This window comes from Dendrobates tinctorius, unplaced genomic scaffold, assembly GCF_039654945.1.
Source record: "Dendrobates tinctorius isolate UK_male_01 unplaced genomic scaffold, ASM3965494v1 ptg000250l, whole genome shotgun sequence".
In the NCBI taxonomy this organism is placed as follows: Eukaryota; Metazoa; Chordata; class Amphibia; order Anura; family Dendrobatidae; genus Dendrobates; species Dendrobates tinctorius.
This window is the reverse complement of record NW_027361917.1, coordinates 55,905,350-55,977,438: the sequence shown is the minus strand read 5'-3', so window position 1 is coordinate 55,977,438 and position 72,089 is coordinate 55,905,350.

Genomic DNA, 72,089 nt, shown 5'->3' with positions numbered 1-72,089 from the left:
CAGCAACCACAGGCTGCTCCTCCGCCTTCTCCTTCCCCAACATTCCACAATTTATAAGTGGCTCAAAACATGGAATTAGTAAACCCATACTGTACATGAGTGTTCTTAAGCGGTCTGATGGGAGGAGATGTCCAGTGTGTTTGAACTGGTGGTCAAAATTCCAAGCCAAAGTAAAAAAGAGGTTTTCTCCATCATCAAAATGAGCTAAAACAGATAATACTAACATTTCTTATGATGGTTTGCAAATCATATGATTAAGACACCATAACAGGCAAGGCTGCCTTATGTGTTTCTGAGACATATTACATGTCTGTTAAAAATACAATATTTCACGGTGCTATACTGGCAAAGTCAAAGGATCAAAATAGAGTACTCACTTGATAATGCATAGAAAAGGCGTGCTGTCCATATTCACTTAGTCAAATTTAGGCCAGCTAACTAGATTTCAAAATCAAGGCAAACAGCCTCAAGACCATCACGCTCTATGTATTATCAAGTCAGTCTTCTAATTTGATCCTTTGACTTTCCCAGTATAGTGCGGTGAAATATTGTGTTTATTACAGACATGTAATATGTGTCAGAAACGCGTAAGGTAGCCTTGCCTATCATGGTGGCTTATTAATATGATTTGAAAACCTTCAGAATAAATGTTAGTATTATCTTGTGTAGCTCATTTTGATGATGGATAACTCCTCTTTTGTACTTTGCATTACAAATGTGTAAATTTGCAATGTTGTTATTGCACTATGTATGTTGTAGGATATGTTTGTAATTTTGTTTTAACAACAATGTTGAAATATGCCAAAAGGCCAATTTGGGCAATAGCCCAAGTTTTTCATTGGGCAAGAATATGTTTTCCTTACAAACTAAAATAAAAAATAAAAAAAAAAGGGCAAAAGTAAAAATTTGGCAACTACACTTTACGTCTCTGTCTTAATCGTCCAAACCCCTATCAAAATACGCTTACCAAATCAATTCAACAGTCATAGATTCAGAAGGGGTAGAAATATATATATTTTGACACACATCAAACCAACATTGCCAACATAGATCCAGCATGCTCTTGCCTAAGAAGGTTCCCCCTGAGGTGCCATAAAGTAATTAGTGAAAATATCACGCACTTTGAGGCCAGAGATCGGTCTACGTTGATGGTTGATAGGTGGTCTCACCCTACGCACATTGTCCGCCCTACGCACAACACCAGCAGAGGAGGAACAATCATGTATCCTGGTGAAGTTATGAAGAACCACACAGGCTTTCACTACTTCATTAACATTTTGTTCACTCACCTGAATGGCAGTCTGGAGTACCCGCCATTTGGCAAAAAGAATGCCAAAGGAACACTACACCAGTCGCCGAGCACGTGATAGGCGCAACTTAAATATCCTGCGCCTGTAGTGAAGGTTGCGCCGGGGATATGGCCTCATGACATTGTGTGGTAACTGAAAGGCCTCATCTGCAACAAGGACATAAGGGACAGATTCTTGAGTGGAGCCTGGTAGCTGGCGTGGTGGTGGTAGATCCAACTAGTTGGTGCGTAGCCGCCAAGCCATAATGGAAGTATTGAAGACCCGAGAGTCTCCCGTCCTTCCATAGGCCCCAATGTCAACAATTATAAACTTGCATTGAGGGTCGACCAGAGCCAACAATACAACAGAAAAGTAATGATTATAATTTAAGAATTGGGAGCCAGAGTTCGGCGGCTTACGCACCCGGATATGTTTGCCATCAAGGGCCCCAATACAATTTGGAAACTGGCATTCTTCCTCAAAGTCCCTTGATTTCCTCAACCAGTCTTCCATCCTGGCCTCGGGCATGACGACTTGATATAGTCTTGTCCATATTTCAATACATGTTGACCTGACCATGCCAGATATGGTTGATCTTCCAATCAGAAACTCATGGTGGAGGGCAGCATAAGACAGGCCAGTGGCCAGGAAGCTGAAGAACAACAGAAAAGGATGATTGCCGAATGCACACATTTACAAAACAAACAGGTCCATACATACCAATCTTGGTAAGATTTCAGAGCAAATAACACACACATCTTGCATTGCACAATGAGTAAGTGATATTCAGTAAATATTCCACATTCAGGGTATGTAAGTTGAAACATATGTGGACTAAGATGAGGGCCTAAAACTTACTCAAAAAAGGGAAAAATTCAAACTTTGCCAAACACATCAAGAACATAGAGAATATGGTTGTGTAGTACATACCGTATTGTGAGTAGAAGTCGCTCCTCTGCAGATATAGCTTTGCGCATCCTTGCATCCTGAAAGGTTATCCCAGGGCGCACTGTCTCCAAGAGTCTATGAAATGTTGCAAGACTCATGCGACTGTATTGGTAGAATTTGACAGGATGCTCCCGCAGAAAAGAATAGAGGCGGTGAAAATTAACTCTTGTGAGTCGTTGCCTCAAAAGTGGATGTACCCACATGCGTCTCCTCCTCCGCGGATCCACTATCATTGGATATGGTTGGCCAAAGCGGCGTGGCAAAAGCCAGTTGAAGAGAACCTACTCAGTTGTGTTGAAAGTCAGAGTGTTTGCCATGTTGCACATACAACACCAACACACCTAGTGAAGGCAAGGTGACAAATGGACAGAATGGAGGCAGCCACCTGTTCCTGAGCCAATAAATAGAGTGCAGGCTAATGATTTATATAGTTGGCAGGCCTCAAAACCGTTAAATGTCCATTTTGCAAGGCTGCGAGAAAATCTCGCCATACGGATGGCATACGGATGCCATACGGATTCCATACAGATGCTCACATGCGCAAAATACGCGACCGCACCTTGCTTACGGATGACATACGGAGCACTATTTAGGGGTCAATCATCCGTATTACGCCTGTAAACTACGGACCGTATTTTGCGCCGGTTAGTGTGACCCTGGCCTAATAATTTTTTTTTTGTCATACTGAGGTGCACAAACGTGTTGTGCACTGCTTCTAATGTGATCCATGCATGAGTATAGCATTCTATTTCACATGTAGCCAATAAAAAACAATTAAACAGCCAGCTGTATCCCACCTTGGAATTTAGTGCTGTGGTGAAATAAAACTGTCTGCAGACCTAAGGCACATGTAAAAAAATGGATAATTTTTCCAGGGGCGAAATGTGAAACAGCCTGCTGTATCCCTCGTATTTATTTTGTGGCCGTGATATGAACATGTCTGCAGGCCTAAGGCACATTGAAAGAAAATGATAATTTGTCAGTTACAGAAAGTTAGACAACCCCTGTAGCACACTTTGTCATTTGTTTGGGTTGAAATAAATCTGTACAGGCCTGATCCGGAGGCCACAAACAAATTCTTCTGTTAGTAACGTCATACAGTAAGGGACCTGACTTGAAAAATATTTTTGTATCATCTAGTGTGTTATAGAGGGCTGATACATAGGCCACCAAAAAAAAAATTCTTCTGTTATTAACGTCATAAAGTAAGGGACCTGAGTTTAAAAACAGTTTGTGCCTTCTAGTGTGTTATAGAGGCCTGCTACATTGGCCACAACCAAATTATTTTGTTATTATCGTCATATAGTAAAGGACCTGACTCGAAAAATATTTTTGTAGCATCTCCTGTGTTATAGAGGGCTGATCCATAGGCCACAAAAAATTCTTCTGTTATTAATGTCACACAGTAAGGGACCTGAGTTTAAAAGAGTTTGTATCATCTAGTTATTCTATAGAGGGCTGATACATTCGCCACCAAAAGATACAAATTCTTCTGTTATTAACGCCATACAGCCGCAGCATCAAACCCGCAGCATCCAGATGTTACAGCATAGTGGAGGGGATTTCATGAAATCCCATCTCCACTATGCGTTAAAACATGCAGGCGGCAGACCCGCGTAAACGGACATGCGGCGCGTCTTTTCGTATCCGCAGCGTAAATTTCCCATAGACTATTATTAGATGTGGTTAAACCGCATCTAATGATTAGTCACATGCGTAGTAACTGTGTAAACGCAGCTTATTACGCATGTCTACTTGTAAAATGACATTCTTACCTGCTGGAAGTCCCCGTCCACTGCAGTTCTCGCAATAGCTTGGCTTATCGCGAGAACTGCCATGCACGTGACCCGGGGTTATCTTCGGTCACACTAGGCTAGTTCTCACGGTCAGCTGACCATGAGAACTAGAGTGTAGGTGATTGCCGGAGACATCTCTGGTGGTCACCTAGCTCTGCTATATCTGGATGTCATGCATCCAGATGTAGCAGAGCTGGACTCGTCGTGTGACACTCGTATATGGACTACGTTGGATATGGTTTGTTATTTTTTTTTCTTCAGGAGATCGATGGCTTCACTTGGATTAGGAGTATAATAAAATGGCAAAACTGTGTTGTGTTTTATTTCATTAAAATACTTTTTTATGGCTGTGTCTTTTTTTAACCCTTTCATACTATAGGATTAATAATGGAGAGGCGTCTTATTGACGCCTCTCCATTATTAACTGGGCTTAATGTCACCTTACAATCAAAGGTGACATTAACCCCTTATTACCCCATATGCCACCGCTACATGGCAGTGGGATGAGAGAGGCTAAGTGCCGGTATTGGTGCATCGTACAGATGTGCCATTTCTGGGGCGGCTGCGGGCTGGTATTTGTAGCCATGGGGGTCCAATATCCATATCAGCCCACAGCTGTCTGCATAGCCTTTCTGGCTATAAAATATAGGGGGACCACACGTAATTTTTGATGAGCATGGGAAAAAAGTCAGAAACTTTCCCACGCTAATTAGTTAATCTCCAGGCAGCCAGTGAGGCTGCGCAGAGCTGAACTAATTAATTCTGAAGTAGTTTACAGTGGGGCTGGTCGCTTTAGCACCGGTTCTCATTGTAAACTATTTAACCCCTTGTGAAGGATTACAGCGTGGGACATGACTGACCGGCAGAGAGGTAAGGATATTGTTGATTTTTTATGTTTTTTTTGCAGATCATGTATTTTTTTGGAATAGCAGAGTAGCAAAAATTGGTCAAAAACTTGGTGTCTTTATTTCATTAAAAGACTTTTTAATTAATGTCTGTCTGTGTTTTTTAACCCTTTCATAGTCTAGGGTTAATAATGGATCGGTGTCTTATTGACACCTCTCCATTATTAATTGGCTTAGTGTCACCTTCCAATCAAATGGTGACATTAACCCTTTGTTATTAATCCATTTGCCACTGCTATCGGAATGGAGAGGATAAGTGCCAGAAAAGGCACATCTTATAGATGCGCCTTTTCTGGAGTGTCTGGGGGCAGATTTTTGTAGCGGGGGGCAAAAGCAATGGTTCCTCGCAAGGCTATTAAAATCTGCTCTCACTCACCTGCTTTACCTCTCTGGTTGACAAATTACAGCGGGAGCCCACTCAACCCCTTAAATTATCACCTACACGTCCCAAATTTTACACACAAACCCTCATCTAATTACTAGTGATAGACATATAAAAAAAACATGAAATGGTTTATTGTATGTAAACCATGTGTCATTTCATGTTGGGTTTGGGAATGATTTTACAGAAGCCGGCAAATGTTTCAGTGGCTACTCGGCTATACTGTATAAAACTATATGAAATATATAGATAGATAGATAGATATATAGATAGATAGATAGATAGATAAATTTTATTTCTATAGCGCCGACATATTCCACAGCACTTTACATTTCAGATGGGATTTGTACAGACAATAGACATTACAGCACAACAATAATCACATAGATTATAACAAATACCAAGAGGGCCCTGCTCGCAAGCTTACAGTCTATGAGGAAAGAGGTAGACACGAAAGGTGGTTGGTAACAATTGCCCTGATTGTATGGACCAGCCATAATGGTAAGTGTGTAACAGAACAGACACAGAGGGCTAATGGATGCATAAAGCATGTGGGAACATGATGCGGGGAACCTGGTTATGGTAAAACTTTTGGCTGTGCCATACAGGGATAGATTAGGTTAATGTGTTGAGGCAATAGGCCAGTCTGAATAAATGCGTTTTCAGGGCACGCTTAAATTGTGGGGATTGGGGACTAATCGTATTGACCTTGGGAAGTGCATTCCGAAGAATTGGCTCAGCACGTGTAAAGTCTTGGAGACGGGAGTGGGAGGTTCTGATTATTTAGGATGCTAACCTCAGGTCATCAGCAGAATGGAGGGTGCGGGTAGGGTGGTATACTGAAACAAGGGAGGAAATGTAGGGTGGTGCTGAGCCATGCAGGGCTTTGTGGATAAGGGTAATAAGTTTATACTGAATTCTGGAGTTGATGGGTAGCCAGTGTAATGACTGGCACAAGGTAGAGGCATCGCTGTAACGATCCTGGCTGCAGCATTCAAGACAGATTGGAGAGGGGAGAGTTTGGTAAGAGGGAGACCGATTAGAAGAGAGTTAGAATAGTCGAGACGAGAATGAATAAGAGAAACAGTAAGAGTTTTTGCAGAGTCAGAAGTAAGAAAGGGTCCAATTCTAGAATGATTTTTGAGGTGTAGATGACAAGAGCGAGCCATTGATCGAATGTGGGGGCAAAGGAAAGCTCGGAGTCAAGTATGACCCTAAGACAGCGGGCATGTTGCTGGGGAGTAATAGTGGAACCACACACAGAAATGGCAATGTCGGGTATAGGTACATTAGTAGAGGGAGGAAACACAAGGAGTTCAGTCTTTGACAGGTTCAGTTTCAGATATAGTGAGGACATGTTAGACACAGAGTTTAGACAATCGCCGGTGTTTTCTAGAAAGACTGGCGTGATGTCAGGAGAAGAAGTGGATAATTGGGTGTCATCAGCATAGAGATGGTACTGGAAACCAAATCTACTGATTGTTTGACCAATAGGGGCAGTGTACAAGGAGAAGAGGAGGGGGCCTGGAACCGATCCTTGAGGAACCCCAACAGTAAGGGGAAGGTGAGAGGAGGAGGAACCGGCAAAAGATACAGTAAAGGCGCGGTCAGAGAGATAGGAGGAGAACCAGGAGAGAACGGTGTCCTTGAGGCCAATGAAATGGAGCTTAGTGAGAAGGAGGAGCTGATCATCCACAGTGTCGAATGCTACAGAGAGATCAAGAGAATTAGCATGGAGTAATGACCATTTGATTTAGCTGTTAGTAGATCATTAGAGAGAGACTTTAGTGAGGACAGTTTCAGTAGAGTGTAAAGAGCTGAAACCGGATTGGAGAGGGTCGAGAAGAGAGTTATCAAAGAGATAGCGGATAAAACGAGAGTGGACCAAGCATTCCAGGAGTTTAGAGATGAAGGGAAGATTAGAGACAGGTCTATAGTTAGCGGCACAGTTTTGGTCGAGGGATGGCTTTTTAAGTGGTGGATGTATGAAGGTATGCTTAAATGAGGAGGGAAAGATACCAGAAGAGAGAGAGAGGTTAAATATTTTAGTTAGGTGAGGGGTGACAGCAGGGGAAAGGGACTGGAGGAGATATGACGGAAATGGGTCACTGGTGCAAGTGGTTGGGCGAGAAGATGCAAGGAGACTGCTTACTTCTTCTTCTGTGACTGGTTCAAAATCAGAGAGTGAGCTAGATGCAGTGGGGGAGGGAGGACGGTGCATTCTATGAGGTGATTGGGAGATAATTTCCTGTCAAATCTGGTCAATTTTTTCTTTGAAGTAATTGGCCAGATCGTCAGCTCGGAGCTCCGTGGTTGGGGCCTGTACTCTTGGGTTGAGTCGAGAATGAAAAGTGTCAAATAGACGTTTCGGGTTATTGGACAGTGAGGTGATGTGGGTGTTGAAATAGGTTTGTTTGGAGACGTGAAGGGCAGTGTTGTATGTTCTAAGCATAAACTTATAATGGATGAAATCTTCGTGTAGATTGAATTTTCTCCACAGACGTTCGGCGCACCTGAAGCAGCGCTGCAGGAAACGTGTTTGCGGGGTGTGTCAGAGTTGTCGCCATCTGTGTTGTGGTGTTCTATTTATAGGGGGTGCAAATTCATCCAGTGCACTTTGAAGTGTTTCATTGTAATGCTTCAATGCAGAATCAGGACATGAGAGGGAGGAGATAGAGGCCAATGAAGACTGCAAGTTCTTCAAAAGTTTCTGGGTGTTAATGGCCTGTGTGTTTCTATAAGTCTGGACAGTGGGGGTGACCTGAGCAGCCTGGCAGTTCTTGATAGAGAATGAAAGAAGATTGCGGTCAGAGAGCGGGAGAGGGGAGTTTTCAAAATCATTCCGTGCACAAAGCTGAGAGAAGACCAAGTCGAGGGAGTTTCCGTCTTCTTGCATTGGAGAATTAGTAAGCTGCGAAAGGCCAAACGAGGAGGTTAGAGACAAAAGATTAGTAGCAGATGGGGAGAGGGGAAGAGTAATGGGGATGTTGAAATCTCCCATGATGAGGGTAGGGATGTCACAGGAGAGAAAATGTGGAAGCCAAGTGGCAAAATGATCCAGGAACTGATGGGAGGGTCCGGGAGGACGATACACCACCGCCACTCGCATGGAGAAAGGGGTATAGAGTCTGACGGCATGGACCTCAAAAGAAGAGAGAACTAGTGAGGGTAGTTGAGGGATAACCTGAAAGGTACATTTTGGTGATATATATATATATGTGTGTCTCTATGACATGTGTGTATATATACTGTATATATATATATATATATAGATATATATAGATATATAAAAATGTATATTCATTCTATGTGTCTATATCTATTCTTTCGTTTGTGTTTGAAAACCTGTCATAGGGCTCCATTATATGTACATTTTGCAAGCCTGTGAGAAAAGAGAAAATCTCGGCATACGGATGCCATACGGATTACATACTGAGCTTACATGCAAAAAATACGCAACCACTCCTTGATTACGGATGACATATGGAGCACTATTTAGGGGACATTTCTCTGTACTATGCATGTAAACTACAGACCTCATTTTGCATCGGTTAGTGTGACCCCGGCCTTAGACTGTTTCTACTGTGGTGAAATTGATGTCACTTTTGTGGTGTAAGGTTCTGATTTCTTTAAATGTGAACAATCCTTGTAAGGTGTCCATCTGATGTATTGGGTGTAGTGAAATACCTTTTAGTCCCTATTCTGCTCTTTTAACTGTGATTAAATTGATGCCACTTTAGTGGTGTCTGGCAATAATTTTTGAAAACATGAACACTCCTGGTTGAGTGTCCATCTGCTGTATTGGGTGTAGTGAAAGACCTGTCGATCCCTATTCTACTATTTCTACTGTGGTGAAATTGTTGCCACTTTGGTGGTGTCTGCCAATAATTTTTGAAAACGTGAGCACTCCTGGTTGGGTGTCAATCTGCTATATTGGGTGTAGTGAAAGACCTGTCGGTCCCTATTCTACTCTTTTCACTGTGTTGGAATTGATACCACTTTGGTGGCGTCTGCCAAAATTTTTTGGAAATGTGAACACTCATGGTTGGAGTGTCCATCTGCTGAATTAGGTGAAGAAAAAGACCTATCGGTCCCTATTCTACTATTTTTACTTTGGTGAAATTGATACCACTTTAGTGGTGCCTGGTAATAATTTTTGAAAACGTGAACACTCCAGATTGAGTGTCCATCTGCTGTATTGAGTGTAGTGAAAGACCTGTCGGTCCCTATTCTACTATTTCTACTGTGGTGAAAGTGATGCCACTTTGGTGGTGTCTGCCAATTATTTTTGGAAATGTGAACACTCCTGGTTGGGTCTCTTTCATGTGTGTTGCCTGTAGCCGTCAGGCCTCCACTTTCTTGGACTCAATTACCCATGTTACTATCCTTAAATTTTTCTGACAATGGTAGTCTAGAAAACCGATATTTGTGCCACCTGAGTGTGGCTCAGCATGAAAGCAGGTTGAGCTGTTGCATGTACTGTCAGCACTCCCAGCAAAGGGGCCCTATACTGATCGCTCACCCACCTCGTCTTACTGTGATGTTCATTGGAAAGCTTTAAATGCTGTCCCAGACCCCGATACCTCATGCCTTGCTGATTGCTACAGTTTCATGCTGAAATTTGTACTGTGGGTGAATTGTAGCCACTTTCCTGGTGTCTGTCCCTCATTTGATGTGTTTTGGGAGCATATGGGGCCGTTCTAAGGTTGTTGTGAATGCATTTGTTTTTGCCTCCCATTGACTATAATGGTGTTCGCTTATGTTCTATGAATATTCGCCGAATTAATCGGCAAATAAGTGCTCATTCGGCGAATGTGACCCGAACCGATTATTGAGATATTCGCTCATCTTTACTGTAGAGTGTAAAATCTTAAGGTCAGTGAGTTTCTCTGTCCTGCAGAGTGTGAGCTTTTATAGTCAGCAGGTTCAGCTCTTCTGTAGAATGTAAGCTCTTATGGTCAACAGGTTTATTTCTCTACTGCAAACTGTAACTCTTATGGTCAGTGTGGTCCTCTCTTTCTCTCGAACTCTCTCACCCATAGAGTGTAAGCTCTTATGGTCAGCAGGATTCTCTCTCTTTTCTCCCCAAAGTTTTTTCCTGAGCAATTACAAGCTTCCAGAAGAGAGATTCATGCTCATTTATTACTCCCAGGTAAAATTTTGAGGAAAAGTTTGATGAAGTCAGCAAATTTGAATTGAAAAAGATCCGCTCATTGGTATCTGTAAGGGCTTCATCTCTTGAAACTTTTCCTTCTTCAATTCATGCTAAATGCAGCAGTGAGGCTCATCTTTTTTTCAATTGTTGCACCAAAGAAACTACTCTGTGTCAGTCACTAGCCTATGCACTTTAGAATTTAATGTACTATGCCTATCCAAAGAGCCCTCAACATTACTGCAGTCACTTGTGAGCTAGATTCTGTCAGTGATCACAGATCAGTCTCCATAATCTAAAGCTCCCATTCCTATCTCTATTTATTAATTCGCATCATCCATAGATTTTAGCAAACTTTAAAAATACACCTTTTTAGACATCCCATTCTCTAAACTACATGGGACCATGAATAAAACTCTTCGTCGAAACACATAGGTTTGTGACCTCCTACTGCGAACAGTTCATTATGGAGCATTTCTTTTTATATGGCTAAAATAAAAGCTGTTTTAAATCTACAATATTTTTTTTCTCACAGAACACTCTCTACTTTTCATATGGGAAACCTGAATATGTATTCTTGTAATATAACAAGGAACTGGGGAAGACATCTTTGCATTCGTTAATTGACTAAATAATGTTAATGACATGAATATGGTGTTCACAAGCAAATGTAATAGCTCATGTTCAGAATTTTTGGATGTGAAAATAAAGGAGAGCTGTCTGGCTACTCAAAACTATCAAAAGCTCCCTCCTACCAATGTACTTTTGCTTTCCATTAGCTTTCAACCAGCATACACAAAAAATGTTGTCCTGTTTCGCCAATTTTTTCACTTACTAAAAACAATAAAGTGAAACGAATGCCTTTTTAAGTTACAGAATTAAAGGGATGCCTCCTAAAACTGGGCGCTTACCAAGTGAAATGATTAAGGAAGCTGTGGAAAAGGGACAAAAAAAAGTAGGTGAAAAAAAAAATCAATGAAGATAAAACCTGCAGATTTGTCTTTTTTTTGTTATAACCCTATGGCTTCCCAAAACAATGAAAAAGTGGTACATGAACATGTCTTAAGAGAAGTGGATAGAAGGAAAACCATTATGATCTTTACTGATCTTCTGCTATATAGTGATCTTTATCCTTCATTAATTCATTGGTATGGTTGGGCAATATAGAGCACAATGCCATATATTATTAATAAAAGGGATATTTCATCCTGTTTGCAGCCTACCCAGTGAGAAGGGGATTTCCAGAAAGAGGAGATATAAGGAAGGAGAGTCCCAGGGCTAGGGCAGACACCCAGGAGGAAGAGAGAAGCGGGAAGAGCTCAGGAGAGAACAGAGGAAGGAAAAGCTCAGGGAAGGCAGAAGAGAAAGAGACGGTTACACTGAGAAGGGGGTGGCCCTGAGAGGACAGCTGCAGGATGGGACGGCAGTGACTAACGGAGGTCTGGGGTACGGGGCGGCTGGACACCGAAGAGTGAGTAGGTGTTGCAGCGGGCAGACTCGGACGGGGGAAGCGCTGTGGCCGTGGGCCTAACGGCAGCCACAGTGAAGGAACACAGGGGTCCTCTCGAACAGAAGCAAAAGGAAGGTGACAGGTACCCAGGCCAGGGAGCAGAAGCTGTTGTATCTTCTGTGGATGTCAAGAGGACATCCAATAAAGTTTGGACCTGTTTGAACATCTGCGTCTGTCTCCCGTCTGTTCCGCAGCCGAAAGGGACCACCCCCAGTTGGCCCATGTACTACAGTGGGGGTAGTCTGCACTAACATCTCTAGCATTATATGAGAATATGTGATTGGAAGACACACAACTCACCAATGAGTCCCACCATTGTATGCCTAAACCTACCCATATCTATTTGTTTATTTCTGACTAGTCTACAGATTATACAGCTGTACACCTCAAACCAGAAGCTGGGTGCATGTCCTCATCATCTCCTGCCTTGACTGCTGCAACCTCCTGCTCTGTGGCTTTCCCTCTAACACTCTTGTGGCCATCCAATCTATCCTAAACTCTGCTACCCGACTAATCCACCAGTCCCCCCACTATTCCCTGGCCTCTCCACTCTGTCAATCCCTTCACTGGCTCTCCATTACCCAGAGACTCCAGTTTAAAACCCTGACCATGGCATACAAAGCCATCCACAACCTGTGTCCTCCATACATCTGTGACCTTTTCTCCTGGTACTTACCTGCATGCAACCTCTGATCCTCTCAGGATCTTCTTCTCTACTCCCCCTTATCTCATCTTCCCACAATCGCATACAAGATTTCTCCCGTGCATCTCCCCTACTCTGGAACTATCTACTTGTTTTTTATTATGTATACCCCTTTTCTCATGTAAAGCGCCATGGAATAAATGGCACTGAAGATGTTTTAGATGTGAAATAAACGTTGGATTTTTTAAGACTGGTGAGTGCCACCCATTTTTTCTATTTGCATTGGACTGACAGTGCTGTTGTTTTCTGGGTAGGCATCGTAACCTGAGGTGTATCAGCAGTGCAGATTACTTTGCTGCTTGTGTGACTGATAATAATAATAAAAATAATACAGTGTCACTTTGAACCTCTAAGTGCTTCACAGAAGTTTATAACGAAGAGCCGAGAAAATAAAAACATCATTTATTTCCAGAAAAATGATATTTTTGCCCCCAATTTTTATTTTTACAAAGGTATCTGGAGAAATTAGACCCCCCAAGTTGTTGTGCAATTTGTCCTTAGTACGCCCATACCCCATATGTGGGGGTAAATCTCTGTTTTCGCACACGCTAGAGCTCACAAGGGAAGGAGCGCTGTTTGACTTTTTCAACGCAGAATTGGCTTCAATTCAGATTGGATGCCGTGTCGCGTTTGGAGAGCCCCTGATGTACCTAAACAGTGAAAAAACCACAAGTGACACCATTTTGGAAACTAGACCCCTTAAGGAACTTATCTAGATGTGTGGAAAGCACTTTGAAACCCCAAGTGCTTCACAGAAGTTTAGAAAGCAGAGCAGTGAAAAGGAAAAATCTTTTTTTTTTTCAAAAATGATTTTTTTAGCCCGCTATTTTTTATTTTCACAAGGCTAACGGGCGATATTGGACCACAGAAGTTGTGCAATTTTTCCTGAGTACAACGATACCCCATATGTGGGGGAACCACTGTTTGGGCACATGGGAGAGCTCGGAAGGGAAGGAGCACCATTTTGGAATGCAGACTTTGATGGAATGTTCTGTTGGCGTTATGTTGCGTTTGCAGAGCCCCTGATGTGTCTAAACAGTAGAAACCCCCCACAAGTGACCCCATTTTGGAAACTATTTCCCCCAAGGAGCTTATCTAGATTTGTTGTGAGCACTTTGAACCCCCAAGTACTTCACAGGCGTTTATAATACAGAACCGTGAAAATAAAAAATCTTTTTTTTCCACAAAAGTGATTTTTTAGCCCCCAATTTTGTTTTCCCAATGGTAACAGGAGAAATTAGACCCTGAAAGTTGGTAAATAGTGGAAACCCCTCAGCTCTAGCTCCAACCCTAACCCCAACACACCCCTAACCCTAATCCCAACCATAATGCTAATCCCTAACCCTAATATTAACCCTATTCCCAACCCTAACCCTCATCCTAACCCTAATTCCAACCCGAACACTAATTCCAACCCTATCTCTAATTCTAACCATAACCCTAATTCTAACCCTAACCCTAATTCCAACCCTATCTCTAATTCTAACCATAACCCTAATTCTAACCCTAACCCTATTTCCTACCCTAACCCTAATTCTAACCCTAATTCTAACTCTAACCCTAATGGAAAAATGAAAATAAGTATATTTTCTTTATTTCATTATTTTTCCCTAACTAAGGGGGTGATAAATGGGGGGTGGGGGTTATTTACTTTTTTCATTTTAATCACAGTGATAGGGTTTATCACAGTGATCAAGATGTATGCATGCGCCCGCCGTTTTCTTCCCAGACCAAGATGGCAGCGCCCACCGGAGGAGGCAGGAGGGCCCAAGGACCACGAGGACCACTGGGAGGTACCGGGGGATCGGAGACCCTATTTCTCTCTCCTCTGATGTGCGATCACATTAGAGAGAGAAAGTGAAAGGAAAATTGCGGCCTTTTTTTTGCGGTCGCATTATACGGTTAATAATGGCGATCGCAAAAGCGGGGTCGGTAAAAACCAACCCGAATCAAGTTCTCTGGAGTCTCGGCTTCCCCCTGCAGCCGAGACCCTGGAGACTGTCCGATTCTGGGGGGCGCTATACTTTTTCTCCATTGCGCCGTTAATTATTGGCGCTGTGGTTTAAGTACCCTTAACTACCGCCGTTAAAACGCGTATAAGCGGTCGTTAAGGGGTTAAAAACAAATACTTTAGATTTCTAGAACCACAATTATTTGAGTCTTTCTGTAAGAACTATTTTTTGCAACATGGATTGATACTTTTTATGTTCCTTTATTATAATGTGTTTCTTGTGTATTTTATACCGCTTTCTCTTAATTATCTAAATTGTCAGTCAATTTGCAGTGGGACCGAGAAGCAGAGCACTATGTACTGTTTTTATGTTTACATTCCTTCTACAGCAATGTCGTAGAGATGCTGATCTGTATGGTCACCATGTCAGTGCAATTTGTAGTGACCGGTTGTAGAGTATATTTACTTCTCCCTTCTGCATTATTCCTCAGAATAAGACTGCTCTTTTCAACAGTATCCTTTATACACCTCACAGCGGAATTTCATATCTATGCATATACAGATACAAGCTGAATTACTGTGTTATCCATCTTTATATGTATTCCTTTGTTTGTTTTTTTAATAAAAATGGTTATTCAACTATTACACAGAAAGTGTATATTTCTCCAAGGAAAAAGCTCAGTAAAAATCTTTGTTTCAAGCATTCAATACTCGTTCAAACTCACCTGTGGTAAGTAACAGGTGTGGGCAATATGAAAATCATACCTGAAATCAGATAAAAAGGGGAGTAGTTGGCTCAATCTTTGCATTGTGTGTGTCTACTGTATTTGTGTCCCACTAAGCGTGGAGAACAGAAAGAAGAGAATAAAAATGTTTGAGGACTTGAGAATCAAAATTGTTTAACTACATCAACATTCTCCTGGTTACAAGTCTACAACCTTGACTGCAGTTTGCCAAATTGCACGTGAGTAAGCCAAAATTCTTCTGGGAAAACATCTTAGCTTCTTGTGGACAGATGAGACCAAGACAGAGTTTTTTGTAAAGCATATCATTCTACTGTTTACCAAAATTGAAATGAGGCCTACAAAGAAAAGAACACCGCACCTATGGTTAAATATAGTGAAGGTCTAAAGAAGTTTTGGGACTGTTTTGCTGCTTCTGCTTCTGGCACTGGGTGCCTTTGCCAAAGGATTGTGGGTCACAATGTAGTGCCTAGTGTCAGAACGCTGGGTTTGCGTTCTAGGTCATGGGTCTGCCAGCAGGACCATGACCCTAAACAAATTTCAATACGTTTCCAGAAATGTATGGAAACAAATCACTGCAGAATTCTGAAGAGGCCAACAGTGAGTCCGGATTTAAATCCATTGAACAGTTGTGGAGAAATCTGAAAATTGCTGTTGAGAAAAGGCACCCTTGAAATATGAGAGACCTGGAGCAGTTTGCAAAGGAAGAGTGGCCCAAAATTCAAATTGAGAGGTGTTAGAAGTTTGCTGATGGTTATAGGAAGTGGTTGATTGCAGGTTTTTATTCCAAAGGATGTGCAACCAAATATTAACGTGAGGGTGCAAACAATATTGCCCGGCTCATTTTGGGGATTTTGTGTGAAATGATGTCCAATTTACCTTTTTTTCCCGTTTTGTTTGTGTTGTTCCAATAAATACAAAGGAAATAAACGTGCATAACAAAACATGTGTAACTGCAGTATTTTTCTGGGAGAAATACTTCATTTTCTGGAACAATTTCAAGGGTGCCAACAATTTTGCCCATGACTGCAGATAGTTGAACTAATATAAAACAATACACATACAGTCATAAGTAAAAGTTTGGGCACCCCTATTAATGTTAACCTTTTTTCTTTATAACAATTTTGGTTTTTGCAACAACTATTTCAGTTTCATATATCTAATAACTGATGGACTCAGTTATATTTCTGGATTCAAATGAGGTTTATTGTACTAACAGAAAATGTGCAATCTGCATTTAAACAAAATTTGACCGGTGCAAAAGTATGGGCACCCTTATCATTTTCTTGATTTGAACACTCCTAACTACTTTTTACTGACTTCCTGAAGCACTAAATTGGTTTTGTAACCTCATTGAGCTTTGAACTTCATAGCCAGGTGTATCAAATCATGAGAAAAGGTATTTAAAGTGGCCACTTGCAAGTAGTTCTCCTATTTGATTCTCCTATGAAGAGTGGCATCATGGGCTCCTCAAAACAACTCTCAAATGATCTGAAAACAAAGATTATGCAACATAGCTTTTCAGGGGAAGGATACAAAAAGTTGTCTCAGAGATTTAACCTGTCAGTTTCCACTGTGAGGAACATAGTAAGGAAATGGAAGAACACAGGTACAGTTCTTGTTAAGCCCAGAAGTGGCAGGCCAAGAAAAATATCAGAAAGGCAGAGAAGAAGAATGGTGAGAACAGTCAAGGACAATCCACAGACCACCTCCAAAGACCTGCAGCATCATCTTGCTGCAGATGGTGTCACTGTGCATCGGTCAACAATACAGCGCACTTTGCACAAGGAGAAGCTGTATGGGAGGGTGATGCGAAAGAAGCTGTTTCTGCAAGCACTCCACAAACAGAGTCGCCTGAGGTATGCAGAAGCACATTTGAACAAGCCAGTTACATTTTGGAAGAAGGTCCTGTGGACTGATGAAACAAAGATTGAGTTGTTTGGTCATACAAAAAGGCGTTATTCATGCGCTGTATTGTTGACCGATGCACAGTGACACCATCTGCAGCAAGATGATGCTGCCGGTCTTTGGAGGTGGTCTGTGGATTGTCCTTGACTGTTCTCACCATTCTTCTTCTCTGCCTTTCTGATACTTTTCTTGGCCTGCCACTTCTGGGCTTAACAAGAACTGTACCTGTGTTCTTCCATTTCCTTACTATGTTCCTCACAGTGGAAACTGACAGGTTAAATCTCTCAGACAACTTTTTGTATCCTTCCCCTGAAAAGCTCTGATGAATAATCTTTGTTTTTAGATCATTTGAGAGTTGTTTTGAGGAGCCCATGATACCACTCTTCATAGGAGAATCAAATAGGAGAACTACTTGCAAGTGGCCACTTTAAATACCTTTTCTCATGATTTGATACACCTGGCTATGAAGTTCAAAGCTCAATGAGGTTACAAAACCAATTTAGTGCTTCAGGAAGTCAGTAAAACGTAGTTAGGAGTGTTCAAATCAAGAAAATGATAAGGGTTCCCATACTTTTGCACCGGTCAAATTTTGTTTAAATGCAGATTGCACATTTTCTGTTAGTACAATAAACCTCATTTGAATCCAGAAATATAACTGAGTCCATCAGTTATTTGATATATGAAACTGAAATACCTGTTGCAAAAACCAAAATTGTTATGAAGAAAAAAGGTTAACATTAATAGGGGTGCCCAAACTTTAACATATGACTGTAAGCAAGGAAAAGGGATATGGAAGAGTCAGTTCACCTGTAAAATCTCACCAAAGAAGTAAATTCCTCACACTGAGTCAGCCCGGTCCTGGGCATATTGGAAAACAATATGACAAAGAAAAATTTTCTCCAGCAAGATGAAATAAAATTTCACATTTATTGATAACTAGAAATGAGCGACTTTGCCCTTTTTAGGGTCGAGTCGGGTTTCATGAAACCCGACATTCTCAAAAGTCGAGTCGAACGAAATCGGCCGCCTATAGGGAAAAGTCGGAGGTCCGACTGAAACACGAAACCCAATGCAAGTCAATGGGGAAGCAAAGTCGACAGGGAGTGGAGGACAGTAAACACCACTACAGTGCCCATTTCAATGCCAACAACATCAATTCTTATTACTTAAGCTTGTCAACCTTAATTTACTTTATAATAATAGTTAAGCATTCAAAACTGGGGGTTATTTGGCTAAAGTTGTGGGGGGTAGGGCTGGCTCCAGGTTTTCGTGTGCCCCAGGCCAAAGAGTGTCAGTGTGCCCCTTTAACACATACCACAATTCATGATGCTCCGATACGGCACAGAAATATAGGTATAGTACAATGAAAAATACTTCACTTCTTACATGACATGACTGATATCTATTTTAAATTCTACAATAGCTCAAAAAATGGACAGTATATTACTCCATACAGTATTATGGCCACCACATAGTGCACCATGCAGAATAATAAGCCCCTTATATTTCTCCATACAGAATAATTGGTCCCATATAATGTTCCATACAGTATATGATGAGCTCCACTTAATGCTACAGTATATGATGGTTCCCATGGATGATGCTCCAGTGTTTTATGGGCCCAGATAATGTTCCATATATAATGGGCACCATTTCTAATGCTCCAGTGTATAATGGGCACCATAGATGCTGCTCCAGTGTCTGATCTGCCCCATTTAGAATGCTCCAGTATATGATGGGCCCCATGGATGATGCTCCAGTGTCTTATGGGCCCAAATAATGCTCCATATATAATGGGCCCCATTTCTAATGCTCCAGTGTATAATGGGCCCAGTAAATACTGCTCCAGTGTCTGATGTCCTCTGTTTGGAATGCTCCAATATATGATGGGCCTCATTGATGATGCTCCAGTGTATGATGGGCCCAAATAATGCTCCATAAATGATCTGCCAAATTAAGAATGCTCCAGTATATGATGGGCCCCATGGATGATGCTGCTGTCTTATGGGCCCAAATAATGCTCCATATAAAATCTGCCCCATTTAGAATGCTCCAGTATATGATGGTCCCCATGAATGAGGCTCCAGTGTCTAATGCGCCCAAATAATGATCCATATATAATGGGCCCCAATTCTAATGCTCCAGTGTATAATGGGCCCCATAGATGCTGCTCTAGTGTCTGATCTGCCCCATTTAGAATGCTCCAGTTTATGATGCGCCCCATGGATGATGCTCCAGTGTCTTATGGGCCCAAATAATGCTCCATATGTAATGGGCCCCATTTCTAATGCTCCAGTGTATAATGGGCCCCGTAAATGCTGTTCCAGTGTCTGATGTCCCCCGTTTGGAATGCTCCAGTATATAATGGGCCTCATGGATGATGCTTCAGCGTATGATGGGCCCAAATAATGCTCCATATATAATCTGACCCATTTAGAATGCTCCAGTCTATGATGGGACCCATGGATGATGCTCCAGTGTCTTATGGGCCCAAATAATGCTCCATATATAATGGGACAGAATTCTAATGCTCCAGTGCATAGTGGGCCCTGTAAATACTGCTCCAGTGTCTGATGTCCCCCGTTTGGAAAGCTCCAGTATATGATCGGCCTCATGGATGATGCTCCAGTGTATGATGGGCCCAAATAATGCTCCATATATAATGTGCCCGATTTAGAATGCTCCAGTATATGAAGGGCCCCATGGATGATGCTCCAGTGTCTTATGGGCCCAAATAATGCTCCATATATAATCTTCCCCATTTAGAATGCTCCAGTATATGATGAGCCCCATGGATGATGCTCCAGTGTCTGATATGCTCCAGTATATGATGGGCCCCATGGATGATGCTCCAGTGTCTTATGGGCCCAAATAATGCTCCATATATAATGGGCCCCATTTCTAATGCTCCAGTGTATAATGGGCCTCGTAAATGCTGCTCCAGTGTCTGATGTCCCCATTTGGAATGCTCCAGTATATGATGGGCCTCATGGATGATGCTCCAGTGTTTGATGGGCCCAAATAATGCTCCATATATAATCTGCCCCATTTAGAATGCTCCAGTATATGATGAGCCCCATGGATGATGCTCCAGTGTCTTGTGGGCCCAAATAATGCTCCATATATGATGGGCCCCATTTAGAATGCTCCAGTCTATGATGGGACCCATGGATGATGCTCCAGCATCTTATGGGCCCAAATAATGCTCATATATAATCTGCCCCATTTAGAATGCTCCAGTATATGATGGGCCCCATGGATGATGCTCCAGTGTCTTATGGGCCCAAATAATGCTCCATATATAATCTTCCCCATTTAGAATGCTCCAGTATATGATGGGCCCCATGGATGATGCTCCAGTGTCTGATCTGCCCCATTTAGAATGCTCCAGTATATGATGGGCCCCATGGATAATGCTCCAGTGTCTTATGGGCCCAAATAATGCTCCATATATAATGGGCCCCATTTCCAATGTTCCAGCGTAAAATGGGCCTCGTAAATGCTGCTCCAGTGTCTGATGTCCCCCATTTGTAATGCTCCAGTACATGATGGGCCTCATGGATGATGCTCCAGTGTCTTATGGGCCCAAATAATGCTCCACATATAATCTGCCCATTTAGAATGCTCCAGTATATGATGGGCCCCATGGATGATGCTCCAGTGTCTTATGGGCCCAAATAATGCTCCATATATAATGGTCCCCATTTCCAATGCTCCAGTGTATAATGGGCCTCGTAAATGCTGCTCCAGTGTCTGATGTCCCCCATTTGTAATGCTCCAGTATATGATGGGCCTCAAGGATGATGCTTCAGTGTCTGATGGGCCCCATATATCATTCTCCAGTGTATAGTGCTCCCCAAAAATTGCTCCCAGCCTTTAAAAAAATTAAATACCTCTCCTCGCTGTGCACTGCTCTACTCTGGACTCCTCAGCATCACCATCTTCCAGCTCTCTGCACTTGGACTGTTTAGGCAGAGGGCATACAGACGTGATGTCATCGCGCTCTCTGACCTGAATGTCACTGACAGGAAACATGGAAGACCTCACGGCGGTGGAGCAGGGAGAAGTAAGTATTGCAAGTGATGTGGCCCTGAGCAAGCAGGGGGCCCCACTCATGGGCGATGGCACTGGCACAGGGCCCGTCATAGTACATCGGTGTGTCTGGCGGCGAGTGGGCCCTTCCACCGGCAGAGACACTTTTGCGTACTATGAGGGGCCCTGTGTCAGTGCCATCGCCGACGGGTATGCCCCCCACGTGCTCAGGGAACCGGAACTTTCATCTGCACCTTCCTTTGTGTCACCGTGTAAGGTGGTATAGTATGCGGGAAGGGGCACCTAAGTTTAATAAGGGTCAGATTCTGGCTCTGTAGAGTGCGAGGGGAATGTAGTGCTGTGGGTGAATGTACCAGCAGAATCATCTAGCAGTGGCTGTGCATCAGTGCATTCCATCTCTGATTCATGTTGGACTGGGGAATTCAGGATTTGACTTGATAACCCAGGCATGGTATGTGGAAAGAGCTCCATGGAGTAATCTGAAGTGTGGGCTGCTGCATCCTTCACTTTTGATGGGGGTGAAGCACACAAGGAAAGGGGTTGTTCCTGACCAGAAGCCTGCACTGACGACTCAGTGCCTGCATTTTTTGAAACTTCAGAAGAGGAGGCGATAGAGCTGGAGGCTGTTGTGAATTCACTTTTTGGCCTACCTCTGGTTACTAGTGGAGCTAGCTGTATTGACAGAGGGGTCGCGAGTAGAGTTGAGCGACTTCTGTTTTTTTATGGTCGAGTTTCGTTTCGTGAAACCCGACTTTTCCAAAAGTCGGCTCGAGCAAGATCGGCCGATTATAGGGAAAAGTCGGGGTCGTCCCGAAACACAAAACCCAATGTAAGTCAATGGGGAATAAAAGTCGGCAGTGAGAGGAGGACAGGAAACACACCTACAGTGCTCATTTGAATGCCAAAAGCATCAATTCTTCTTACTTAAGCTGGTCAACCTTAATTAACTTCATAATACAAGTTACGCACTGAAAAATGGGGGTTATTTGGCTAAAGTTGTGGGGGGGTAGGGCTGGCTCCAGGTTTTCATGTGCCCTGGGCGAAAGAGCGCCCCTTTAACACATAATACCACAACTCATCATGCTCCGATACGGCAGAGAAATAGCGGTATAGTACAATGAAAAATACTTCACTTTTTACATCTCATGACGAGGCCCATCTATTTCTCCATACAGAATCATTGGTCCCATATAATGTTTGAAACAGTATATGATGAGCTCCACATAATGCTACAGTATATGTTGGTCCCCATGGATGAAGCTCCACTGTCTTATGGGCCCAAATAATGCTCCAAACATAATGGGCCCCATTTCTAATGCTCTAGTGTATAATGGGCCCTGTAAATGCTGCTCCAGTGTCTGATGTCCACCTTTGGAATGTTCCAGTGTATGGTGGGCCCCATCTATCATTCTCCAGAGTATAGTGCTCCCAAAAAATTGCTGTCCCAACATTGAAAACAATGAAATAAGTCTCCTCGCTAGGGAATCCCAGTACTTGTCTGGACTCCTCGTCGTCCCCATCTTCCATCTCACTGCACAGTATTTCAACCTTGCAAGTGCTGTGATCCTGAGCAAGCAGGGGGGGCCCACTCGTTGGCGACGGCACTGGCACAGGGCCCCTGATAGTACGGTGGTGTGTCTGATGGCGGGTGGGCCGAACCTGCACTTTCATCTGCAGCTTCCTCTTTGTCACCGTGTAAGATGGAACTGTATATGGGAAGGGTAACCTGAGTTTCGTCAGGGTCAGATTCAGGCCGGGTAGCGTGCGAGGGGAATGTAGTGGTCTGGGTCAATGTACCAGCAGATTCATCGAGCAGTGGCTGGGCATCAGTGCACTTGTGTCTCCCCCAGGAGTACGGTCGCCACAGTGGCATTACCTTCCTCCTAGGGAGTGTGATGTCATGCTTGGGAGCAACGAAGGATCTCTCTAGCAGGTTAACTGATTGGGCGGCGTTATTCCCACGAGTCATGACCCTCCAAACAGCGTTCATGAAGGCAAAGTGTTTGTTTTACGTGGGCAGTATGGTTGCAAAGCTGAACCTTAAAGGAATGTCCAGAAGGGCACCACCAGGAGTGGAGCCTACGGCGTAATTTGACTCAACACGGGCAACCTCAACCATGCCAGCTACAGAACAAATGCACACATTGCAAGCTTAATTCCGTTAACGAACGAGACTCCGTCATGCCCCGCGGTCCGAGTCCGGCTTACTAGAGGGACACGTGAGGCTCTGGCACATGAGATTGGCCAATAACTGGTGTGTCATGCCCTTACATGTCCGTGGCTGCATGTGCGCTACACTGAAAAGGAGAGGGTTTGTCGCTTACAGGTGCAGATAACCCGCTGAACAACGTTAGTGATGGGGATCACTGATTACAATTATTACTCGCGAACGATGATTTCCCAGTAAGTGCAGGTCAACCGCAGTTCCGGAATTAGGCCTAACCGTCATTCCTGAAAAAAATGAAAAACTTACGTGTGCAAACCACAGGTGCTGTAGCTTGCTTAACAGCTCGCCAGCCGTTCTCACGCCCAGTATGGCTTGCAAGTGATTGCACAAAGGTGAGAAAGGGTACCGTATCCCCGGATAACATGTATGGATAGTGTACACATTCAAAAGATATGTCTATACATCAGGAGGCAGGCTCAGACGGTGTAAGGCCCAGTATGGCTTGCAAGTGATTGCACAAAGGTGAGAAAGGGTACCGTATCCCCGGATAACATGTATGGATAGCGTACACATTCAAAAGATATGTCTATACATCAGGAGGCAGGCTTAGACGGTGTTAGGCCCAGTATGGCTTGCACGTGATTGCACAAAGGTGAGAAAGGGTACCGTATCCCCGGATATCATGTATGGATAGCGTACACATTCAAAAGATATGTCTATACATCAGGAGGCAGGCTCAGACGTGTAAGGCCCAGTAAGGCTTGCAAGTGATTGCACAAAGGTGAGAAAGGGTACCGTATCCCCGGATAACATGTATGGATAGCGTACACATTCAAAAGATATGTCTATACATCAGGAGGCAGGCTCAGACGGTGTAAGGCCCAGTATGGCTTGCAAGTGATTGCACAAAGGTGAGAAAGGGTACCGTATCCCCGGATAACATGTATGGATAGCGTACACATTCAAAAGATATGTCTATACATCAGGAGGCAGGCTCAGACGGTGTTAGGCCCAGTATGGCTTGCAAGTGATTGCACAAAGGTGAGAAAGGGTACCGTATCCCCGGATATCATGTATGGATAGCGTACACATTCAAAAGATATGTCTATACATCAGGAGGCAGGCTCAGACGTGTAAGGCCCAGTAAGGCTTGCAAGTGATTGCACAAAGGTGAGAAAGGGTACCGTATCCCCGGATAACATGTATGGATAGCGTACACATTCAAAAGATATGTCTATACATCAGGAGGCAGGCTCAGACGGTGTAAGGCCCAGTATGGCTTGCAAGTGATTGCACAAAGGTGAGAAAGGGTACCGTATCCCCGGATAACATGTATGGATAGCGTACACATTCAAAAGATATGTCTATACATCAGGAGGCAGGCTCAGACGGTGTTAGGCCCAGTATGGCTTGCAAGTGATTGCACAAAGGTGAGAAAGGGTACCGTATCCCCGGATAACATGTATGGATAGCGTACACATTCAAAAGATATGTCTATACATCAGGAGGCAGGCTCAGACGGTGTCAGGCACAGTATGGATTTGACGACCCAGACTACACAGCGGAGGAGCAGGGAGAGGTAAAGATTGCAAATGCTGGGGCCCTGCCCAAGCAAGGGGGGCCCACTCGTGGGCGTCGGTACTGGCACTGGGCCCCTCATAGTACGGCGGTGTGTCTGACGGCGGGTGTGCACCACCATCGTCAGAGACACTTGATTGCACTATGAGGGACCCTGTGCCAGTGCCCACGCCCAAGAGTCGGCATACCCACCTGTCCAGGGCAATGGCACTCGCACGGTGTCGTGCGCTAGGTGGTGACCCCGGCCATGGGGGGGGAGGCAGCACAGTTAGGGAGTTTTAGAAAGTGGCATATGTTGAAGTTGGACATTCAGCTGATGCAAAAGGTGAAATAGGTCAAGTCCTAGGAAGAGGTGGACCAAAGCAAGCCATTTTTCTGTCACCCTATGTGTCATCAGGGGAAGGTGGGACAAAATCCTTGGAAACCCATGCATGGTTCATTTTAATGAAGGTTAGATCATCCACATTTTGGGTTGACAGACGGGTCCTTTTTTCTGTCAGGATTGATCCAGCTGCACTGAAGACTCTTTCCGATAGCACACTTGCAGCTGGGCAAGCGAGCTCCTGTAAGGCATATTGGGCCAATTCAGGCCAGGTGTCCAGTTTAGCAGCCCAATAGTCAAAGGGGAATGACCTGTGTGGGAGAACATCGATATGGGAGGAAAAGTAGTTTGTAACCATAGTTGACAACTGCTGTCTCCTGTCACTTTCCATCGATGCTGTATTACCAGTTGTGTGAGCGGTACTTGAAAAATCAGTCCACAACATTGTCATGAAACCCCTGTCTCCAACGCCACTTCTGCTGTGTGCACCATGAACACCTCTGCCAAGCTGCCCCCGGCCCGTACGGCTCGTGTGAGAACCATCACCGCTGCTGTGTGCTGGGAATGCCTCAAGCAACCGATTTACCAGAGTTGCTTGCTTATTAGCCAATATTAGGTCAAGATTCTCCTGTGGCATGATGTTTTGTAATTTGCCTTTATAGCGTGGATCCAGGATGCTGGCCAACCAGTAGTCGTCATCGTTCATCATTTTGGCAATGCGGGGGTCCCTTTTTAGGATCCGCAAGGCATATTCTGACATGTGGGCCAATGTTCCCGGTGTCAATGATGCACTGCGAGTGCTGGTTGGAGGAGCACTTTCTGGCAAATCCACATCCCTCCAGTCACGCACAAACCCTGTACCAGACCTTGCCACGCCAACATTTTCACTTGCCCCACGAGATGCATCCTCCTCCCCTAAGGATTCATCCCCATCATCCTCCTCCTCTTCTTCCTCCACCTCGTCCAGGAGAGGTCCCTGAGCAGACAATGGCTGAATGTCATCAAGGATTCCCTCCTACTCTTCCTCCTCATCAACATTGGCTGCAGAAGCCTGCTCCTTAAGGTGCGTCAAAGTTTGCATGAGCAGACGCATAAGTGGGATGCTCATGCTTAGGATGGCGTCGTCTGCGCTTACCAGCCGTGTGCATTCCTCAAAACACTGAAGGACTTTACAGAGGTCATTCAGCTTCGACCACTGCACACCTGTCAACTCCATGTCTGCTCTCAAAGTGCCTGGCCGTGTATCCTCCCACAGATGCATTATGGCCTGCCTCTGCTCGCACAGCCGCTCCACCTTGTGCACGGTGGAGTTCCACCTTGTTGCAATGTCGATAATGAGGCGGTGGTTGGGAAGGTGGAGCAATCGCTGCAGCTTCTGCATACGAACGGAGTGTACAGGCGACCGGCGGATGTGCACGCACAGTCTTCGCACCTTATGGAGCAGGGCTGTTAACTCCGGATAATTTTTGAGGAAGCACTGCACCACCAGGTTCAAGGTGTGAGCCAAGCAAGGTATGTGGCTGAGTTTTGAAAGGGCTATGGCTGCCACAAAATTATGGCCGTTATCACTAACTACCTTGCCTGCCTCAAGATGTAAACTGCCCAGCCATGACTTAGTTTGTCGCTTCAAGTACTCGGCCAGCACCTCGGCGGTGTGTCTGTCGCCCAAACACATCATCTGCAACACAGCCTGCTGACGCTTTCCACTAGCTGCTCGATAGGGGGACACCTCGTGTGCAACAGTGGCAGCTGCAGATGGAGTGCTCGTACGACTGCGCTCTGTGGACGAGTTTTCGCTTCTGGAGGAGAAGGAGGAGGAGGGTGGAACGCCTACAGCCAACTGTTTCCTATACCGTGGGTTAGGCAGCACTGTCCCACCACCACTGTCCCCTGTGGACCCTGCATCCACCACATTAACCCAGTGTGCAGTGATGGACACGTAACAGCCCTGGCCATGCCGACTGGACCATGCATCAGTTGTGAGGTGCACCTTTCCACTCACTGACTGCTTGAGTGCATGGACAATGCGGTCTTTCACATGATGGTGAAGGGCTGGGATGGCTTTGCGAGAGAAGAAGTGGCGACTGGGTAGGTCATAGCGTGGTACTGCATAGGCCATGAGTTCGCGGAAAGCTGTGCTTTCCACCAACCGATAGGGCATCATCTCAAACGAGATTAGTTTGGCAATGTGGGCGTTCAAACCCAGTGTACGCGGATGAGAGACTGAGTACTTTCTTGACCTACTCATAGTGTCTGGGAGGGTGAGCTGGACTTGAGAGCTGCATATGGTGGAAGTAGCGGTGGACAGGGCGGACTGAGAGAGGGTTGATGATGGTGATGGAGTTGGTGTTCTTTCTGATGGCCTAGATTCAGTATTTCGTTGATATAACAGTGGGATTCCCTGACTGCTGTGGCCTTGCAACGACACCTCAACATTTGCTGCTGTGCTAACCGGTGGGCTTACAGTGGGGGAAACAATGTAGCGTTGCTGACTACCTTCTTTGTGATCAGTTGCACATGTGGCACTTGAGGTTTGGTGTTGTGTCCACGCTTGCAAGTGCATGCTGGTTAAATGTCTAAGCATGCAACTGGTATTCAAATTTTTCAGATTTTTCCCTCGGCTAAAGGTCTTTGCGCACTTCTTACAGATAACCTTGGCCTGATCATGAGGATTTTGTTCAAAAAAGTGCCACACTGCACTCTTCCTACATTGGCATACATTTTGCGGCCTAGCACGCTGTGATGTTTTGACCCTCTGGACAAGCTGTCCAGCAACTCTTTTGATTTTTGGAACCTGTCTTTGGAGTGCTCCGGGCCTGCCAGATAACAGCTGTTGCGATGTTGATGTCTGCTGTGGATGCTCCTCATCTGAGCTATTGGAAGCAGCATCCTCTTCCCCCAATGGATGCCAATCTGGGTCAACAACTGGGTCATCCATCACCTCCTCTTCAATGTCATGTGCACCTTCCTCTGTGTCACCGTGTATGGTGGTATAGTGTGCGGGAAGGGGCACCTGAGTCTCATCAGGGTCAGAATCTGGCTCTGTACACTGCGAGGACAATGTAGTGCTCTGAGTGAATGTACCAGCAGAATCATCTATCAGCGGCTGTGCATCAGTGCACTCCATGTCAGATTCATCTTGGCCTGGGTAATTCACCATTTGACTTGATAATCCAGGCATGGTATGTGAAAACAGCTCCATGGAGTAATCAGTAGTATGGCCTGCATCATCCTTCAATCTTGGTTGGGGTGAAGGACACAAGGAAAGGTGTGGTTCATGAACATGAGCCTCCAATGACGACTCAGTGCTTTTACTTTTTACAACTTCAGAAGAGGAGGCGATAGAGCTGGAGGCTGAGTCAGCAATGTAAGACAAAACTTTTTCCTGATGCTCTGGCGTTAAAAGCGGTTTGCCAACTCCTAGAAAATTAAGCCTTCGAAGCCTTATGGAGCCAGACGATGACGCAGGCTCAACACCTCCTGCATTCGGTCCTATTTTGCTTTTGCCACTACCATCAGATCCACCACCAACACCATCATTACCAGCTGCTAACCCCCGCCCAATTCCACGGCCTCTTCCACCAGCCTTCCTCATTTTTGGTAGAAATGTAGACAAAATCCTACAAACTATATAGTAATGTAAAACAAGGTAAAAGGTGTCTATAGGACAGGGGAGATTTAGATTTTCTGCAGACACTTGTGGACACTGGACACTTGGATTGTGTGAGGCCCACTGAATATCACAGCGCTATGTCACAGGCTCGATGGCACAGGTGTGAAAAAAGTGACTACAGGATAAGGGAGATTTTGAATTTCTGGGAGATTTTGAATTTCTGCAGACACTTGTGGACACTGGACACTTGGATTGTGTGAGGCCCACTGAATATCACAGCGCTATGTCACAGGCTCGATGGCACAGGTGTGAAAAAAGTGACTACAGGATAAGGGAGATTTTGAATTTCTGCAGACACTTGTGGACACTGGACACTTGGATTGTGTGAGGCCCACTGAATATCACAGTGCTATGTCACAGGCTCGATGGCACAGGTGTGAAAAAAGTGACTACAGGATAAGGGAGATTTTGAATTTCTAGGAGATTTTGAATTTCTGCAGACACTTGTGGACACTGGACACTTGGATTGTGTGAGGCCCACTGAATATCACAGCGCTATGTCACAGGCTCGATGGCACAGGTGTGAAAAAAGTGACTACAGGATAAGGGAGATTTTGAATTTCTGGGAGATTTTGAATTTCTGCAGACACTTGTGGACACTGGACACTTGGATTGTGTGAGGCCCACTGAATATCACAGTGCTATGTCACAGGCTCGATGGCACAGGTGTGAAAAAAGTGACTACAGGATAAGGGAGATTTTAAATTTCTGCAGACACTTGTGGACACTGGACACTTTTGGATTGTGTGAGGCCCACTGAATATCACAGCGCTATGTCAAAGGCTCGATGGCACAGGTGTGAAAAAAGTGACTACAGGATAAGGGAGATTTTGAATTTCTGCAGACACTTGTGGACACTGGACACTTTTGGATTGTGTGAGGCCCAATGAATATCAGAGCGCTATGTCACAGGCTCGATGCAGCAGGTGTGAAAAAAGTGACTACAGGATAAGGGAGATTTTGAATTTCTGCAGACACTTGTGGACACTGGACACTTGGAATGTGTGAGGCCCACTGAATATCACAGTGCTATGTCACAGGCTCGATGGCACAGGTGTGAAAAAAGTGACTACAGGATAAGGGAGATTTTGAATTTCTGGGAGATTTTGAATTTCTGCAGACACTTGTGGACACTGGACACTTGGATTGTGTGAGGCCCACTGAATATCACAGCGCTATGTCACAGGCTCGATGGCACAGGTGTGAAAAAAGTGACTACAGGATAAGGGAGATTTTGAATTTCTGCAGACACTTGTGGACACTGGACACTTGGATTGTGTGAGGCCCACTGAATTTCACAGTGCTATGTCACAGGCTCGATGGCACAGGTGTGAAAAAAGTGACTACAGGATAAGGGAGATTTTGAATTTCTGGGAGATTTTGAATTTCTGCAGACACTTGTGGACACTGGACACTTGGATTGTGTGAGGCCCACTGAATATCACAGCGCTATGTCACAGGCTCGATGGCACAGGTGTGAAAAAAGTGACTACAGGATAAGGGAGATTTTAAATTTCTGCAGACACTTGTGGACACTGGACACTTGGATTGTGTGAGGCCCACTGAATATCACAGCGCTATGTCACAGGCTCGATGGCACAGGTGTGAAAAAAGTGACTACAGGATAAGGGAGATTTTGAATTTCTCCAGACACTTGTGGACACTGGACACTTTTGGATTGTGTGAGGCCCAATGAATATCAGAGCGCTATGTCACAGGCTCGATGCAGCAGGTGTGAAAAAAGAGACTACAGGATAAGGGAGATTTTGAATTTCTGCAGACACTGGACACTTTTGGATTGTGTGAGGCCCAATGAATATCAGAGCGCTACGTCACAGGCTCGATGCAGCAGGTGTGAAAAAAGTGACTACAGGATAAGGGAGATTTTGAATTTCTGCAGACACTTGTGGACACTGGACACTTTTGGATTGTGTGAGGCCCACTGAATATCAGATCGCTATGTCACAGGCTCGATGGCACAGGTGTGAAAAAAGTGAATTGTAGAATTGGGCAGAATAGGAATCTCCCTAGAGTGTAGGTCTGTAAGAACGGAACAAGTCCTCCACTTATCCTTCCACAGTGACACACAGATAGTTTCACTGTGGCTGTGATAACAGCCGTTACACGGTACTGTGTGAGGAGCGTACACCGCTGTATGGTGTGAATAAATGCACGCTCAGTACCTTAGCAGGACAAAAAAAAAATTGGGATTGCTTTTAAAAAAGCAGTTTGTAGAGCAGTGGGGAAACAGCAATGCAGCTGTCAGGAAGCCTTAGAAGGCAGCCTAACAACCAACACCGCTGATCCACCACAATATAGCCTCCCCTTGCACTGCACACACAGTGACTGGTGTGTTGCACAGGCAAAATCGCAAGCAGCAGAAGCAGTTTTTTTTTGTCTTCTTCCCTGCTTAACGCTCTCCCTACAGAATCAGCAACCTCTCCCTATGCTAAGATCGGCAGAAGTAAGATGGCGGTCGGCGTGCACGCCCTTTTATAACTCCTGTGACGCCCACCAAAGCAAGCCAATCACTTGCATGCCTTTCTGAAAGATGGTGGCGACCCCTGCCTATGTCATCACGTTGCCCACAGTGTCCGTGGATCCTGATTGGCTGACAAAGAGCGCTAAACAAACTTTTGAAACGCGACTTTGGCGCGTAAGTCGCCGACCTCGTGGCCGACCTCATCCTAGGGTCGGGTTTCGTTTCATGAAACCCGACTTTGCCAAAAGTCGGCGACTTTTGAAATTGTTCGACCCGTTTCACTCAACTCTAGTCGCGAGTTCTCTTTCCGGGCTCCCTCTGGTGGTTACAGGGGGTAATGGAGCTGATCTAATTAACAGAGGTCTGCCACCTGATAATGAGGAGGATGATTGGGCATCTGGAGTTTCTGATTGGATTTAAGACAGCCGACTCCCTCTATCCCTGCTGGTGATTTTCTCCTGCTTCTTGAGGTCTTAGTTTCCAGCTCAGTCCCTGCATGCTCAAGCTAAGTGTTCTTTTGCTATTGTTCATATTTAATTTGGTTTTGTCTATTTCAGTTTTGTGTGGTCAGCCAGCCCTGGCTGGGGCTGTGCTGAATTTCCATCCTTATGTTACTGTTTGTGCCAGTTTGTTTTTGTCCCTTATAAGATTGGCCTCTCTTTGCTCTGCTTTCAGAATATACCAGAGTGCTGATATAGTGGGCGAAGTCTAGTGACTTCAGTGTTTTTTCTATCAGACGTGTTGGGCATTTTTTGCAGTTTTTTTGCGTGATTGCAGACAGTGTCTTTCCTTTCCTGTCCTGTCTAGTTAGTTTGGGCCCCATCATTTGCTCAGCCTATTTTCCTATCTGCGTTTGTGTTTTCATCTTGTCTCACCAACAATATATGTTTGGGGGCTATCTATTCCTTTGGGATCTGCTCTGGAGCAGTTTAGATTTCCCCTTTCTTGCTTTAGGCTTATTTAGTTCTCCGGCTGTGTCGAGGCGTCTAGAATCATCGTAGGTACGCTCCACGGCTACTGCTAGTTGTGTGGATAGGATCAGGGGTCTGCAATCCGCTTAGATACCAACCTCTCTGGTTTTCTGAGGCTTAGCTTGGTCTTGCTTTCCTCCTCGGTGACCCAATCATAACAGGAGACTGTTTCGGCAATTTAAGCCAAAACCAGCTCTTGATGCTCCGGCTTTAAAAGAGGTTTACCTACTCCCAGAAAAGGGAGCCTTCCAGGCTTTCTGGAGCTAGACCATGACACAGGCTCAACACCTCCCGCCTTAGCTGCTATTGTGCTTTTGCCACTACCAGCAGATGCACCACCACCATCAGTACCAGCTGGCCCCCCCCACGCCCACGTCCGTGGCCTCTTCTACCATATTTCCTAATTTTTGTGAAAATGAACCCAAAATACCTGCAGATATATGGTACTGTATCAGAAGCGTACAGCTGTATACAGTCTAAGGATAATTGTAAATCTCCATATATATTTCATGAGTCAGACACAGACACTCACAGGCTCAGTTTGGATTAGACAATAATATAACAAGTTGAAAAAGGGTACAGTATCACCAGATACAAGGTATATATAGTATAGTTTAAACATTCTAAATCTCCGTATATATTTCAGGAGGCAGACACAGACGCTCTCAGGCCCAGTATGGATTCAACAAGAATATAGAAAGTTGAGAAAGGGTACAGTATCACCAGATACCAGGTATATAAAGTATAGTTTAAACATTCTAAATCTCCATATATATTTCAGGAGGCAGACACAGACGCTCTCAGGCCCAGTATGGATTCGACAAGAATATAGAAAGTTGAGAAAGGGTGCAGTATCACTGGATACCAGGTATATAAAGTATAGCTTAAACATTCTAAATCTCCATATATATTTCAGGAGGCAGACACAGACGCCCTCAGGCCCAGTATCGATTAGACAAGAATATAAAAAGTTAAAAAAGGGTACAGTATCACCTGATACCAGGTATATATAGTATAGTTTAAACATTCTAAATCTCCGTATATATTTCGGGAGGCAGACACAGACGCTCTCAGGCTCAGTATGGATTACACCACAGTATAAAAAGCAGAAAAAGGGTAATGGATCAGAAGCGTACAGCAGTATACAGTGTAGGGGTAATTGTAAATCTCCATTTATATTTCCAGAGTCAGAAACAGACTCTCACTGGCTCAGTATGGATTAAACCAGAGTATAAAAAGCAGTAAATGGGTAATGTATCACAAGCGTACAGCTGTATACAGTGTTTGGGTAATTTTTAAATCTACATATATATTTCAGGAGTAACACACAGACTTTCACAAGCTCAGTATGGATCACACCATAATATAAAATGAAGATCCGCAAGAAATAATCCCACATGTGTGCCAATGTTCCAGGTGTCAATGATGCACTTAGAGTGGTGGGTGGAGGAGGACTTTCTGGCACAAAGGGTACTGTATCAACAGATATCAGGTATATATAGTATAGTGAAAATAGAAAAAAATCTCCATATATATTTCAGGAGGCAGACACAGACGCTCTCAGGCCCAGTATGGATTCGACAAGAATAGAGAAAGTTGAGAAAGGGTACAGTATCACCGGATACAAGGTATATATAGTATATTTTAAACATTCTAAATCTCCGTATATATTTCAGGAGGCAGACACAGATGCTCTCAGGCCCAGTATAAATTCGACAAGAATATAGAAAGTTGAAAAAGGGTACAGTATCACCGGATACAAGGTATATATAGTATAGTTTAAACATTGTAAATCTCTATATATATCTCAGGAGGCAGACACAGACGCTATCAGGCTCAGTATGGATTACACCACAATATAAAAATCAGTAAAAGGGTAATAGATCAGAAGCATACAGCTGCATACAGTGTAGGGGTCATTGTAAATCTCCGTATATATTTCCAGAGTCAGAAACAAACTCTCACTGGCTCAGTATGGCTTAGACCAGAATATAAAAAGCAGTAAATGGGTAATGTATCACAAGAGTACAGCTGTCACGTCGCCGTCAGACTCGGGGCCTGCTGTCCCGGCCTCGGACACTAGGAGGCGCCGGACTGTCCCATCGCCGTCTGACTCGCGGCCTGCTGTTCCTGCCTCGGTCTCTGGGTGGCACTGTGCTTCAACCCTGAGTGATGGCGGCAATGGTGATGAGGCTCCTGCGCAGGCGTCCGCTGGACGCAGGCTTCGCTCCTCGGCCAGGCATGAAGGGGCTGGTGCATCACCATCCGGCCTGGTCCTGGGGGTGGTCCGGATGACATCATCAGCCCAGGAGCCTGTGAGGGATGACCTGATCCCTCAAATACCTTGGGGCTGCTCTTGCAGGCTGCCGGATATATTCTTGGTTCCCCTGCGTATTACTGTGTGAATTCCTGTTTGACTGACTCTGACTTTGGCCTGGACTTCTGACTCTGCTTCTGCCTAACGATTTTGTACCTCTGCTACTCTCCTGGTTTATGACTCTGACTTCGGCCTTGATTCTGACTCTGCTTCTGCCTAACGATTTTGTACCTCTACTACTGTCCTGGTTTATGACTCTGACTTCGGCCTGGAATCTGACTCTGCTACTGTCTACTGTTTTTGTACCATTTCTGCCTGACTGGTTTAGTCTCGGATATCATTGCCTCTGTGTCCTGTATTGGAACACCTTTCTGGCGACCGTCCTGCTCTGGTCATTGCTCCTATTCAGACAGCGCCTCCTGGGCTCTGCTGTAAATCCAGATCCCTGTATAGGGGTAAAGGGTATCAGTGTTTCTCGGGGTGCTGTCTGGCTGCAGCCCAGACCGCAGGCGGATGTCACATTATATCCGGCCCAAAAAATAAAACTGCTTCTTGTGTATTTACTTAACACATATAAAAGCAGTTTTCCTTACCTTTTTTTTTTTTTTCTTCCTCCTGACTGAGCTGATTCTTGGCCCAAACACCTGTTACACTGCACAGCCTGGAAGGTCACTCTCAGGCTCGAGCATGCTGCAGCCTGGAAGCTTCAAAGAAAATGCTGGGTGTTGGAAATCCACATTCCTGGATCATCGCCCCCTGGACAGCTCTGGGGGTCAGGTATTGCCCGCAAATGCGGCTAAACTGTTGTTACCCATTTCTCTCTCCTTTGCTATGAAACGTCTGTGTGTGAAGGCTTATGTGGATTGTGGTGCTGCCAGCAACTTTATGGATTTTTTTATTTGATAGGAGCCTTGGTGTACCTCTGTCAAGGCTTAAAGCCCCTATTCAGACTACTGCAATTAATGATACATCTATATTCCAGGGGGGCGTGGAATTTGTTACTGCCAAAATTTCTATGTCAGTGGGGACATTACATAACGAACAGATGTCATTTTTTTGTTATACATAATTTATCAGATCCCGTTGTATTAGGCATGCCATGGTTGCACCAGCATAATACGGTTATTGACTGGCGCATAGGTGATATCGTGCGCTGGAGTCCACGGTGTTAGAGTAACTGTATGTCACTGTCAGTGAACCAAATTAAAATTAAAACACCTTCTATTCCATATGCGTTTAGAGATTATGAAGATGTTTTCTCCATAGTGGAGTCTGAGAAACTACCTCCTCATTGAGAATACGATTGTCCTATTGACTTGGTCGCACGTGCCCGTCTCCGTAAGGGGAGAATATTCAACCTCTCTGGTCCTGAGCGTGTAGCCATGAATGACTACATAGCAGACAGCCTACGAAAAGGCTTCATTAGACCTTCCACCTCACCTGTAGGAGCTGGGTTTTTCTTTGTAGAAAAAAAAAATGGTGGACTCAGACCATGCATTGATTACCGTGAGCTGAACGCTATTACTGTAAAAAATCAGTATCCACTTCCACTCATTCCTGATCTTTTTAATCAGCTACTGGGAGCCCGCTGGTTTACTAAACTTGACCTCCGGGGGGCATATAACCTGGTCCGCATAAGAAATGGGGACGAATGGAAAATGGCTTTTAATACACCTCTTGGTCACTTTGAGTACCTTGTAATGCCGTTCGGACTCAGTAACGCACCTGCAGTATTTCAGCACTTTGTCTACGATATTTTCAGAGACATTTGTGGGGTGTATGTCGTCATGTATCTGGACGACATTTTGATTTACTCTGCTGACCCTGTGACACATGCTCAACACGTCCGTTCAGTACTGCAAAGACTGCACGAAAACGCTTTGTTTGCGAAATCGGAAAAATGTGGGGTTTTTTCGCCGAAGAGGTACTGTTTTTAGGATACTTGGTCTCAGGCAAGGGGTTCCGCATGGATCCTGCCAAGATTCAACCTATTAAGGATTGGGTGCAACCCAAATCGCTGAAAGCACTGCAGCTATTTTTGGGATTTGTGAATTACTACCGCAAGTTCATCAGGGGATTCTCAGAGATTGCCAAGCCACTCACGGACCTTACCCGGAAAGGGGCGGACGTGACCAATTGGAATCCTGAGGCAACTCGGGCTTTTTCTACACTAAGAGTGCTTCGTGGCCAACCCGGTGTTGATTCAACCAAACTTGGACCACCCGTTTATTGTAGAAGTGGATGCCTCCGAAGTCGGAGTGGGGGCAGTGCTCTCGCAAGGCACTGCATCCCTCACTCAGCTTCGCCCATGTGCCTTTTTCTCCCGCAAATTCTCTGCCACGGAGAGAAACTATGACATCGGCAATTGGGAATTATTGGCAATCAAATGGGCCTTCGAGGAATGGCGCCACTTCCTCGAAGGTGCCAAACACAAGGTCACTGTTATTACAGACCACAAAAACCTAACCTACCTAGAGGCAGCTAAAAGACTAAATTATAGGCAGGCCAGGTGGGCCTTATTTTTCTCCAGATTTGATTTTTTAATCACCTTTCGCCCCGGTACTAAAAATGTGAGGGCAGATGCCCTCTCCCGCAGCTTTTGCCCCACACAGACCGAGGACTGTGAACCAGTCCCGATATTGGCTAATGGGATTGTCATGTCGGCAGTATCTCTGGACCTTCTGGAGGAGATCCATAGGTCGTCAGAACAAGCTCCTGACACCACGCCCCTAAAAAAATTGTTCGTTCCGACTACCTTTCATTTGCAAGTGTTAAAAGTATCACACGACTCCGTCCTGGCAGGCCATCCTGGTCTCAATAATACCACCAGGCTGGTAACCAGGAGCTTTTGGTGGCCGACAGTGGTCAAGGACTGTAAGGACTATGTTTCAGCGTGTGAAGTCTGTGCCCACGCCAAGTGCCCCCATAATCGCCCTGCCGGTTGGCTTCAGTCCTTGCCCACCCCTGAGAGTCCATGGACCCATATCTCCATGGACTTCATTACAGACCTGCCACCCTCCGATGGGAAAACTTGTATCTGGGTGGTGGTAGACAGGTTCAGCAAGCAGTGTCATTTTGTTCCCCTGTCTGGGTTGCCTAACTCTGAAACTTTAAGTAACTTGTTCGTTCTTCACATTGTACGTCTGCACGGCATTCCGGTAAATATTGTGTCTGACAGAGGTACCCAGTTTATATCGAAGTTCTGGAGGGCGTTCTGTAAACGCATTGGTGTTGAGTTGTCCTTCTCCTCGGCATACCATCCCGAAACCAATGGTCAAACTGAGCATACTAACCAAGCTCTGGAGCAATACCTCCGCTGCTATGTGTCGGGACATCAGTCCAATTGGGTGGAACATTTGTTGCCATTGGCGGAGTTCGCTCTCAATAATAGATACCAAGACTCCATCAAAACTACCCCCTTTTTCTGTAACCTTGGACTACATCCGCGCTTTGGATCATTTTCGGCCAGGATGTCGGAGCTCCCAGGGGTTGAGCAAAGTATACATCGTCTGAAGACTATTTGGTCCAAGGTAAACTCAAATTTGAAAGGGGCTCAGATTAGACATGCTTCGGCGGCAAATAGACGACGATCTAAGGGTCCGCACCTGGGAGTTGGTGACAAGGTTTGGCTCTCTACAAAAAACATAAAACTTAAGGTACCATCTGCCAAACTGGGTCCCAGGTTTATCGGCCCATACGAAATTATCGAGGTGGTTAACCCAGTAGCCTTCCGCTTAAAACTTCGACAGTCATTCAGATTGCCCAACGTATTTCACAAATCTCTTCTCAAGCCTTATCGTTCTCCCATTCACCCTGTCCAGTCCCCTCCTCCTCCTGTTTCGGTCGGGGGGACTTTGGAGTATGAAGTCCAGGGTATCCTTGACTCCCGCCTGGTGAGGGGCTCACTACAGTATCTGGTGCACTGGAAGGGCTACGGCCCAGAGGAGAGGTCCTGGATTCCGGCGGGGAACGTCCATGCCAAGGCATTGATTAGGAGATTTCATCTCCTTCACCCCGACAAACCAGGTTTTGAGGGTCCGGAGGCCCCTCTTAGAAGGGGGGGTACTGTCACGTCGCCGTCAGACTCGGGGCCTGCTGTCCCGGCCTCGGACACTAGGAGGCGCCGGACTGTCCCTGTTATGGTTGGCGGAACGCACCAGATATAAAATAATAAGAGGTGCGTTCGCCGCCCGGGGTCCACCGTGCGGTAGTTGGTAAGACTGCTGCTGGGCAATGGCAGATGCACCAGAAGGTGAAGTAGTGCGCACGGGTTAACGCCACCCGAACGCTAGGAGCGGCTCTGCTCAGACACAGAGTCGCTTGCCAGAAATATATACAAAGGTGCTGGCCCTGTTATCGTCACAGGAGTCAGCGTGTGCCATCGCAGCCGCGAACACCAATAGCTGCTGTTAATGCAGCGCAGCGGCAACTATAGCCGCAAGCGTCGGCGCCGAGGACCGGGCACCGACGGACGCTAGTGTAGGCGAAGGAGCACTGTGGCGTAGCTTGCCTCTACCTGGTGCTGACCTAAGAACACACTCTGTCACCAATCGTATTATCCGAGGGAAGGGGTTTCATAATGAGTCAGCCACCAGTCCATGCATCCGTCACGATTCACACACATAGCAAGATAAGTCTACACTAGCGCATCGCCGAGCCGCCCTGCGGGCTTTTTATATCGATGCACTTCCGGAACCTTCCATTAGCTTGGGAAGGACCAATCAGATCCGACGCAGGACCTGAGCATGTGACCCCTGCTCTCCAGTGAGAGGTCAAGTTGCGGGCATGCCCAGTAGTACGGCATGAGGACTTAGCCTCAGGAGCGGTTCCCTGCAAAGCAGGTTGCGCTGCCATTGCTGCACCAGAGGTGGCAGCAACATCCAGACTGCCAGAGCGAGTCTGAGCAGCAAGCCTGGCTCGCCGTGTTTGCTGAGAAACACCCGGAGCGGTTGAGGAAGAATGGGAGACCGCAGGATGTCTGGCTCTGGATTCCCGCTGTGCAGTGCCAGGAATCCGACGCCTAACATTACCCCCCCTCCCCTCTGAGCCTCACTGCGCTCAAAAGCCGTGATCAGGAGCGGTGCATGAATGTTCTCCACCGGCTCCCAGGTCCGAGCCTCGGGACCATGACCCTTCCAGTCCACCAAATAAAACTATTTGCCACAGACAAACCTGTGCCCCACGATGGCGTTAACCTAAAACTCGTCAGACGATAAGTCTGATGACCCGGTGGATGGTTCAGAAAACCGGACCATGTGAACTGGTTTGAGGAGGGACACATGAAACACGTCCGATATGGCCAAATGTGGAGGAAGAGCCAGGCGGTAGACCACTGAGCTAAGTCGCTCGAGGACCTTGAATGGTCCAATGTAACGTGGTGCGAATTTGGGAGACTCGACGCGCAGTTTGATATTCTGGGTGGAGAGCCACACCATGTCGCCAGGGGAGAAGCTTGGTGCGGGTCGCCGATGCGTGTCAGCGGACGCCCTCATCCTTTCTTTAGATGCCCGGATAGCATCCTGCGTGCAATCCCAAATGTCCCGGGCCTCCACTGCCCAGTCTGCCACCCTGGAGTCAGCGGAGGAAACCAGCATTGGGACAGGGACGCGAGGGTGTTGACCATAATTTAGGAGAAAGGGCGTCTGACCAGTGGAATCGGCCACCGCATTGTTTAGGGCAAACTCAGCCCAAGGCAGCAAGGATGCCCAGTCATCCTGCCTGGCAGAGACAAAATGTCATAGATAGGTGACCAAGGTCTGATTGGCCCTTTCGACCAAGCCATTCGTCTCGGGATGGTAGGCGGAAGACAGATTTAGCTCGATGCTGAGTAAGCTGCAGAGCTCCCTCCAAAAACGAGACGCAAACTGGGGACCTCGGTCACTTACGATTTTGTCCGGCATACCATGTAAACGGAATACATGCTTAATGAACAGGACGGCCAGACCTCGGGCGGAGGGTAGGCGTGCGAGTGGCACCAGATGTACCATTTTGGAAAAATGGTCGGTAACCACCCAGATGACCGTACTGCCACTGGACTTGGGCAGGCCAACTATAAAGTCCATGCCCACCATCTCCCATGGTCTGTCCGCTACTGGCAGGGGAAACAAGAGCCCCGCCGGCCTCTGTCTAGAGGGCCTGTTCCGGGCACACGAGACGCATGCTTTCACGTATGCCTTGACGTCTCGAGCCATATGCGGCCACCAATATGACCTTGCCAGGAGTTCGGTGGTCCGTTTATTACCAAAATGGCCACCTAGCCTGGAGGCATGTGCCCAGGCAAGAACCTCTGGCCGTAGCCGAGGGGGCACTAAGGTCTTGCCTGGCGGTACCGACTCGAGAGCGATAGGAGCCACGGTCGTAAAACTCTCCGGAGGGAGAATTAACCGAGGCTCCGCTTCTCCCTCCTCCGCTGAGACCACGGAGCGTGAGAGGGCATCTGCTCGGACGTTCTTCTCCCCGGAGAGGTAGTGTAGGGTGAAGCGGAAGCGAGAAAAGAAGAGCGACCACCTGGCCTAACGGGAATTCAGGCGTTGGGCCGTCTGAAGATACAGACCAGGTTTTTATGGTCCGTGAAGACCTGAAAGGGGAACCGGGCTCCCTCCAGGAGATGTCTCCACTCGGAAAAAGCCAATTTCATGGCCAGCAGCTCCCTGTCACCGATGGAGTAATTTTTCTCCGCCGGTGAGAAGGTCTTAGAATAGAAGAAGCCGGGATGCTTCCGACCTTGAGCATCCTTTTGGTAAAGGACTGCTCCTGCACCGACGGAAGAAGCGTCTACCTCAAGGATAAACGGCTTATCCACATCGGGACGGTGTAAAATGGGAGCGCCTGCAAAGTGGGACTTTACGGAGGAAAAGGCCTTAGAAACCTGTTCGGTCCACGCCTTAGGATTAGCTCCTTTTTTCGTGAGAGCAACCAAAGGAGCTACCAGGGTGGAAAAGTGGGGTATAAACTGGCGATAATAGTTAACGAACCCTAAAAAGCGCTGCACCGCTTTAAGAGAATGGGGTTCCTGCCAGTCCATAACCGCTTGCAGCTTGGCTGGATCCATAGCCAACCCTTGGGCCGAGATGACGTAGCCCAGAAATGGCAAGGACTCCTGCTCGAACTGACACTTCTCCAGCTTGGCGAACAGGGAATTCGCCCGTAGGCGGTCAAATACCCTGCAGACATCTTTCCGGTGGGTGGGCAAATCTGGCGAAAAGATGAGGATGTCATCCAGATAGACCACCACCGAGGTAGAAAGCATGTCACGGAAGACGTCGTTGACGAAGTCCTGGAAGACAGCGGGCGCATTACAAAGGCCGAAGGGCATGACCAGATTTTCATAATGGCCATCCCGAGTATTAAAAGCTGTCTTCCACTCGTCTCCCTCGCGAATACGGATCAGGTTGTATGCCCCTCGTAGATCTAGCTTAGTAAAGAGTCGCGCCCCACGCAACCTGTCGAACAACTCGGAGATCAATGGGAGAGGGTACTTATTCTTTACCGTGATGGCATTGAGACCCCAGTAGTCGATGCAAGGGCGTAACTCTCCGCTCTTCTTCTGAACGAAGAAGAAGCCTGCCCCGGCCGGTGACACCGACTTCCTGATAAAGCCCCGTGCCAGGTTCTCCCGGATGTATTGGGCCATTGCATCCATCTCTGGGAGAGATAATGGGTAAACACAACCTCGAGGAGGTTCTGTGCCTGGCAGGAGGTCAATCGGGCAGTCATAGGGATGGTGCGGCGTGAGTGTCTCCGCGGAATTCTTAGAGAAGACGTCCGCATATTGATGGTAAGGTTCAGGGAGCATGGAGAGGTCTGTAGGCAGCTCCGTAGACGCTACCTGAAGACTGTCCCTGAGACACCTACCCTCGCAGTCCTTGCTCCAGCCCAATATTCTCCCCGAAGCCCAATCAATGTGAGGGGAGTGACAACGAAGCCAGGGAACCCCAAGGAGTACCTGATCGATGCCATGAGGCATAATAAGCAAGGACAGGGTCTCCCGATGTGAGGGGGACATGGCGAGACCGAGTGGGACCGTCTGATGGGTCACTCGAGACGGCAATGGTGCCCCATCCACCACCCTGATGGTCAGAGGTTGTGGGAGTAATACCAGAGGGATAGTGTGACTCTGGGCAAAACTCGAGGACATAAAGTTCCCCTCGGCCCCGGAATCCAGAGTGACCTCTGCCTCCCAGGTGGAGTAACCGTTATCTAGGGTACCCCGGAATACCGGCTTAGGCGAAAAGGACTCCATCTGGGACTGGCCACCACCTACAACCATGGAACGGGGTCGTCCCTTCGGCCGCTGAGGACATGTGCCAGCCGTGTGGCCAAAGTGTTGGCAGTGATAACAGCGCACGGAGCCCCGCACCTAACGTGGCTTAGTGCCGGTGCGAGATACCTCCATGGGCTCGGTGGAGGGAGACTCCTGTGCGGAATGGCTCAGCGGTTCGGTAAAGGTGGGAGCCAGGTTAATTTTACGCCTGGATAGAGTCCTCTCCAACCCGCGCTCCGTGAACCGGAGATCAATACGGGTGGAGACGGCGATCAATTCCTCCAGAGTTGTGGGAATATCTCGGGTAGCTAGAGCATCCTTGACGTGCTCAGCTAGGCTTCTCCAGAACACTGGGACTAATACTTTGTCCGGCCACTCCAATTCGGAAGCCAATGTCCGAAACCGGACAGCATAATGGCTAACCGAGAGTGACCCTTGTGTTAACGACAACAGTTGGAGAGCCGTATCGTGCGTGACCCGTGGTCCTAAGAAGACCTGCTTCAGAGCCGCGAGGAACTGAGCAGGCCCCTGAACCACAGGATCATCACGTTCCCACAATGGAGTGGCCCACTGCAATGCCCGGCCAGACAATAAGGAGACAATGAAGCCCACTTTAGCCCGCTCTGTAGGAAACCGTGCAGCCAGCAACTCCAGGTGAATGGAGCACTGACTGACGAATCCCCTACAGGTGGCGCTTTCACCCGAAAACTTATCGGGGAGCGGGAGGGAAGAGATTGTCGGCGAGGGCAAGAGTGTGGGTACACGTGAGACGGCCTCAGCGACCATCTGGGCGGCAGCTAGCGCAGCATTCGCAGCTGAGTTGGTGCTCTCGATAGCCACCAACCTGCTCTCCAGCTGCCGAATGTAGCGCTGCAGCTGCTGCACGTCTGCCATTGCCAGCCAGACCCTGGCGCTAGTGTAATGTTATGGTCGGCGGAACGCACCAGATATAAAATAATAAGAGGTGCGTTCGCCGCCCGGGGTCCACCGTGCGGTAGTTGGTAAGACCGCTGCTGGGCAATGGCAGATGCTCCAGAAGGTGAAGTAGTGCGCACGGGTTAATGTCACCCGAACGCTAGGAGCGGCTCTGTTCAGACACAGAGTCGCTTGCCAGAAATATATACAAAGGTGCTGGCCCTGTTATCGTCACAGGAGTCAGCGTGTGGCGTCGCAGCCGCGAACACCAATAGCTGCTGTTAATGCAGTGCAGCGGCAACTATAGCCGCAAGCGTCGGCGCCGAGGACCGGGCACCGACGGACGCTAGTGTAGGCGAAGGAGCACTGTGGCGTAGCTTGCCTCTACCTGGTGCTGACCTAAGAACACACTCTGTCACCAATCGTATTATCCGAGGGAAGGGGTTTCATAATGAGTCAGCCACCAGTCCATGCATCCGTCACCATTCAATCACATAGCAAGATAAGTCTGCACTAGCGCATCGCCGAGCCGCCCTGCGGGCTTTTTATATGCGATGCGCTTCCGGAACCTTCCATTAGCTTGGGAAGGACCAATCAGATCTGACGCAGGACCTGAGCATGTGACCCCTGCTCTCCAGTGAGAGGTCAAGTTGCGGGCATGCCCAGTAGTACGGCATGAGGACTTAGCCTCAGGAGCGGTTCCCTGCAAAGCAGGTTGCGCTGCCATTGCTGCACCAGAGGTGGCAGCAACTTCCAGACTGCCAGAGCGAGTCTGAGCAGCAAGCCTGGCTCGCTGTGTTTGCTGAGCAACACCTGGAGCAGTCGAGGAAGAATGGGAGACCGCAGGATGTCTGGCTCTGGATTCCCACTGTGCAGTGCCAGGAATCCGACACCTAACAGTCCCATCGCCGTCTGACTCGTGGCCTGCTATTCCTGCCTCGGTCTCTGGGTGGCGCTGTGCTTCAACCCCGAGTGATGGCAGCAATGGTGATGAGGCTCCTGCGCTGGCATCCGCTGGACGCAGGCTTTGCTCCTCGGCCAGGCATGAAGGGGCTCGTGCATCACCATCTGGCCTGGTCCTTGGGGCGGTCCGGATGACATCATCAGCCCAGGACCCTGTGAGGGATGACTTGAACCCTCAAATACCTTGGGGCTGCTCTTGCAGGCCGCCGGATATATTCTTGGTTCCCCTGCGTATTACTGTGTGAATTCCTGTTTGACTGACTCTGACTTTGGCCTGGATTCTGACTCTGCTTCTGCCTAACGATTTTGTACCTCTACCCATCTCCTGGTTTATGACTCTGACTTCGGCCTGGAATCTGACTCTGCTACTGTCTACTGTTTTTGTACCATTTCTGCCTGACTGGTTTAGTCTCGGATATCATTGCCTCTGTGTCCTGTATTGGAACACCTTTCTGGCGACCGTCCTGCTCTGGTCATTGCTCCTATTCAGACAGCGCCTCCTGGGCTCTGCTGTAAATCCAGATCCCTGTATAGGGGTAAAGGGTATCAGTGTTTCTCGGGGTGCTGTCTGGCTGCAGCCCAGACCGCAGGCGGACGTCACAACAGCTGTATACAGTGTTGGGGTAATCTTATATCTTCAAATATGCTTCCGGAGTAACAGACAGACGGTCACAGGCTCAGTATGGATTACACCAGAATCCAAATAGCAAAAATGGGTACTGTATCAGAAGCGTAGAGCTGTATACAGTGTTAGGCTAATTTTAAATCTCTGTATATTTTTCCGTCATCACCCTCAGACGCTCACTCAGTATGGATTTGACCGTATTACAAAATGTCAAACAAAGGTACTGTATCACAAGATAGGAGGTGTATATAGTATAGGGTAAAATTTTTATCTCCGTATATATTGAAGGAGTGAACCACACATGCTCACTCAGTATTGATTATACCGTAATAAAAAATTTAGAACAAAGGTACTGTATCAGCAGATACCAGGTGTGTATATAGTATAAGTGAAAATGTAAATCTCCCTATATATTTCCGGAGTCACATACAGATAGTCAGCATGTATTTCTCCGTGATACCAGCCGATGCACGGAAGTGTGTGAGGAGCGTAAAGCTATATATGGTGTGGGAAATAATGAACGTTCGATCACTGTGCAGAAAAAAAGAATAAAAGTATTAGTGCTGTGTAAAAAGCATTCTGCACAGCAGTGTACACACAGCAATACTGCTATAAGGCAGGATAATAATCAGCGCTGCTGCACACAAGAAAATCCTCCCCCGTCACTGCACAGTAACTGTACACAACAATTGCGTTCAGCACAAGCACATAAGAACTTCTGTTTACAGGCCTAAGTTTCTCCCTAATGATAAACAGCATCAGCAACCTCTCCCTACTGTAAAGATGGGCAGAATAAAAATGGCGGTTGGCGGTGAGGGCTTTTATACACACTCCGTATATACTGTATTTCAGGAGTCACCCTCAGACGCTCACTCAGTATGGATTTAACCGTAATCCAAAATGTTGAAAAAAGTTACTGTATCAGCAGATACCAGGTGTATCCAGTCTAGGGGTAATTGTAAATCTCCATCTATATTTCCGGAGTCAGACAAAGACACTCACAGGCTCAGTGTGGATTAGACAAGAATATAAAAAGTCAAAAAAGGGTTATGTATTATAAGCATACAGTGTTGGAGACATTTTAATGGATCACTCCAGAATATAAAAAGTAGAAAAAGGGAAATGTATTCGAAGCATACACCAGTATACAGTTTTGGGGTACTTTTAAATCTTCGTATATATTTCAGTCTCAGTAAGCCAGTCCAGACTCTCCGCTACAGGAAACTAGATGGATACAAGTACAGACGGAAAGTCGAGTGATTTCAGAAATTTCCAATTTCCGATATCAATGCAAGTCAATGGGAGAAAAAAATCTGAATTACAAAATGACCACTACAGTGCTATATAATGGATAAAATGGAGGGGAAACACCTCAGGATAATGGGGAAGGAGTTTGCAGAGGCAGAGGAGCAAAAAAATCAGTAGAAAAATGCACAGAGCGAAAGCTTTTATCAGGAAAACTGGTCGCCATCTTCTTAACAGCAGTGTTTTTTCTTTGGGTTAGGATTAGTTGGGGTAGGGTTAGGGTTTATGGTTAGTAGGGTTAGGGGTTAGGGTTAGTTAAGGTTATGGTTAGGGTAAGGGGTTAGGGTTAGTTAGGGTTATGCTTATGGTTAGTAGGGTTAGGGGTTAGGGTTATTAGGGTTAGAGTTAGGGGTTATGGTTAGGGTGGTTAGGGGTTAGGATTAGTAGGGTTATGGTTAGGGGTAAGGGTTTAGGGTTAGTATGGTTAGGGTAAGGGTTAGGGGTTAGGGTTAGTGGTTAGGGTTAGTTAGGGTTAGTAGTAAGGGTTAAGGGTTAATGGTTAGGGATAATGTAAAATCACTAACCCTAAGGTTAGTGATTTTACATTATTAAATTAAAACTGCCGGTGGTGGTGTCAATATGCCCTTTGACTGACATGTGTCCGCGTTCAGCTCACCTTGCTTTGCAGGGAGTTTCCAGGAGCACCACATGGAGGAACGGATACACTCCCTTTAAACCATGCTTAGTCTTCTTCTGCTGATTATATTACTGTTATTCAGTAATTCTGCATATTGACATTCTGCTTTTGGTTCATGTACATCTGCTCCTACTGCTTCCTAAACCTCCATCTATGGTTATTCTGCTATTGGCTGGTCGCAGAATGTCCCAAACCCAGAGGAAATACGCAGAAGTAACAGTAGGCACAGGAACTTGAGAGAACCAGCTGGTGAGTCTGGAACCCGTATAGGAAGCAGAAATCAGCATAAGAGCCAATGAAACTGGCAGAAGAAGAGCAGAAACTGGCAGCTGAGTTTCATCATCATCTGCTGACTGGGGTCTGGTCACTGTGGGCACTGGCCCACTCTTCACTTCTTCCTCAGACGCACACAGTGGTTGCGCATCTTTGCACACTACCTCTTCTCCAGCTGCAGGAATGCTGTCTGGCTGGCACACAGATTCCAAGCCAACAGATTCTGAGATGAGGATTAAGGTTGGCTCCTGGCCCTCAGAATGTCTGGGCAATTTAGTGGGCAGTGAAGAAGCAGATGGGTGCTGCTCTTCAGTGGCCTGACCCAATGTGGTGGAGAGGTCCTGGGAGGATGCTGCGCTCATTGAGGTGGATGCCTCAGCTGCCATCCAACCAACAACGGTTTCTACTTGATCCTCTCTTATCAGCCTATGGCCCTGCGCTCCTAACAAGTTGCACATAAATGACTGCTGCCGGGTGAAAGTAGGTGCTGAGTGACTTGGGCCTGCTGCTTGCTCTGGATGTGCACCATGTCTAGCTGCTGATGCACCTCTTCCATGGCCGCCGCGGGGACGTCCCTTGCTCCCTGCCTTCTTCATCTCTAGCGATGGATTCAGAACGGCAAGAAAGTAATTATTAGGGATTAGTGTGCTTATTCCTGTAGAACTACAAACAGGTATAAGAAACACTAATGGCACTGTATTATGGTGTGTCTGCTACACTTTATTTGAATCTAGTGTGGCCTACAGAAAGAGTAACGTGTGTTTGTGGTGTTGGTGTACACGTTACGGTCGGATGTCACAGCGCAGTAAATGACACTGCTGTTATACAAAAAAAGGATTCTCCGGGACTGGGCCAGGTGCTGTGTGGCACCAGCCACAGAGGTTGTTTGGGCCCTCACAGTACAATCCCTATATAGTGTTTAACTTTAACCTCAACAGATGCTGTGAGGTAAAGTAACACTTATAGGGGCACTGAGAGTGAATTTACTGGTGAAAAATTGGGGGGTGCGCGATAGAACAGGCCACACTAGGGGTCCTGCAGTCTGATGTGACTACAAAGACTGACCTAGTGGGTGCAGCACTCCACAAAAAATAGCACACAGGTCGCTTACACAGCAGAGGTTACTAACTGTGCAAAGCGCACCAGGGAACAGGGGGGTGGTTTGGGTCCGTCACAGCACAATTCCTTTAAAGTGTTTAACCTCAATAGATGCTGTGAGGTAAAGTAACACTTATAGGGGCACTGAGAGTGAATTTACTGGTGAAAAATTTGGGGGTGCGCGATAGAACAGGCCTCACTAGGGGTCCTGCAGTCTGATGTGACTACAAAGACTGACCTAGTGGGTGCTGCACTCCCCAAAAAAAGCACACAGGCGGTCTGTGCAGTGGAGGTGACAAAACTGCAAAGCGCACCCGAGCACCAGGAAAATTGAGGGATAAATGGGGGTATGGGATGGGGGGGATTCGGGGGGAACCCCTCACTGAAAAACCCCTATATAGCGTTCACCAATATGTACTGGATGGCGAAGCTACACTTTTAGGAAAAAATAGGGGAAGGGGATTTAAGGGATGAAAAGAAAAGACTGTGAAAAGGCAGTGAGACACACACCACACAGTACTGCAGCAAGAGGAGCTGCAGCAGCTGCAGTGAATGTGCGCTGCACTGTCTCACTAAGCACCTCACAGAGAGCCTGCACAACACAAAAAATGAAACTGAGCGGGGTCAGTGAGGAAAAAGACTGCTTCTGTAACACACAAGGGCTGCTACAGTCGCTGAAAAACAATTTCTATCGCTATTAGATCCGAGATCTCTCCCTATCTCCAACAGCAACCTATCCCTATCTGCTTTCACAGTAGAGTGAGGCTAAAATGGCAGGCACAGCATTTTATACTGCCTGATCACACCATCCAGCCAGCCAATCGCATCGCAGCCCCATAGCTAGCAAATTTGGATGCCTCCAACCAAGCTTAGGGGAGTTACACAATGTTGTCATCAATTCTTCAGCTCCTGATTGGCTCCACGGAGTGCTCAGAGGCTGACGGATTATGGGATTTTCGATTTCCAATGTGAAAAAATATCGGAATCGGATTTCCAATATCGCAAATATGGGGATGATTTCCGATATTACAATATCGGAAAGCTCATCCCTACTATTCACAGGAAAACCTCCCAGGAGAATTCGCAGAGGCGATGCTGACCCTCAATTACTTTCTCTGTGGAGACAGCGAAAATTTTTCTTTGTGAAGAAATAGTTGCTGTATCGCAGTAGCATGTGTTGTGAGTTCATTTTTCCCTTCACCATTGAGGTCTGATGAACTCCCTCCTCTGATGAAGGAAGGTAGTGAGGCTGATTACCAAACACCTGGGCAGCTAGATGATGACTGGGTGGCTGGAATTGAGGACTGGATATAAGGCAGCCGACGCCCTTCTGCCTTGCTGGTGATCCTGCTGGAATCTTGGAGACCAGTCTGATTCCTGCGTCTCAAAGCTAAGTTTTTCTGCTCTGCTTTTGTACTCTTCAGTTTTGTTTTTGGTTTGCCTTGTTTTTTGGGAGTTCTGCCATCCCCGGCCGGGGGTGAGCTGAATTCCATTTTTGTCTCTGATCTGTTGATCTTTTGCTCTGTCTTCAGAATATACCTGAGTGCTGATATAGTCTTTTGAAGCCTAGCGACTTCAGGGCCTGTTTTTCCTATCAGTCGGTGGGCTCATTTTGGATAGGGTTTTTGCGGATGGCAGACAGCAGCTTTCCTATCCTGTCCTATTTAGTTAGCTTGGGCCCCATCATTTGCTCAACCTATCTTTCTATCTGTGTTAGTGTTTTCATCTTGCTTCACCGTCATTATATGTTGGGGGCTGCCTATTGCTTTGGGGTCTGCTCTGGGGCAGTTTAGTTTTTCCCCTTTCTGTCTTTAGGCTATATAGTTCTCCGGCTGTGAACGAGGGGTCTAGTGCACCGTGGGAACCCCCCACGGCTACTGCTAGTTGTTGTGGATAGGTTCAGGGGTCTGCAATCCGATAGCTGCCAACCTCTCTGGTTTTTCTGACTTAGCTAGTGTTTTGTTTTTTCCTCCTTCGGTGACTCATCATAACAAGCATGGATCCCATCACTGTTACTCATCTCCTTCAAATTGTGATCACAGGTAGAGATGTGGACATGGTCCTCACTGCCTATCATGATGTGTCTGGTCACTTTGGAGTGCAAAAGACAGAAGTCACAGGCCGTAAGCGATTCTATTGGATTGGCATGAGAGGAGACATTGAAAAATGGTGTCAGGAATGTCACATGTCTGTGACTAGGAAATCTGTGAAAGCTGATCATAAAGCATCACTGCATCCGATTGTGAGTCGACGTCCATTACAAATGGTAGCAATTGATCATCTGAAAGTAGAGCCCAGCAGGACAGGCCATAGCTACGTCTTAACCATCATCGATCAGTTCACCAAATTTGTAGTGGACGTCCCTGTGAAGGATTTAACTGCCCAGACTACACAGCGGTGGAGCAGGAGAGGTAAGTATTGCAAGTGCTGGGGCCCTGAGCAAGCAGGGCGGGCCCCCTCGTGGGCACCGGTACTTCCGCAGGGCCCCTCATAGTATGCCGGTGTGTCTGATGGCGAGTGGCCCCCCCACTGTCAGAGACACTTTATTGTACTATGAGGGGCCCTGTGCCAGTGCCGTCGCCCAAGAGTGGGCCCACCCACCTGTTCAGGGCAACGGCACTTGCTCGGGTGTGCCAGGTGGTGACCACGGCCCTGGGGGGGCAGCCCAGTTAGGGAGGTTGAAAAAATGGCATATGTTGATGTGTAGGCTGAACATTCAGCAGCTGCAAATAGATGAATTGGAGAAGTCCGAGGAAGAGGAGGACAAAAGCGAGCCATTTTTCTGTCACCCTATGTGTCATCAGGGGAAGGTGGGACAAAATCCTTTGAAACCCATGCATGGTTCATTTTAATGAAGGTTAGATCATCAACATTTTGGGTCGACAGACAAGTCCTTTTTTCTGTCAGGATTGATCCAGCATCACTGAAGACTCTTTCAGATAGCACACTAGCAGCAGGGCAAGTGAGCTCCTGTAAGGCATATTGTGCCAATTCAGGCCAGTTTACAGGCCCAATAGTCAAAGGGGAATGACCTGTGAGGGAGAACATCGATATGGGAGGAGAAGTAGTTTGTAACCATAGTTGACAACTGCTCTCTCCTGTCACTTGCAATCGATTCAGTATTACCAGTCATGTGAGCGGTACTTGAGAAATCAGTTCACAGATGGTCATGAAAACCGTGTTTCCAACGCCACTTCGGCTGTCTGCACCATGACCACCTCTTCCATTTTGCCCACTACGGCTCTTGGGAGAACCAGCACCGCTGCTGTGTGCTTGGAATGCCTCAAACAAACGGTTTACCAGAGTTGCTTGTTAGCCGATATTAGCTCTAGGTTCTCCTGTGGCATGATGGTCTGTAATTTGCCTTTATAACATGGATGGAGGATGCTGGCCAACCAGTAGTCGTCATCCTTCATCGTTTTGGCAATGCGGGGATCCCTTTTTAGGATCCACAAGGCATAATCTCACATGTGGGCCAATGTTCCAGGTGTCAATGATGCACTGCCAGTTTGTGGGTGGAGGAGCACTTTCTGGCAAATCCACATCCATCCAGTCACGCACAAACCCTGTACCTGACCTTTGCATGCCCACACATCCTCCTCCCCAAAATAATCATCCCCCTCATCCTCCTTCTCTTCCTCTTCTTCCTCCACCTCGTCCAGGTGAGTTGCCCTTGCTGACAATGGCTGACTGTCATCAAGGCTTCCCTCCTCCTCTTCCCCCTCCTCTGCTGCAGACGCTTGATCCTTAATGTGCTTTAAAGTTTGCATGAGCAGTCGCATAAGTGGGATGCTCATGCTTATGATGGCATCATCTGCGCTTACCAGCCGTGTGCATTCCTCAAAACACTGAACGACTTTACAGAGGTCTTTTAGCTTTGACCACTGTACACCCGACAACTCCATGTCTGCCTCAAAGTGCCTGCCCGTGTATCCTCCCACAAATACATTACAGCCTGCCTCTGCTCGCACAGCCTCTCAACCATGTGCATGGTGGAGTTCCACCTTGTTGGAAATGTCTATGATTAGGTGGTGCTTGGGGAGGTGGGGCGATCGCTGCAGCTTCAGTATACGTCTGGAGTGTACGGGCGAGCGACGGATGTGCGAGCACAGTCTTCGCACCTTATGGAGCAGGGCTGTTAACTCCGGATAATTATTTAGGAAGCACTGCACCACCAGGTTCAAGGTGTGAGCCAGGCAAGGTATGTGTCTGAGTTTTGCAAGGGCTGTGGCTGCCACAAAATTGCGGCCGTTATCACTGACTACCTTGCCTGGCTCAAGATGTAGACTGCCCAGCCATGACTCAGTTTGTCGCTGCAAGTAGTGAGCCCGTACCTCCGCAGTGTGTTCGTTGCCGCCCAAAGACATCATCTTTAAAACAGCCTGCTGCCGCTTACCACTAGCTGTTCGATAATGGGACACCTCGTGTGCAACACTGCCAGCTGCAGATGGAGTCCTCGTACGACTGCACTCTGTCAATGAGCTTTCACTTCTGGAGGAGGAGGAAGGTCAAATGCCTACAGGCAACCGTGTTGTGAGTTCATTCTCTGGTTCACCAGTTGTGAGTTCTCCTTCCAGACTCCCTCTGGTGGTAACAGGAGGTAGTGAGGCTGATTTGATCGGTGGAGATCTGCCACCTGAGAATGAGGATGACGATTGGACCTCAGGAGTCTCAGATTGGATTTAAGACAGCCAACGCCCTATTCAGTTGTCAGGTCTTGGTTTTCAGCTCTGTTCCAGTCATCTAAAGCTAAGTTTTTCTGTTAATGTTCACACTTGATTTTGTTTGTCTATTCAGTTTTTTGGTGTGGTCAGCCAGCCCCGGCTGGGGGCTGTGCTGAATTTCCACTCTTATTTATCAGTATTTTGCCAATTTGCTTTTTGTCCCCTACTAGTTTTGTCTCTTTTTTGCTGTCTCAGAATATTTCAGAGTGCTGATATAGTGGGAGAAGTCTAGTGACTTCAGGGTTAATTTTGCCATCAGAAGTGTTGGACATTATTTTTGTAGGGTTTTTTGCAGGTTGCAGACAGTGTCTTTCCTTTCCTCTCTAGTTAGTTTGGGCCCCATCGTTTGCTCAGCCTATTTTCCTGCCTGTGTTTGTGCCTTCATCTTGTTTCACCGTCAATACATGTGTGGGGGCTATCTATTCCTTTGGGGTCTGCTCTGGGGCAGTTAGTTTTCCCCTTTTCATTTTTCAGGCTTATTTAGTCCTCCGGCTGTAACGAAGCGTCTAGGAACATCGTAGGTACGCTCCACGGCTGCTGCTAGTTGTGTGGTAGGATCAGGGATCTGCAATCTGCATAGTTACCAACCTCTCTGGTTTTCTGTGACTTAGCTTGTTTTGCTTTTTTCTCCTCGGTGACCCATTTATAACAGAATCACCAGCCATACCGCAGATTCTAGGGTACTCAAAAGCAGGAAAAAAAAAGTGTCAGAATTTTTTTTCTTTTATATTTTTTCCTCTTTTTTTCTCTGGGGCCGTAGGAGGATTTTTTTTCTTTTTCCTAATGGAGATTAAGCAATTGTCTGATCGTGTGGAGCAGCTGGCTGCTGAAGTGCAGGGAATTTCCACCTACCTCATTCAGTCACATGCTGCTGAACCTAAGATCCCTACTCCTGATGTGTTTTCTGGGGATCGGTCTAAATTTCTGAATTTTAAGAATAATTGTAAATTATTTCTGGCCTCGAAGCCTAACTCATCGGGGAGCTCTGTGCAGCAGGTTAAAATTGTCATCTCCTTGCTGCGCTGCGATCCCCAGGATTGGGCTTTTTCTCTGAGACCTGAAAATCCTATTCTGACTAATGTTGATGCATTTTTTCAAGCCTTGGGGTTGTTGTATGATGAACCTAATGCTGTTGATCAAGCTGAGAGAACCCTGTTGGCATTAAACCAGGGTCAGGATTCTGCAGAGTTATACTGTCAAAAATTCCAAAAGTGGGCGGTCCTTACTACATGGAATGATAGTGCATTGGCAGCTCTCTTTCAGAAGGGTTTATCAGAGACCGCAAAAGATGTTATGGTGGGATTTCCTGTTCCCTCTGGTCTGGATGATTCTATGTCATTAGCCATTCAAGTTGATCGGCGTTTACGTGAACATAAAACTACATGGGAGGCGCTGCCACCTTTTGAACAAACGTCTCAACCTATGCAATGTGATGGGGTTTTGTCTAGGGCGCAACCTCAGGAGTTTAGAAGGTGTAATAAGCTGTGTTTTTTCTGTGGAGACGCCTCTCATATTATTTCTGTCTGCCCAAAACGAGAGAATCCTTTTGCACACACATTTGCTGTGGACAGTATACAACCTAAGTTTCTTTTGGCAGTTACTCTGATCTGCTCCTTATCCAATCCATGTTTTCCACGAAGGCTTTTGTGGATTCAGGAGCAGCGTTGAATCTGATGGATTTGGACTTTGCTAAACGTTGTGGTTTTTCCATGACGCCTCTGCGGACGCCTATTCCTTTGAGTGGTATTGATGCTACTCCTTTGGCGGAGAATAAACCTCATTTTTGGACCCAGGTGACAATGCGAGTTACCCCAGACCACCAAGAAAATTGTAAATTTTTGGTGCTGCATAATTTGCATGATACTATTCTGGGTTTTCCTTGGTTGCAAACTCATAATCCAGTTTTGGATTGGAAATCTGGGTCTGTGGTGAGTTGGGGTTGTCAGTGTGTTTTTAGGGACGCTCCTGTTTTCTCCACCTCTCCTCAGTCTCATGATATTCGTGATTATCTATTCGATTTTTCTGATGTATTTAGTGAGAGCAAGTCTGCGTCTTTGCCTCCTCATAGGAGTTGTGACTGTGCAATTGAGTTGATGCCTGGGTGTAAATTTCCCAAAGGTCGGCTTTTCAACTTATCAGTACCCGAACATGATACTATGCGATCCTATATTAAGAAGTAATTGGAGAAGGGTCATATTAGACCATCCTCGTCACCTTTAGGTGCTGTTTTTTTTTTTTGTGGCCAAGAAAGATGGTTCATTAAGACCGTGTATTGATTATCGTTCCCTTAACAAGATGACGGTTAAATATCAGTACCCGTTACCTCTGATGTCTGATTTTATCTCCACTTGATTTTGTTGGTCTATTCAGTTTTTGGTGTGGTCAGCCAGCCCCGGCTGGGGGCTGTGCTGAATTTCCACTCTTATTTATCAGTATTTTGCCAATTTTCATTTTGTCCCTTACTAGTTTTGTCTCTTTTTTTGCTCTGTCTCAGAATATTTCAGAGTGCTGATATAGTGGGAGAAGTCTATTGACTTCAGGGTTAATTTTGCCATCAGAAGTGTTGGACATTATTTTTGTAGGGTTTTTTGCAGGTTGCAGACAGTGTCTTTCCTTTCCTCTCTAGTTAGTTTGGGCCCCATCGTTTGCTCAGCCTATTTTCCTGCCTGTGTTTGTGCCTTCATCTTGTTTCACCGTCAATACATGTGTGGGGGCTATCTATTCCTTTGGGGTCTGCTCTGGGGCAGTTAGTTTTCCCCTTTTCATTTTTCAGGCTTATTTAGTCCTCCGGCTGTGACGAAGCGTCTAGGAACATCGTAGGTACGCTCCACGGCTGCTGCTAGTTGTGTGGTAGGATCAGGGATCTGCAATCTGCATAGCTACCAACCTCTCTGGTTTTTTGTGACTTAGCTTGTTTTGCTTTTTTCTCCTTGGTGACCCATTCATAACACAACTGTTTCGTATACCGTGGGCTAGGCAGCACTGTTCCACTGCCGCTGTCCCCTGTGGACCCTGCATCCACCACATTAGCCCAGTGTGCAGTGATGGACACGTAACGGCCCTGGCCATGCCTACTGGCCCATGCACCTTTCCACTCACGGATTGTTTTAGTGCATGGACAATGCAGTCTTTCACATGCAGGTGGAGGGCAGGGATGGCTTTTCGAGAAAAGAAGTGCCGTCTGGGTAGGTCATAGTGTGGGACAGCGTAGGCCATGAGCTCTCGGAACGCTTCGCTTTCAACTAAACGGAAGGGCATCATCTTTAATGAGATCAGTTTGGCAATGTAGGTGCTCAAAGCCAATGTACGTGGATGAGAGGATGAGTACTTTCTTGTCCTACTCAGAGTGTCTGGTAGGGTGAGCTGGACTTAGAGCTGCATATGGGGGAACTAGCGGTGGACCTGACGGACTAAGAGGGGGTTGGTAATGGTGATGGTGGTGGTGGTGATGGCCTAGATTCAGTCTTTCGTTGCAAAAACATTGTGATTCCCTGACTGCTTTGGCCTTGCGACGACACCTCAATATTTCTTGCTGGTGGTGTGCTTACCCATGGGCTTACAGTGGGGGAAGCGATGGAGTGTTGCTGGCTACCTTCAGTTGGAGCAGGTGCACATGTGCTACCTGAGGTTTTGTAGTCCGTCCACGCTTGCAAGTGCATGGTGGTTAAATGTGTAAGCATGCAACTGATATTCAAATTTCGGAGATTTTTCCCTTGGCTAAAGGTCCTTCCTCACTTCTTACAGATAACATTTGCCTCATCAATAGGATTTTGGACAAAAAAGTGCCACACTGCACTCTTCCTACTATGGTATAAATTTTCAGGGCTTGCACGCTGTGCTAATTTGACCATCTGGCCAAGGTGTCCTGCAACTCTTGTTTTTTTTTACCACGTTTTTGGACAGCTACGGGCCTGCCAGATATCCGTTGCTGTGATGTCGATGCCAGCTGCGGATCCTTCTCCTCTTCTGAGGTTAATGGTCATGTGTTAATATGCACTTACATTGTGCATACACATTAACTTACTTTTCTCAGTTCAGATTTGTTTTTTATTCATTTCATTGTGCATTCAGTGCATATATGGGTGTGACCGCCCTCTTTCTGAGATGGGAAAGCCATCCAGTCTGGCCTAAGCTGTTACAAGTGGTTCAGCCGCTCGACCCTTATTCACATTCACGCCACTTGGCAAGTGAAAAGGTTTTAAATACTAGAGTAGGGACTGTCCCACAAGGGTTGCCGTGACGTGGCGGGATGGCTTGTACATTATTTTGATCAAAATTATGTTTACTAAATACCCTTATTATTATTATTACCTTTATGCATTATTTGCAGTATATTTTTTACTTTTAGTTCAGGATATTTGTGTTTTTTGCTTTTTGTTTTCTCTGGTTAATGGTCATCTATAATAATAAATGCCCTAACCAGCTTCCGGTTGTAACAACTTCCGTCCAGTTGTAACCGGTGACGTCACGACACACACACGCACGTTAACCCTCAACACACCACACCGCCTCAACACACACTCCTCTCACCTTTCACCTCCACTCATGTCCACTCACTCTTTCACTCCACATACGTTCCTTTCTCTCACTCCGTTTCTCATACTCACACCGTCATCGTCGCTGCCCCGACATCTTCCTCCGCCGCCGCAATCCAGGATCCAGACGTTCTCCAGGCCGCCGACATCGGGATCCAAAAAGATGGCGTCGGCGAAATCTCGCGAGATTACGCCGACGCCATTTTGGATCCCGATGTCGCCCATGCCAGCGACATGTTGTTGTGGCGACGCCATCTTGAATATCGCGGGACTTCACGAAATCCAAGATGGCGTCCCGCAAGAACATGTCGGCGGCCTGGAGAACGTCTGGATCCTGGATCGCGCCGGCGGAGGAAGATGTCGGGGCAGCGACGATGACGGTGTGAGTATGAGAAACGGAGTGAGAGAAAGGAACGTATGTGGAGTGAAAGAGTGAGTGGACATGAGTGGAGGTGAAAGGTGAGAGGAGTGTGTGTTGAGGTGGTGTGGTGTGTTGAGGGTTAACATGGCAAGAGGTGTGAGGCTGTGTGCACACGCTGCGGATTTTGCTGCGGTTCCGTAGCGGTTTTGGCCGCTGCGGACCCGCAGCAGTTTTTGCTGCGGTGTACAGTACCATGATTCCCTATGGGAATCAAAAACCGCAGTGCAGACGGTGCAGAATTTTCCGCGCGGATTATCTGCGGTTTTCAATCCGCAGAAAGAATTGACATGTCAATTCTTTCTGCGGATTCTCCTGCGGTTTGCCATCTCCTCTATTGAGGAGATGAAAAACCGCAGGGCAAAACCGCAGAGCAATCCGCAGGTAAAACCGCAGGTCTTTTGACCTGCGGTTTCACCTGCGGATTTTACAAAATCCGCGCGGATGAATCCGCACCTAATCCGCAGCGTGTGCACACAGCCTTAACGACGTCGGCGAAATCTCACGAGATTTCACCGACGCCATCTTGCATTCGTGAAATTGCATCATTTACCTCATGCCGACTTGCTGTGCGGACGCTTGGCATTGCCTGTACCACCATAACTACTGCTGCCTTGGTCCTATGCCTGTTTACTGCCGGTGACTAATTACAGGGCCAATTTGCCTATACTGCCATAACTATTGCTACCTTGCTACTCTGCCGGTGTCTAATTACAGGGCTAATTTGCCTCTACCGCCATAACTACTGCTGCCTTGCTCCTCTGCCGGTGTCTAATTACAGGGCTAATTTGCCTCTACCGCCATAACTACTGCTGCCTTGCTCCTCTGCCGGTGTCTAATTACAGGGCTAATTTGCCTATACCGCCATAACTACTGCTGCCTTGCTCCTCTGCCGGTGTCTAATTACAGGGCCAATTTGCCTATACCGCCATAACTACTGCTGCCTTGCTCCTCTGCCGGTGTCTAATTACAGGGCCAATTTGCCTATACCGCCATAACTACTGCTGCATTGCTCCTCTGCCAGTGTCTAATTACAGGGCTAATTTGCCTATACCGCCATAACTACTGCTGCCTTGCTCCTCTGCCGGTGTCTAATTACAGGGCTAATTTGCCTCTACCGCCATAACTACTGCTGCACTGCTCCTCTGCCGGTGTCTAATTACAGGGCCAATTTGCCTATACCGCCATAACTACTGCTGCCTTGCTCCTCTGCCGGTGTCTAATTACAGGGCTAATTTGCCTCTACCGCCATAACTACTGCTGCATTGCTCCTCTGCCGGTGTCTAATTACAGGATCAATTTGCCTCTACCGCCATAACTACAGCTGCCTTGCTCCTCTGCCGGTGTCTAATTACAGGGCTAATTTGCCTCTACCGCCATAACTACTGCTGCCTTGCTCCTCTGCCAGTGTCTAATTACAGGATCAATTTGCCTCTACCGCCATAACTACTGCTGCATTGCTCCTCTGCTGGTGTCTAATTACAGGGCCAATTTTCCAATACCGCCATAACTACTGCTGCCTTGCTCCTCTGCTGGTGTCTAATTACGGGATCAATTTGCCTCTACCGCCATAACTACTGCTGCCTTGCTCCTCTGCCGGTGTCTAATTACAGGATCAATTTGCCTCTACCACCTTAACTACTGCTGCATTGCTCCTCTGCTGGTGTCTAATTACAGGGCCAATTTGCCTATACCGCCATAACTACTGCTGCCTTGCTCCTCTGCCGGTGTCTAATTACAGGGCCAATTTGCCTCTACCGCCATAAGTACTGCTGCCTTGCTCCTCTGACTGTTCACTGCCTGTGTCTAATTACAGGGCCAATTTGCCTCTACCGCCATAACTACTGCTGCCTTGCTCCTCTGCCGATGTCTAATTACAGGGCCAATTTGCTTCTACCGCCATAACTACTGCTGCCTTGCTCCTCTGCCGGTGTCTAATTACAGGGCCAATTTGCCTCTACCGCCATAACTACTGCTGCCTTGCTCCTCTGCCGGTGTCTAACTACAGGGCCAATTTGCCACTACCACTTCATAACTACTGCTGGGCAATTACAGGGTCAATTAGTATCTCTTTACTCTACAATACTCCAGGACGCCTTCTTCACTGCCAGATAACTGCCAAATAGACTCCTTTACCTGTGCCAACATGAGTCATAACAAAAAGTATGCCAATGCCAGTGAAAGGAAAGCAGCTTTAGCACTACGACAAAAACAACGCCATGCTAATGAGACTCCTGAGTAAAAACACCATCGCCTTGAGAAGATTAAGGCTTATAAACGCCGTTGCCTCACACACGAATCCCCTAACTCTAAATCCATAAGATTGGCTGAAGAAGCCTCTGCACTCCGTCACCGCCGACAACAGACGGTCTCTTCCTCATCATTATTATTAGACTCACAACAGGATGCTTCCACATCAGCATGTGGAACAATTTACTGCTACACTTCATCCCATATGCCGTTCACTGACATAACTAATCAGCAATCTGTTTCTGCCCTATCAATACCACCATTCAATACTGATGCACAGTATGCCAATGCCAGTGAAAGGAAAGCAGCTTTAGCACTACGACAAAAACAACGCCGTGCTAATGAGACTCCTGAGGAAAAACAGCATCGACTTGACAAGATTAAGGCTTATAAACGCCGTCGTCTCACACACGAATCCCCTAACTCTAAATCTATTACATTGGCTGAAGAAGCCTCTACACGCCATCACCGCCAACAACAGATGGCTTCTTCCTCATCATCTATAATAATAAATGCCCTAAGCAGCTTCCGGTTGTAACAACTTCCGTCCAGTTGTAACCGGTGACGTCACCACACACACGCACATGTTGACCCTCAACACACCACACCGCCTCAACACACACTCCTCTCACCTTTCACCTCCACTCACGTCCACTCACTCTTTCACTCCACATACGTTCCTTTCTCTCACTCCATTTCTCATACTCACACCGTCATCGTCGCTGCCCCGACATCTTCCTCCGCCGCCGCGATCCTGGATCCAGACGTTCTCCAGGCTGCCGGCATGTTCTTGCGGCGACGCCATCTTGGATTTCGTGAAATCCCGCGAGATTCAAGATGGCGTCGCTGCAAGAACATGTCGCTGGCGTGGACGACTCGGGATCCAAAAAGATGGCGTCGGCGAAATCTCGCGAGATTACGCCGACGCCATTTTGGATCCCGATGTCGTCCACACCGGCGACATGTTCTTGCGGCGACGCCATTTTGGATCGGCGAAATCCCGCGATAGTCAAGATGGCGTCGCCGCAAAAACATGTCGCCGGCGAGGACGACGTCGGGATCCAAAATGGCGTCGGCGAAAACTCACGAGATTTCACCGACGCCATTTTGGATCCCGACGTCGTCCACGCCGGCGACATGTTCTTCCGGCGAAGCTATCTTGACTATCGCGGGATTTCACGATACTCAAGATGGCGTCGCCGCAAGAACATGTCGCCGGCGTGGACAACGTCTGGATCCAGGATGGCGCCGGCGGAAGAAGATGTCGGGGATCGTGGAGCAGCGGCGATGACGGCGTGAGTATGAGAGACGGAGTGAGAGAAGGGGTCGTATGTGGAGTGAAAGAGTGAGTGGAGATGGTGAAAGGTGAGAGGAGTGTGTGTTGAGGAGTGTGTGTGTTGAGGGTTAACATGGCAAGAGGTGTGATGCTATCGCATCCTCCCGATGCGATAGCATCGGGCCATAATCTAGTGTGTTAATATGCACTTACATTGTGCATACACATTAACTTACTTTTCTCAGTTCAGATTTGTTTTTTATTCATTTCATTGTGCATTCAGTGCATATATGAGTGTGACCGCCCTCTTTCTGAGCTGGGAAAGCCATCCAGTCTGGCCTAAGCTGTTACAAGTGGTTCAGCCGCTCGACCCTTATTCACATTCACGCCACTTGGCAAGTGAAAAGGTTTTAAATACTAGAGTAGGGACTGTCCCACAAGGGTTGCCGTGACGTGGCGGGATGGCTTGTACATTATTTTGATCAAAATTATGTTTACTAAATACCCTTATTATTATTATTACCTTCATGCATTATTTGCAGTATATTTTTTACTTTTAGTTCAGGATATTTGTGTTTTTTGCTTTTTGTTTACTCTTCCTACTATGGTATAAATTTTCAGGGCTTGCACGCTGTGCTAATTTGACCATCTGGCCAAGCTGTCCTGCAACTCTTTTGTTTTTTTACCACGTTTTTGGACAGCTACGGGCCTGCCAGATATCCGTTGCTGTGATGTCGATGCCAGATGCGGATCCTTCTCCTCTTCTGAGCTATTGCCAGCGGCACCCTCTTCCCCCAATGGATGCCAATCCGGGTCAACAACTGGGTCATCCATCACCTCCTCTTCAATTTAATCTGCACCTTCCTCTGTGTCACCGTCTAAGGTGGTATAGTATGCAGGAAGGGGCACCTGAGTTTCATCAGGGTCTGATTCTGGCTCAGTAGACTGCGAGCGCAATGTAGTGCTCTGGGTCAATGTACCAGCAGAATCATCTAGCAGTGGCTGTGCATCAGTGCACTCCACGTCAGATTCATCTTGGACTGGGGAATTCAGGATTTGACTTGATAACCTAGGCATGGTATGTGAAAAGAGCTCCATGGAGTAATCTGAAGTGTGGGCTGCCGCATCCTTCACTTTTGGTGTGGGTGAAGGACACAAGGAAAGGTGTTGTGCTTGACCAGAAGCCTGCACTGCCGACTCAGTGCTTGCAGTTTTTGAAACTTCAGAAGAGGAGGCAATAGAGCTGGAGGCTCTTTCGGCAATGTAAGCCAAAACCTGTTCCTGATGCTCCAGCTTTAAAAGCAGTTTACCTACTCCCAGAAAAGGGACCCTTACAGCCCTTCTTATGCCAGACGATGCCACAGGCTCAACACCTCCTGCCTTAGCTGCTATTGTGCTTTTGGCATAACCAGCAGATGCACCACCATAAGCACCAGCTGCCCCCCCATCTACATCCGCGGCCTCTTCCACCATTCTTCCTCATGTTTGGAAAATTGTAGCAAAAATACCAGCAGATATATGGTACTGTATGAGGAGCATACAGCTGTATAAGGTGTAAGGAAAAATTTAAATCTCCGTATAAATTTTTCTTTAGTCACAGACACTCTCCTAGTATGTATTTGACCGTAATCCAACCAGAAGATATATGGTACTGTATCAGAAGTGTACAGCTGTATACATTTTTGGGGAAATTCTCAATCTCTGTATATTTGTTTCCGGAGTCACACACAGACGCTCTCCCAGTATGTATTTGACCGTTATCCAAACAGCAGATATACGGTACTGTATCAGAAGCGGACAGCTCTATACGGTGTATGTGTGGAAAAATGGAAATGTCTGTATATGTATTTATGGACTCATACACACATGATCACTCTCTATACATTTGACCGTTATCCCAACAGCAGATATACGATACTGTTTGAGAAGCGGACAGCTCCATATGGTGTATGGAAAAATGGAAATGTCCGTATATGTATTTCCAGAGTCTCACACACACATGCTGTCTCTGTATAGATTTGACAGTAATCCAAACAGCAGATATACGATACTGTTTGAGAAGCAGACAGTTATATACGGTGTATGTGTGGAAAATTTTAAATCTCCATCTATTTTTTTCCGGAGTCACACACACTCTGTCTCTGTATAGATTTGACCGTAATCCAAACAGCAGATATACGATACTGTTTGAGAAGCGGACAGCTCTATATGGTGTATAGAAAAATGGAAATGTCCGTATATGTATTTATGGACTCACACATACACGCTGTCTCTGTATAAATTTGACCGTAAGCCAAACGGCAGATATACGATACTGTTTGAGAAGCAGACAGCTCTATACGGTGTATGGAAAAATGGAAATGTCCGTATATGTATTTACGTACTCGCACACGCTGCCTCTGTATAGATTTGACCATAATCCAAACAGCAGATATACAATACTGTTTGAGAAGCGGACAGCTCTATATGGTGTATTGAAAAGTGGAAATGTCCATATATGTATTTCCGGAGTCTCACACACGCTGTCTCTGTATAGATTTGACCGTAATCCAAATAGCAGATATACGATACTGTTTGAGAAGCAGACAGCTCTATACGGTGCATGTATGGAAAATTTTAAATCTGTCTATTTTTTTTCCAGAGTCACACATGCTGTCTCTGTATAGATTTGACTGTAATCCAAACAGCAGATATACAATACTGTTTGAGAAGCAAACAGCTCTGTACGGTGTATGAAAAATGGAAATGTCCGTATATGTATTTACGGACTCACACACACACGCTGTCTCTGCATAGATTTGACCATGATACAAACAGCAGATATACGATACTGTTTGAGAAGTGGACAGCTCTATACGGTGTATGTATGGAAAATTTTAAATCTCCGTTTATTTTTTTCCGGAGTCAACAGCAGATATACAATACTGTTTGACAAGCGGACAGCTCTATATGGTGTATGTATGGAAAAATGTAAATCTCCGTCTATTTTTTTTTCCGGAGTCACACACTGATAGCATGTATTTGTCTGTGATACCAGTCGGTACACGGTAGTGTGTGAGGAGCGTACACCTCTATACGGTGTGTGAAAAAATGAACGCTCGGTAACTGTGCAGAAAAAAGAATAAAAGTAAGAGTGCTTTGAAAAAAGCAGTCTGCACAGCAGTGTGCACACAGCAATGCAGCTATCAGGTAGCCTAATAAGGCAGCCTAATAACCACCAGTGCTGCTGCAGACAAAAAAATCCTCCCCTGTCACTGCACACTAACTGGACAGTGAAAATCGCTATCAGCAGAAGCACAGATTTTCTTTTTCTTTCCTGCCTAACACTGTCCTTATTGAGAAAGAGCGGCAGCAACCTCTCCCTATGCTAATATCGGCAGAAGTAAAATGGTGGTCGGCGGTCAGGGCTTTTATAGCCACTGTGACATCACACAAAGCAAGCCAATCACTTGAATATCCTTCTCTAAGATGGTGGTGGCCACTGCCCATGTCATCGCGTTGCCCACAGTGTGCATCCTTGATCATTGGCTGAGAAAAGGTGCTGGAAGCATTATGGGAAATGCGACTTTGGCACTCGGGTCGGTGACCACATGGCCGACCTCACGCTTTGGTCGGGTTTTGATCAGCGAAACCCGACTTTAGCGAAAGTCGGTGACTTTTTGAATTTGACCAACACGTTTTACTCAACTCTATTGATAACGTATTAAAAAAGCATATCTGAAGCACACTGAGACATCATAGGGGCTAACTGACCAACGTCTTTCGACTGTGAGGTCTTAATCATGATTAAAACCTCACAGTAGAAACATGTTGGTCGATTAGCCCCTATGATGTCTCACATGCTTTTTTAATGAGTTATCAATAAATGTAAAATCTTATTTCATCTCGCTGGAGAAAACTTTTTGCAATATAAAACAATAAGTACATTAACCTCATGTAACACCTTTATTTCTTTTTACAGATTGTAAGCTTTTGTAAAAATGAAGTTGATTCTGTTTTTACATTTATCCTCTGAATTCTAAAGTGCTGTGGTTTAGGTTTTCACAATAATTCTTAATTTTATACCATTATTATGCTCACTGTCCTTTATCTTGCCCTTATCCCACCACTGCAACTTTCTGAATGACTGGTGCTCTACATGCTTCTCTTCCAGGTCAAGGTCTCCCATCACTGATTAGACCCCATGTGGTTACCTGACTGTGAAAGCCAAGTGGTTGAAGGACCAGGTAGAGGTTTGTAGCAGCAGGACCCATTGAAGGGAGGAGTGATGAGAGGAGAGAATAAAAATTTATCTTTTTATCACCTTTCCCAACAGCTAAAATAAGCAAAATGGCAATGGATTTGCATATATTGATTCCTCAAAAATTTAGATTCGCTCATCTTTATGTCCAAATGAATGAAAATGCTAAATAGCACAGTGCACTCTTTGTCATTTCAAAATTACAAACTTGCATTTGCAGACAAAAATTACCCTTTATAAGTTTTAATCACTGGATGGACACTTCCACAATATCAATACTCATACAATATTACATTTTTGTAATCCTTTCACCACTTTCCACCGACAGTGAATTTACGTTTTTTTTTTTTGTTTTTGTTTTTCCCTCCCGTTCTACCAAGAGACATAACTTTTCAAATTTTCCATCCTCAAAGAAGTATGATTGCCTGATTTTTCAGGAGAAAAATTTTACTTTTGAATGACACCATTCATTTTATCATGTGATTCACATTGTAAAGCAAAAATACAATTCCAAGAGCATCAAAATTTCAAAAAATGCGCAATTGTTCTTTGCATTTTTTATCTCTCATGTTTAATATATGGTAAAAGTAAAACTGTCCTGGCATTACGATTACACAGATACCAAGCATGCATATTTTTTTTATTTATTTAAGTGATAAAAAAAATTGGACATGTGAAAAAATAACATTTTGGCTTGTGTTACCAATTTCCAAGACCTATAACATTTTCCACTTTTAGTAGATGGAATGTGTGAGGACTTATTTATTGTGCACTGATGTTTTAATTGATACTATTTTGGGGTACAAACAATGTTTTGAACTCCTGTTCTTGCATTTTATTGCAGCGTTGCGGTAATTGAAAAACTGTATATCTGTTTTTTCAATTTTTTTCTCATTACGTTATGTTTTTTATTTTTATATTTTTAATATGGTAAGAGAGGGTTGATTTGAAGTTTTAGAGAATGACACTATTAGAAATTGACAGCAAAATTTAACAGGTTAATAGCCGAGGGTGAAATAATTACATGCCCGCATCAAAATCAGAGATACTGCATTTGACGTAACTGTACGCCATATGGCGGGAAGGGGTTAAATTGATGGAAAACTAGATATGCAAGCTTTTTCACACTAAACTCACTTTATCTAAATGGAAAGAAAGAAAATTAACCTATGTAACTGTAACCAAATTCTGCTCTTTAACAAAAACATAAATGCTGTGAAAGACAAAAAATAGCAATGTTTTCCATTGTTGCTTTCAGCAATGTAAATTAGAGCCCGGGGATTTGGCTGAACATTAAGGATTTTAGATTACTTCTCTGTTATAGTCCTAGATTCAGTCAACTGATTTTTATTTTGATTTATCATATAATTCTTCCTTTTATTCCCTCGATATTTCTTATCAATTGGCTTTGTCGCTTCCAAGGTGTAATCAAGCCCTCTAATATAAAGATAATAGTTTATTTTAAAATGCTGCCACTTCAGTGGAGCCTTAGCTTTCTCGAATAAATTCATCAGTTTACCGCAATTAAGTAGAGAGAATAACAATACTATTCAACTAATTAAACAATATTTTTTTTTATCTTATATCACCAGTTTGCATTAGATTTACTTTAATAGCTATTGTAGAGTACACAATCTTGCTGCAAGAGTCTGTGAAGAAATAAAAGCCTGAATAAAAAAAAAGTAACTGCAGAGCTGGAAAAGCTCATCGAAAGAAAGAAAGAAAATAAAAGATCTCTTGCTTTCTTTGCTCTAGAGTTTAAAGTGAATATGAACAAAAGTGTTGAGTGCAACTAGGAGGCCTAAGGTCTTGATGGAGATCACCTCTGATATTGAGGAGTTGCGGCTGTTTTTCTAGAGTTTCCTCTACAAGCATTTATTCATTCCAAAAATCTCCTTGAAGAGCTAAAGACTGTCAAGAATACTTGTTTTTGTTTGTTAGGTGGGGATTTAGTAGTGAGAGATTTAATAGGAGGAAGGGAGGGTGGGACAGCGAGTGAGTGAAAGGCAGGCACCTGAGTGTTCTGATCATTGCAAGTACATGCTGCAGCTCTCTGCTTTTTTCCACTTAAAATACCTAATATTTGTCTACCAGTTGTGCGACTGGTGCAATATGGGTACAGATAATTGTACGTGACAATTTAGCAGGGGTAATAATCTTTAGTGCATTTGCAGTGTTATAGCAAGCTGATTTTAAAAAAATCGTAGTTTTCTATTGTTCTAAAAAATAGCCCATCTTCATCTATCAGTTGTGCGACTGGCGCAATCCTGGTAGAGATAATCATACTTGACAATTTATCAGAGGCAACAATCTTCATTCCTCCGCATTTGGAGTGTTTCAACAAGATGATCTCCAAAAAATAGCCACACATTGCTAGATACAGTGAATTTGTACATGAGACCTTTGTAAGGGTACTTGTGAAAAATAAGGCCGGTATTTTTTGGTTTCATAAGCATAACACATTCATGATGCGAAAGGGTGATGTTAAGAGACGTGGATGTGGTGGTGCCCGCCAAGGCCATGTAACAGATCCGAAGGTGACTATATCTTGTTCTAGTTTCCTGTCAAAATTTGGCCAGTGCGCTACACCACTAATGAACCCAGACAAGTGCAACAATGTTGTGGGTTGAATGGCAGACAAAGGCTCCAGTGTGTTGATAAGCAGCTCCACACAGTCTTCCACATGGTGCAGTATCAGTAGCCAAGAGGCTGGACCTCTGAATCCTCAACCTCGTCCTTCTTCCTCCCACCATCAAGAGACCCAGGAGACATATGACCTCAACGCTGGCCACTCTGAGGACCTGTTTACGTTCCATTGTAATTTGTCAGGTCTCTCAATGTGCACCATTAAAAAGGGTCATGAGAAGGTGGAGTGCAGTTATGCCCCAACATTTGGGCACCCACAACCAGGAAAAAGGCACATTGGGTAAGGTCAATTTATGTCTGAAGAGGTAGAGGATAATCTTGAGGCACAGTTGCCATCAGGTCAGCCTCAAATCACAGCTCAGAAGCTGACGTGGTCAATGATGAGGCCACTGAGCCAACCTGGCAAGGTAGCACGCGTAGCGAGCCCAGCAGTGCAGAGAAGCATGGTTCCTTAGCAAGAAAACAGGCAAGAAGAGGTAGTGGTTTGCACAGAGGTAGAACTCAATCAAATGTTCCACAGAGCCGCCCCACTCGCTAGATAAGAGGACAAGGGTGCGTTCCCCTGTATGGCAGTGTGGAGAAACGGGGTCAGTGGGTGCTGCTGTCAGTTGGCATGGCTGCCTTTATAAAGACTGCATGTACCAGGGCTCATACCTCTGAACGCCCGCTCTATCTCCCAGTGGGCAACATACTACACAGACGACACAGGGTTAGGGTAAAACAGTGTGGCAATAATTTATTGAACCACAACACCCTATAGCAAACAGAACAATCCCAGCAATTACCCCAAACATGGTACACATTACAGGGCCTAACCCTTCCGCTGACTCGCCTGGATAATGGTAGATGTTACATCAGAGCTCCCAGGGTCGATATTCCACCTGTGATATACACACAGAGAAGATATATTGACAAGCATAGGGAGATGACCGAGAATAGTCCATAGAGTCTGTACAAGGTCAAAAGCCAGTTGGCTCAATGTCAGAATTCCCAGGGTAACTATTCCACCTGTGATATACACACAGAGAAGAGATAACAACAAGCGAAGGGAGGTGACAGTCCATACAAGGTCCCAAGCCAGTTGACACAAGAGTCACCACCTGGTTTATCCGACCATCTCCATGGAACCAGGCGACCAGCGGGTCCCAAAACCTGGCTTTCTCCAAACATATCCATGGTTCAGAGATGGTCACTGGATCAGATCTGTGTCCTTCCAACCGGAGCCTAGGTTGTTTCCCTTAGACTCATAGATCCGTGTCCCTCGTGATGGTACCATGTTGAATTGGCTGCAGTCCTCTTTCGTCAGTTGTGCAGACTGGTAGCTCTCTGTGTGATGAGATGAGATCCCATCTCTCTGTCTCAGTGTCTTTTTATACCTGAGGCAGGTAAGCTATTTTTAGAATTACCCAGTGTCCTTCAGTACATCCTCACAGCCTTTCCCTATCTACAGTCATCAAACTGGTTATAGAATACAATACACAATTAGCATATCAGCTCACAGTAAACACAGATAAAGACACACTATGTACAAGTCACTATTACAGACTTACATAGTATGTTAAATGATATGCCAGTCTGTCTTCTTGACCCACCAGAATCCACACTTAAATCCCCAAGTCAAATATACAGACAAAAAGTCAATTCCTCCAGGCCTGCACAAACATAGTCGTCTGGGCAATTTAGATATACTCTGGTTTCTTCACAGGCAGTTTTTTTCTGAAAGTCATTCAGATAAAACAACTGTAATTTGCAGCATCTACCAAACCAATCTAAGAAGAGGCAAGAACACTGCCAACCTGAGCACCACCAGCATGCAAAGCACATGGCAGCCAAGAAACCCCAAGGTGGGTGGAATGTCTGGCTACCAAATCTGTGTCTGAGGGTCAAACAACTGGCTCTTTCCTGTCCATAACCAGCAGTTGCACATGCACAACAGTCAGCAGCCACTTACACTTCGTTGTCCCAGCGCAGCGTTCAGTTGTCCCTGCCCCAGAATTTACTAGAAAGAAGAAATATCCAGCTACTCACCTACAGGTCCAAGCTCTAAACACACACATTGCCAGATTGCTAATCCTGAAAATGTTGCCATTTCAACTTGTGGGAACTGAGTCTTTATGCAACCGCTTGGTGGTGGCAGCCCCACGGTACTCGATTCCCAGCCGACACTATTTTTCCCCAGTATGCCATCCCTGCATTACATAACAACATGTTATACAATATCAGCAGTGTTCTGGCCAACTCAGTCACAGGGAAGGTCCATCTAACCACAGACACAAGGATGATACATTTCCCTGACGGCCCACTGGGTTAACCTGGTGAAGGCTGGGACATCACATCATACCCACATCAAGAATAGTGGACCATCATAGTTTCAGTCTCCTCATATTCCACTTCCTGTCTCTCCTCCTCTACCTCCTTATTCTCAGTGGAAGTAGCCTCCCCATCACTCCCCAGCTGGGAAATCTGCAGCACTGCCTTGGCGAAGTGGCAGCACGCTCTACTGATGCTCATCTGTTTAGGTGATGAAGCCCACAAGGCAGCCAAGCTGTTGACAGGGAGAAAAGAACAATTTGATCTGTGGCTCTCCCCGCTGAACCTCCAACCAGGTCTGGTTGTGTGCGATAATGGGCATAACTTGGTGGCGATTTTAAAGCTCTTCAAGCTGATACATGTTCCATGCATGGCCCACATGATGAACTTGATTGTACAGCGGTTTTTAAAAACATACCCTGACTTGCCTGACCTACTTGTCAAGGTGCGCCATATCAGCACACATTTCCGAAAGTCATCTCAGGCTTTTGCCAGTCTGGCTTCGCTGCAGCAGTGCTTTCATTTGCCTTGTCACCGACTGATTTGTGACCTGCCCACACACTGGAATTCGACCATCAAAATGTTGGCAAGGCTTTGAGCAGCAGAGGGCAGTCTCTGAATTCCAGCTTCTCAATGCCCATCAGAGTTACACTCAGCCTCCACACATAACAACTGCTGAGAGGGTGTGGATTGCTGACCTATGTGAGGTTCTTCAAAACTTTGAGTACAGCACCAAGATGGTGAGCGTTGATGATGCTATT